This window comes from Schistosoma haematobium, chromosome 4, assembly GCF_000699445.3.
Source record: "Schistosoma haematobium chromosome 4, whole genome shotgun sequence".
Taxonomy (NCBI): Eukaryota; Metazoa; Platyhelminthes; class Trematoda; order Strigeidida; family Schistosomatidae; genus Schistosoma; species Schistosoma haematobium.
The window spans coordinates 3,415,743-3,476,810 of record NC_067199.1 but is presented as its reverse complement, the minus strand read 5'-3'; the positions used below and the strand labels follow the sequence as shown (position 1 = coordinate 3,476,810).

Sequence of the window (61,068 nt, the reverse complement as noted above, 5' to 3'; positions counted from 1 at the left end):
GTGAATGTCTAACTTGTTTTCTACTTCAATGTTACATGTTAAACTATCTTTCATTTAATGCACTCAGAACAACGTTGATACTTGTTATATTTTACTTCTCTACATACTCAAACAACAGTGTGCATACAAACGTTTTCTGTATATGGAAAATCAAACATGTTCTACATGAACAGTATTCAGAGGACAGATTATTCTGCTGAATGAATAACTAACTTCAAAAATCTATGGTATAAGCAAACTCACTCCCATTACTCTGTGACTCAAATGGTTTTCATCCAGCTCGATTCCTTGTAGTTGGCTGCAGTCGAAATGTTCTCTTGCTTCCTTCTTCATTCAGATAAACGATGTGAAGTGTCATTAGGCGTTATCAATAAAAAGTAAATTAATAATGAACGAAAATCCTCATAATGTAAACTGAAGTTAGTAATTGATGCATTAAAACAAGAGGCATAAGAAAGAAGCGAGTTGCAGATGAATCTGGTTCAGATGCGTGATTTAGAAATATTTGTGTTGTTTTCGGATTGAATATTCACCACAAACCAACTACTTAACTCTAACTGTATTGACATTAGTGTGAATTATAATGCTATTGTAGTGAACAAGAACACGGGTGGGGACAATCGATTGTATTTAGTACAAAGATTACAGACTATCTCAATAAAATGTGAATACCATAAAGTCAATCGTCAATTTGCAAAATATCATTCCATCATATTAAACTGTACTGTTCCCGTTGCAAACACTAATCCATTGTCTCCCATTCCATTGTACATGCGTTTTCTTACAATTCCATTGTGCACTTGCTCTTCCTTTCTTGATCTTAACCATCTTCTGCTGCCGGACCTTACGTTTATTTAACGCACGTTATATACTACTTAAATGAATATAAGTAGCGCACACCACACTATGGTCATTTTCACTGCGTTTGGATCAGTCTGGATTGGCTATATTCCATCCACCCTCAACAAACTACTGCTACACTTTCCAATCAATTTCGTTATCACCGAATTCCAGTTGAATCAATGACTTATATAAAACCTGTTCGCAAATCTTGAAAGTATGAATGATACTAGTGACGAATTGCAAATGTATGCCGGATAGGGCTAATTCACTTTCTGATTTCTTACAATCATACGCTATCCTACTTACTGAAGTTAGAAAGCATCACAATTCATGATGCCGTACATGCTTTGACATTTCTCAAATAATTTCATCACATTTGTGGCTGTGAATAACGTGTTATGACCCATTGTAATTCCTCGTCTAATAATTACCGAACGACGGGTTGTTTATTGCATTGCATTCCATCCTATATAACACGATCACAATGCCAACAAACAAACAAGACACAGATTTATTAGAAATGAAGGAGAAGTGAACTGACAGGTGTTGTGCTCTCTCGATCATCGAATCTCAGTTTGACTCCACAAGAATAGCTCATAAATTTCACTGAGCCAATTAATGACGTTTCTACGACAGATTAACCCCAATATGTTAAAGACATGGGCTTCCAAATCACATACAAATGGACTGAATTAACACCAACTGTAAAGAAAAATCAAACCAAATGCAAAGCAACGCTTGTATATGTATTAGGAAAAGACCCTAGGACATGGCTTTTTGTATCTAAAATGTAGTTCATATGAATTGTCGAACAAATCCGACAAGCGCTATGTATATATATATATATATATATATTACTCGTGGAATCTATGTTTATGCATGTCACCTAGAATTCTTTGAATTTAGTTCGGCTAAGTAGAATTTCAAGTCACAGAGAATGTGAAGAAAAGTAAAGTAAAGGAATCCATCAAATGGAGCAAAACATTTTCCCAAATTGTCATATTCAAGGACTCAGTGAGAATGACGATCTTTGGTAGTATTTACGTTTCAGATGTTGACATGATGCAGTTTAGTAGAAATGCTTCTCTGTTTATACGAAATAAATATGCAACTTACCAGCATCTTTGGTAGACTGAGAATTTTCTTTTGTATTCTGTAGGTTCCTTTAGTTGATAGCCAAGATAGCGTTATGTTTTGAACAGATCTAGGGATTGGAACAAAAACATACAGTGATGTAGATTGAACTTTGTGAACCGTCACTTACTCCACTCAAAATAAATCTTTAATGTCTAGAGGTAAATTTCATGCATTGGCTAATTAGAAAACTATATTTTATATGATCCGTTACCCTGTCACTTCCACATGGATTATTCTGGCTTTTGGGCAAACCAGGTAGTTTATTCTTGATCATAAATTGGACACATATTTTGACCTTGTCAGCTATCTACTCAAAACTTTGTATAGTAGGTTATCCATCACATGTCATTAGGTTTTTTTCTATCACGTCTTTATCATAGGGAGTTAGAATGCTTTCCCTCTTTGCTTCGTCGCGAACCTGTCATACTGACTTCTGTCTGAGTAAATCAGTGCCTGAAATATATTCGTCTAGCTCAATTGGTATTTGGATTTTTATCATAGCCACCTCTCAGACAAAGCTGTAAGAAGTAGGATATGAGAAATCAAACGGTGAATTTACATTAATCGTTCAATTTTTGTTTATTCATAAAGGAATTAGAAAATGGTCTATAGTTTCAACAGACACTATGTAATGGAGATTTAATTAGGTTTAGCATTCCAACTGAGAAATGAGTAGAATAAGATGTCATAAACTCTTTTTCTGATGCTCGAATATTCCCACGTGACACATCAGCCTGATTGTTGCTCTTATCAACGATCAACTACTGATCTCTTAGATAGAGAACAAAAGGATTAACATGTGAATGGACGCTTGTTCCCAAAGTTAATCTGCATACAGAAACATGTGTTGTTATACTTTCTGAAATTTCTATGCTTGCACCCTTTTTATGTTTCGAACTGCGACTTTCAATTTCCACCTACCGACATAAATAGTTACGTATATCCCTGTAAAGCTAAAATGTGGACGAATTTAAACACATGCTGACACATAATAAAAACAACAGTTTACAACCACTTTTATTATTACTCACGGAATTTTCGCTGACATAAACTTTTCCGACCCAAAAATTGAAGGATGAAATCCCTTATAAATAAAATAAGAAATTAATGTGGTTCAATTTCTTATTCGACTTGTGCTCAACGATTACAGTCTTCAGATGAACCATAATACTTGTTTTATAAACAAAAGTGTTATACTATTTGATTGATATCATGAGCCCATTGATGTTAAACCACCATCGAAAACCTGAAAGGACTGGACGGCCGGTACGTCCTATTGTGGGAATCGTCAATAGTGCGCATCCACCACCCTGCTTATGGGATTCAAGCACGCGACCTGCGTTCTCGCGCGCCAACGCTTAACCTCTAGACCACTGTGCAGGCATCCAACATCAACCACTTCATAATCTCAATCAATAATATAATAATCTTCACAACCCATACTGATAATTTTGTGGTATTTCGATTTTTCAGTGAATTCAAACATTGTTTTATACATTAAATCAACATATCGACATTTTATAATACACCATATAGAAATCGCTTATTATCTTCTCTCTTTACTGCTAGACTGTACACTATTCGAATGAATTCAGCTTTTTATCGGTTTAAATTGTTTCTTACGGTGAGCAGTTCATATAAATAATGTACAAACTATATGAGCATCATAATGATAGTACGTAGTTTTAATATTGTTTCCATATCTGGCTAATTTAGTTCAGAGAAACTTGTGTAATAATTAATAAATTGTGAGAAGTGCAAATGCAATTACACAAATTGTCACAGTTGATACAGAACACAACAGAAATGAATTTGTGATCAAACTAATTAAACAACTGCACTACTCATCGTACTAACTAAATGCTGGACGAAACAAGATTATCTGTATGTCAAAGTACGGATACCATATTTCATAAACTGAAAAGTACCCACAAGCAGATGAGCTAGCTCACGCTTTATTAAATTGATCAACTTGTCATCCGTAATTGTGATCAATTCTTCCTCAGGCAGACAATAATTCAATACGCCCATAAAAGGCCTGTAGAATTAAATACAAGTATTGGATTACATTAGTTATAAAGCTTTAGTTCATTACTAATTATTTTTCCATGAGATATTGTACAGAGAAGTGACGTTATGTGTATGATAAAGGTGAAGATAGACAGTCATACTGAATATAATAAAACTACATTATACAGAAAAAGTGCTTACATCCAAATAAAATAGTCATTCCAAGTGAACGCAACACTACAAAAACGTCATACTCAATCCATCAACATATAACATGAGACAAATGGTTTGTCCTAATGCAAGAAAACATCTTGGTGCTACACATATACAGTAACAAGGTGTGTAGATGTGAAATATTTTGAGCATTGAATCTGCTGATCCACATTTTATGTTTGATCGGGCATAAGTGGATCCAGTTGATAACACCATGAACGTGATCATATAAGGGATTTCGAGATATTGTTTAACTAATTCGAGATAATTGAGGTGTACTTGTTTGTTCATCGTATGACACTGTAATATTATAATATTCTGTTCTGGGGCTGTTTGGTTTCTCTCATCACCGATGGAAATCACCATGACACAAGACGAACCTGTATCAAATAACATACACCAATTTTTTGTTCAAAATGATATCTACATAGATATGAGGCGAAATGTAGTCAGTCGTTGTTCAGCAAGAAATGTTTCATAGTAAACAGCAGTTAGTCTCTTAAATATAGTTCTACAGTCATAACATTTATTTCGTTGAAAATTTTTGTTAACGAGACCATAGGTGACATTCACTTAAAACCCTGGAAAATATTTTTTGACTGCTTGGAAGCAGAGCACTACTCCGCACCGCAGCATGATTTCATTGATACAACATTCAGTTCATAAGGGAGATATTAAAGTCATCTCCAACTCAGCATGTACCTTCATTTCGCTGAATAGTATAATTTAAGTCCTAAGAAGGTTGGCTAATTCAAGAGAAGTTGACTTGAACTCAAATATTGTCAACAAGTGAGTGATATCATACATATATTTAAATGAGAGGGCAGCACGGCAGTACGCCAAATAAACGCATTCTTTTTACTTGACATTCGTTGCAAGTAAACAGTTACAACATGAGAAATTAAAAATATTATAGATTTTCATACCAGTTGGTTGTTGATCGAAATCGGTTCGTTAGAACACTTGTTTTGGTGATCTTATCAAACTATCGGTTAATTTGAACAAATACTCTTTTGTCAACATACATAGTAGATACTAAAAATGTGTAGTTCTTTGGTCATTCGTACAAAAAGTGAAACAACATAGGTAATATAAAAAGTGTTACGGTCAAATGTCAACTAAATTTAAGTTCATCAATGTTTTTCTACCTAAAAGCTAATTAAAAATGGAGAAAATCTCATGTTGTATTTAACACTTAATGTTTAATAAATTGAATATTTTCACCAGCTAAATAGCTTACCTCCCAGTAGTTGGATGTGTGGCAACACGTGCAGCATGAATATTTGAGCATTTATCACGCGGTGTTCTACTTGAGCCCGTCAAAATTATCAATAACTGATTGGGAGCTATCCCACTGCCTTCTGAATAAACTTTTCTATATATTCGGTTTTCTTCATGATAGCACGACTGAAAAAAATTGGAATATTATGAACGAGATTGCATATTATGTTGTTTGATTCCAATTAGTTTAAGTTAAATGTCTAGACAATGTTTAAATATCGAACTATACATTACAAGTCTGTTGAGCAGTGTGTACTGGTTGTTGTCATACTGATCTTGAAGTCCTGTCATTTAAACTAAGTAAAACTGAACATAACTATCAGAGGTTCACTTCTGACTTGATTAACTGCACAGAACACAGTCAAGTCCACATTTTTTAAATTAGCTAACATTAAAAGCTTTCCACCTGAAATATCTAACTTGTAGGCCAAAATAGTATTTCACCAATTCAGAATAGTTGCCCAAATGTTTGCTTTCTTAACCTGTCGAGATGTTCAAAATCAAGCTTCCGTATTTGTAAATTATAGTCTAATGACAACAAGACTCATTCTCTATGTTTCACGCCTGCAACATTTTGTATCATAACTTTCCGATCAGATATTTGCCTGAGTTAAGACAAATCAGGAGTTTCATACATCACATAAAGTTTTAGTGATGGATAAAGGTTATTACTGTTGATGACGATAAACACTATTTTCGGGATGTTTTATGAAGATCAGTTGAAGTAGTTGCAGTGTAGCTTCCTCATAATTTCAGTCGTCCACAGAAAACTACTTTAAAAATGAGTAGTTCATGACAGCTCACAAAGCATTCATAAATAATATGTTTCAAATTTGTTGCACATTACGTGTTGCATTGCTTTATCTGGTGTGTACACATCTCTGATCAAGTTCACTGATAAGTTGATGTTCGTAATGTCATGTTATGTAGTTAATACGATCACATTTGTTAAGTTCATTAATATATACATGAAGATCTCTCCTTGTACAAACAATTAACAATCCAATTTGTTTTTATGTTTCATTCAAAAATGATACCTCATTACAAATGAAGACAATGTGATCATGACGATTTTCACAATATATATCATACATATAAAAACGCTGAAGCGTATGGTAGATACCACTAAGCCAGGGTACATGCAGTTCAGCACGAAGTCAGGTGCACGCTACATTATATATTCTCGGGCCATGATGTTGATCCCTAGGCAGCTTCACCTTCGGAACCTTTTTCACAACTTTGACGTCCTCTAAATAGTCAAATTAGGTCATCTTCTCAGTTGGGTGGTAAAGCCACTACAACGACACCAATCCAAAGACCTCATTAAACCATTCAATCGTTAGTAGCAAGGTGAGGTGTGTACAAAGGGCAGAGACGCAGTTAGTTCAAGCGCATGACTTGCACTTACCAGGAACTTCACGTTCACGGGGAATATTTGCAATCCTTGATCCCAGTTATGATAGTGAGGAAACAGTTTTCCCACCCTTTTGTACCGGGATTCACGACTTCTCGGCACCGTCATTGTAGCGCACGTGTGGCCCAGGATATCTGACGGCATCAGATATCTGGTATTGTTCAATTTCGTGTGCCACTTGTCCCTCTGAGTAGTGAAAGCCGGCACCTCACCTGTTGGATCATGACCACACTACTCCATACAAAAGCAATAGCCTCAAACGAGCACAGACGACCAGTCTACTATTTAGCAGATCGACGTCTCGTTCGTTATCAGAATTAACCAGACAAATCACCTCAAAACTAAGAACGGTCATGTATGTCTACATATGCTATGAAAACACATCTTATTTACTGTTACACTTACCGACAAATATTTGTTAGGAATCTTTACACCTTGAATGAGTGTATGTTTTTTACATTTCGAATTCCGGCAAGATGGAATATTCTTTTTCATTTCTACAAAGTGTCCTTCATTCGAACATTCTCTTGAAAACAATGAAATTTGTTAAAAATAAAGAAGGCATTAGCGATGGTGAAAAGTTGGAAATGATTCTAGCGTTATAGCTTTAACGTGAATATTGTGTAAGTTAACAGATTCAGTTTAATTCTTATGTTAATATTTGTTCACAAATTCTCAATATTCGTGAACTCTATTAGTGATGTTTTTTCTTTGAACCTCCTTTAAACCATTTTGAAACCGATCCGAAGTGTGTTTTCACAGACTGTATAAATATGTTTTCCCCATTCATCGCTTTATTGAATGATATGAATAGAAAGTTATCTCTAAAGTATATTGCATGAAATATTCAAGGATCATGACCACTAATGATGTTAGATATATGTATTCGTTCAGTCGACATTACTTCAAAGATTTATATATATGTATGTCAGGAAACTTTTGAAAGCGAAGTAGTTCGTTTTGAATTCATCAACTTATCAATTATTATTAACCTTGGCAAATGCACTGGTTTCTCACTGTCTATCTTCACCTTCAGTGTTTTCTCCCAATAACTTGAAGCACTCTGCATTGCTTCCTGTTGACAAGAAAAACACACAAATAATCATTGATAGAAAGTGAAGTGATATATTTTCACCAATACCACATTGAACGATACAGTTATATGATTATAAACCATCAAATACCTCCATAACACTTCTGTCAATACCGTATCGCGACCTGGCTACAATAGTGATTATATACATAAACGTTTTTCTATTTCCATTGACTTAAATAACGAGAGAGTTTTCTGCATTCACTGTCATCCAAATGTTGGACGTTCAATCAACTTACTAACATATCACAAAATCAAATACTGAACTATAATCAAAAACAAGACTTACCTTTATTTTCGGAAATGCTTGATTCCGTTGTAAATCTTTATGATAAACTAAGATGATTTGCAACTGTTTATTGGTCAACGATCTTTTCTGTAAAGTTGATAGATAAATATAATATTTTGGAATCAGATTTTTGTTCAGTATTCTCATTGATCACTTACCTGTTGTTCTTGTACCACTTGCTGGTCACGTTTACCAGTCACCGATTTCAACAGTACAATACACAGAAGGACAAATATGTATATTTTCATTGGTATACTTCACAGTGAACCACCGTGTATTACTCTTCTGAATGTATTTATAATAGATGATGCCTGTGAACTTCCTACAAATTTTTCACTCTGCATACAGGTTGTATTAAATATTTCTCATGTCCTTGTTTAGTCTCTTTTCTAAAACTGCGCTTACAAATAAACACGATGGATTTGAAGTGTGTGAATAATCAAAGGTCTCTTTTGAGGTAAATCTCTCAACTGATTTTCCAAAAAGGGCACAATAAATGCACTTCACATGGCTCAACTTGTGTGTACTCTAGCTTAACGAAACCGTATTTCCAAGTAAATTTTTATTGTTGTACAAATCTCATGCGGTTCTTTCAGCTTCACCAAGATAATCGTCAACATTGAGCCAGCATATATCGTAGTTATAGTAAACAGAAAACATACCTCCCTGAACTAGTATTTAGTGCATGTTGCACGACAATTGGAATAATCAGAATTTCCTAAATCCGTACTGCTTCAATCTAATCTGAACCTGTAAATATCTTGTTGAATGTTAATTCAGTAATTCTATTTTGAAAGTTGTGTATCGACTTGAGAATTCAATGGGCTAGAATAAATATTTAGGTTCAATTGTATTAAAATATCGTGAAATGGAAGCTGGCGTTAATAATAAACAACAGCGTTTTCCAGTGTAATATCTGTGACTATTCGTCAAGATTGAAATAATTATTCTGACAGTGGAAGTCATGAGTGAATCTAAGCTAAACCACCATTGAAAACATGGAAGCACTTGGCAGAACTTTTGTCCTCGTATAAGACTACTCAGCAGTGCATATTCATGCACGTGATTTAAACTGTGAAAATACAACAGTCTCCACAAATCCGCATACTGATTTAAACAGATCGTCTGACATATATTTGGCACCAAGTATGAGGAATACCTCTAGTCGAAAAATTTTGTTTGAAGTGATTCAATAATTATGATGAGATGGCTTGTATACATACTTTCAGTGTAGTAATCAAATAAAAATTTATGTATTTCAATTCGCTTGTCGATGATGAAGAGATCACCATCGGAAACCTGTACAAAACTGTCTGGTTTATCTATGATACATTTCGTTAATAACCAGCGTGAACCCGTTCTACATTAATCAAATTCGAAAAATCCAATTACAAAAACACGACGATGGAAATATTAAGAATGTGGGCTTTTCCTCAAGAGACCAACTGCTGATTAAAATGAAAGCTTTCTTGCTGGAAAACGACTGACTACGTCTCGCCTCATATCTATGTAGATATCATTTTGAACGGAAAATTGGTGTATGTTATTTGATACAAGTTCGTCTTGTGTCATGGTTATTTCCATCGGTGATGAGAGAAACCAAACAGCCCCAGAACACAATATTATAATATTACAGTGTGATACGATGAACAAACAAGTACACCTCAATTATCTCGAATTAGTTGAACGATATCTCGAAATCCCTTATATGATCACGTTCATGGTGTTATCAACTGGATCCACTTATGCCCGATCAAACATGAAATGTGGATCAGCAGATTCAATGCTCAAAATATGTCACATCTACGCACCTTGTTACTGTGTATGTGTAGCACCAAGATGTTTTCTTGCATCAGGACAAACCATATGTCTCATGTTATATGTTGATGGATTGAGTATGACGTTTCTGTAGTGTTGCGTTCACTTGGAATGACTATTTTATCTGGATATAAGCACTTTTTCTGTATAATGTAGTTTTATTATATTCAGTGTGACTGTCTATCTTCACCTTTATCATACACATAACGTCACTCCTCGGTACAATATCTCGTGGAAAAATAATTAGTAATGAACTAAAGCTTTATAAGTAATGTAATCCAATACTTGTATTTAATTCTACAGGCCTTTTATGGGCGTATTGAATTATTGTCTGCCTGAGAAAGATTCAATCACAATATCCGATGACAAGTTGATCAATGTAATAAAGCGTGAACTAGCTCGTCTAATTGTAAGTTCTTTTCAGTTTATGAAATATGGTCCCCGTACATTGACGTACAGATATTCTTGTTTCGTTCAGCATTTGGTTAGTACGATGAGTAGTGCAGTTGTTTAATTAGTTTGATCACAAATTCATTTCTGTTGTGTTCTGTATAAACTTTTACAATTTGTGTAATTGCGTTTGCACTTTTCACAATTTATTAATTATTACACAAGTTTCTCTGAACTAAATTAGCCAAATATGGAAACCATATTATAACTACGTACTATCATTATGATGCTCATACAGTTTGTACATTATTTATATGAACTGCTCACTGTAAGAAACAATTCAAACTGATGAAAAGCTGAATTCATTCGAATAGTGTACAGTCTAGCAGTAAAGAGAGAAGATACTAAGCGATTTCTATATGGTGTATTATAAAATGTCGATATGTTGATTTAATGTATAAAACAATGTTTGAATACACTGAAAAATCGAAATACCACAAAATTATCAGTATGGGTTGTGAAGATTATTACATTATTGATTGAGATTATGAAGTGGTTGATGTTGGATGCCTGCACAGTGGTCTAGAGTTTAGGCGTTCGTGCGCGAGGACGCAGGTCGCGTGCTTGAATCCCACAAGCAGGGTGTTGGATGCGCACTATTGACGATTCCCACAATAGGACGTACCGGCCGTCCAGTCCTTTCAGGTTTTCGATGGTGGTTTAACATCAATCGGCTCATGATATCAATCGAATTGTATAACATTTTTGTTTATGATGCAAGTTTTATGGTTCATTTGAAGACTCTAATCGTTGAGTACAAGTCGAATAAGGAATTGAATCACATTAATTTCTTATTTTATTCATAAGGGATTTCATCCTTCAATTTTTGGGTCGGAAAAGTTGATGTCAGCGAAAATTCCGTGAGTAATAATAAAAGTGAATGTACACTGTTGATTTTATTATCTGTCAGCATGTGTTTAAATTCGTCCACATTTTAACTTAGAGGGATATACGTAGCTATTTATGTCGGTAGGTGGGAAGTGAAAGTCGCAGTTCTAAACATAAAAAGGGTGCAAGCATAGGTGACATGCATAAACATAGATTCCACGAGTAATATATATATATATATATATATATATATATATATATATATATATATTCAACGTTTGTCGGATTTGTTCGACAATTCATATGAACTACATTTTAGATACAAAAGTTCATGTCCTAGGGTCTTTTCTTGATACATGTACAAGCGTTGCTTTGCATTCGGTTTGATTTTTCTTCACAGTTGATGTTAATTCAGTCCATTTGTGTGTGATTTGGAAGCCCATGTCTTTAACATATTGGTGTTAATCTGTCGTAGAAGCGTCATTAATTGGCTCAGTGAAATTTATGAGCTATCCTTGTGCAGTCAAACTGAGATTCGATGATCGACAGAGCACAACACCTGTCAGTTCACTTCTACTTCATTTCTAATAAATGTGTGTCTTGTTTGTTTGTTGGCATTGTGATCGTGTTATATAGGATGGAATGCAATGCAATAAACAACTCGTCGTTTGGTAATTATAAGACGAGGAATTACAATGGGTCATAACACGTTGTTCACGGCCACAAATGTGATGAAATTATTTGAGAAATGTCAAAGCATGTACGGCATCATGAATTGTGATGCTTTCTGACTTCAGTAAGTAGAATAACGTATGATTGTAAGAAATGAGAAAGTGAATTAGCCCTATCCGGCATACATTTGCAATTCGTCACTAGTATCATTCATACTTTCAAGATTTGTGAAGAGGTTTTATATAAGTCATTGTCATTGATTCAACTGGAATTCGGTGATAACGAAATTGATTGGAAAGTGTAGCAGTAGTTTGTTGAGAATGGATGGAATATAGCCGGAAGTGGAATCCAGTGCAGGCATTTGCCAATCCAGACTGATCCAAATGCAGTGAAAATGACCATGGCATTATAATTCACACCAATGTCAATACAGTTTGAGTTAAGTAGTTGATTTGAGGTGAATATTCAATCCAAAAACAACACGAATATTTCTAAATCACGCATCTGAACCAGATTCATCTGCAACTCGCTTCTTTCTTATGCCTCTTGTTTTAGTGCATCAATTACTAACTTGAGTTTACATTATGATGATTTTCGTTCATTATTAATTGACTTTTTATTGATAACGCCTAATGACACTTCACATCGTTTATCTGAATGAAGAAGGAAGCAAGAGAACATTTCGACTGCAGCCAACTACAAGGAATCGAGCTGGATAAAAACCATTTGAGTCACAGAGTAATGGGAGTGAGTTTGCTTATACCATAGATTTTTGAAGTTAGTTATTCATCCAGCAGAATAATCTGTCCTCTGAATACTGTTCATGTAGAACATGTTTGATTTTCCATATACAGAAAACGTTTGTATGCACACTGCTGTTTGAGTATGTAGAGAAGTAAAACATGACAAGCATCAACGTTGTTCTGAGTGCATTAAATGAAAGATAGTTTAACATGTAACATTGAAGTAGAAAACAAGTTAGAAATTCACAGATTTCGTATGATGCTTCATAGATTGTTTGCAACATTTTTAAGTTTTTCAACACACTCGACTTAGCATTACATAACTTAGATGTCACAAATCGGTAGCAAAGCATCATAAAATAAGAAATACTCCTAGCCCGGTAAGTAATAACTTAGCATGTATTCGAAGCAATTTTGTGTTGTCAAGTCAGAATAAAACCAACTGTAGTATCTATATCACCGGTTGAAATCATGAGTCGATTTAACCTCGACCACCATGGAAAACCTGGAAGCACTGGACGACCGTTTCGTCCTAGTATGGGACTCATCAGCAGTGCACATCCACTATGCCGCACCACGCGGGGCTCGAACCCAGGACCTACAGGCGTCACACGCGAGCACTTAACCACTAGACCACTGAGCCGGCATCCAACGGTGTTAATGTCTAAATGCACCAACACATGAATACCGTAAATCACTGAGGATTTTGCTAATGCAATTTATTTTCAAAATACAATTAAAAGCGTCAATATTTAAACAGCTTTTGGTACTGAATAGAAGCAGCACATAAAGATAAAACCATGCACGTTTTGTAAATAAATAAATGACCGATAGGACGGCAGTTTTGAACGATATAGCAGGAATCCCATGTAAAAGTTAACCTCGAGCGTTTAGTTTTCATAGTGAGACTTGAATCGTGATATGAAAGAACCACAATCATGTAAGTTCCATACTGATTTATTCCTAATGTTTCAATGTCACCTCACTTTCATCAGAATGATTTGATGACATCTTATCCATTTGAATCAAAACGTGTTTCAAGAATAACTCTGGCTTATTTCGAGGATATAAAGTAAGTGTTACATGTTGAAATATGAGATTATTTAAATCGTGATAGACTTCTCAATTGTTTACATGGAATGTATCTGACATGACGTAATATAGTTAAGACGTACTAAAACGCCTTATTTACTCCTGCACCTGTCTTCCCTAGACATGAATCAATATAAACTGAAGGAGTACTGAAGTAGTTTTATGAATAAAGCTTCATTGGTGTTGCTGTCCTTATTTAGAATCAAAGAGACAAGTTGTGTGGCTGTCTGTGAGTCTACATAAGACCTTGCACTTCAAGCTACGTTTGTAGCAGACGTATCTGAGGCATTTGAAGCAATATAACATTATCTGTAAAACTGTTTCTTTCGAAAACGGTTACAGTAACAACGGTATAAATCGATTAATCAAACGTTGAAATGATCTAAATTTCAAACGTTGATATAATTTCAAATGTATTTTTCACATATGATGGCTTCACTTTACTCGGCATGCACCTTTTGTATAACTACTTTTTCTAATAATGACAATTATTCGTATAACTAGCTAATCACTTTCATACTCCAGAATGGCAATACGCCGAAGTAGAATTAATGATCGTTCACAGTTCAAAATTCTTACATTTATTTAAAGTTACGTAATATTGGAATACGCTGACACTGGAGTATCCTTCATCACGTGTGACAATAACGAAGCAATCATCTGTTTTAGTTGAGACTTTTATTCTCAGAAGCTAATCGCAATTACAGCTGCATAGTTTCACAAGGTCGGATCATCAAAAAGCGAATTTTCTGAGCTGTTATTTATTCCAACTCTTTGATGACTCAATAGGTTTCTATCGTGGATTGGTCAATAAATGTCTGAAAAATATAGTACTAACGGTAATAAGGGAACCGATGAATACTTCAACTTGCACAGTGTAGAGTACTATTATATTACGGTCAAGCCATAAAGCGATACTTCCATATTTGAATAATTTTCTCTAAACGCCTTTCAAGTTTGAAATTCGTTTGTGCTTGTTAGTCATGCTTAGTTAGACAACAATCGGTCAAACTCATTGGAAGTATCTCACGACTTCTCCTTATATATGATGTTAGTAGTCTAGATCTACAACACTTGCAGTCTTCACGTCCTCTGACCTCACAACCTGTATTGAAAAATAAAAGAGAAGGCTAAATTAATTTCAAATAACAAATCAATATTCAAAATATCATCACACCACAATCCCTCGTAATCACAGTCTTATTCAATCTATTTCGCTCACTAAAGCATGTACGAGGTCGACTATTCTATGGCGGATGATTTCAAATGGGGAAAAGGCTTGGGTTGTGATTTCGTATTGAAGAGCTGTTATGAATACATCAAGGACAGAAAAAGCAGGTAAAATAGACACGTTTTGTATTTATGCTCGAACTTTTTAAAATTTATATTGAGCATGTAGTGGCTGTGCTTCGATAACTAATCACCCTCGAACAGTTACCTTATAATCTTCAACGATGTTTGAAATCAGAAGGCAAAAAGAAGCAGCTACTACAGTTTATTTAGCAGATAGTTCGGACCGGACAACAAAGAGGCAAACTGGATGAGCAAGTGAACTACGATTGTAGCAGTAGCAGTAGCGAGTAGTTGTAGTGAATGGATGCAAAAGTACACATATATATATGTATAGGAAAATGGATGAGTCAGCGAATAGATTAAGCAGTTAATAATGAAGGTAGCAGAATGAATACATGCGTGGGCGCTAAACAATGTTCAAGCACATGTATTTCATACAAGCACATTAATAATAACAGTACAACAGGTTGTTATAGTATGGATGACTTTGCCCATTAAATAGGTCAACAAAAGACCTTGACTGAACTAAACTTAATTGCACGTGGGTCGCTATAAGCAACTAAAAAATTGCCTCTCCTAACGCTTCACAAGTATGAGTAACAGTCGGACCATATGAACGGCATATGATTTCGATCTCGTTATCAGTCATGTTTACATTTTTCAACACACAAAGTCCAGCAATTACAATCTTCAACTCAGCTGTAAACGTTGCTGATTTGTTACACTTTGTAACTAAATTTTATCACGTGTTTCATGATGGAGTGATTCAATGCTGAAAAGCTTCAAGTTGAGGAACAGTTATCTAGATAATACGTTTACTTAAAATGTCAGATCCAGATCACAAAATCTCAATGTTCTTGACGGCAACATACCCGAATTTCAAAATGTCACGAGAAGAGTGAGAATCTTCAACTATGTAACATGTTGAAGCGTTTATATTCATTAGTCATAACTATTTTCAATAGGATTTGTATTCTCCCTTGGTTGATTTTGAACCTGGTTTTTGACATATGTCCGTCAGTGTGTATCATAATGGTCACCATACTTGTTCGACATACTAATGTCTACCTGCATTGAGAATCCCCTGAAATACACCTCCGAATTTGTGTCTGAAGTCACGAAGATCAGTCTGAGAGTGAGCTACTAAGCAAAGATGTAGGTATAGTATCATCTACACAAAATAATTTGTCATCATTCTTGATTTATCCACGTGATGACGTAAGTAGATATAATTGCTGTTAAGCTAATGTAGTAAATTTTCATCTCAATAAAATTAAAATTCTTTTTTTCTCAGAGGACAAGATATTGAGCCCTACTGTGATATTCCGAACGAACCAAAATGCGCCGGTTATGAAAACGGGATCAGTGGCTGCCTTCTATATGAACACGACAAACAATTAAACGGAAGGTTTCAGTATATGGATAATTTGTTCCCTTTTACTGTCAAACAAAAAGAGAAATATGGAGGCCATATGGCTTTTGACTACTGTCCAGTCCTCATAGTAAGTTACATTATTTTACAGTCGTATGATAATTTTGTCCGAAACAAGTGTGTTGATCAGACAACCAATGTGTTATTGTGATAGGTTATAAACCACTCACGTCGTTCATTTGACATTCTTTAGCTAGTTTTGCAAGTAAATATTCTGAAATGGAGTTAGTCATCGAAATGATTATCTGGTACAAGGCGCCTGGAATTCTTACATCAGATGAACCGCGTAATCAGATATGGTTCGTGAATATATCATTTCACTGGTACTTAGTAATTATTTTAACTAAGAGATGCACGTATTCGTATGTTCTTTATTACAGTGATACGCAAAGGTGTCTGTTGTAAATAATTTTATTTCTGATTCCTTGAGATTTTTCAGCCATTTACAGTTACGTTATCTCTAAAACAATATTTAAATAAATTATTATTTCCATCACCGTATCTGTTCTGCTTTAGAAGTATTGTGAAGTAATAAGATGATCTTATCGCTTTTCAGGAAATCACGCGAAAGCTTGTTCGTCTACTTTCAGAGATAATCATCATTATTATCATCATGATCATCATAAAACACTGAATGTCTTATCAATGGTTTCTGACGGAAACAGATTTCGATAATGTCTCTGTATTCCTATTCTAAATCATTCAGTCATATGGATTAAAATTTTCTTGAGACGATAGTGAACTTTGGATACTTCATACAGACTATAGTTGCTGGATAACGCGAGTCAGGAATATAATGTCTAGCAGAAGAAGATTGAGAAGATCAGGAAGGTAAGAACGAGGACAGAAAGCAGTAGGTATGGGAATACAGGAACAGTGAAGTTTGAGACGAATGACTGATATTTGCAAAAGGTGAAGTCAAGTTTGACACGATTGATATTCCGCAAAAGAAATATTGACTGTATGGTTTTCAGATTTTACTAAGTAATTCTGTAAATCTTGACCAAAGTACTTTCGATTGCCCCAACTGATGTTCTCGTTGACTGTGACACTTTTACAGGATCTGTCACACTTTATCCCAAATAAACTCTCGTAAAATTGAGAAGATTGTCGAAATAAATGATACTTGTACTCCCTTAGTTGATAACAATCAAAACATCATGTTAATCTCCACATATTACTTTGGCATTGTAGTAAACGGCTTACTAAAAAGTCTTATGGCCAGTGCGAATCAATAATAGACTTATATCTTTATGTAGCTTTTTGATATTTCTAGTTGGACACACAATTCTTATGTTGGAAAAGTGATGATTAAGAGAAAAAATGGAATGTATGATTGTATTGTGAAAACATGTTGATTTCATGAACTGGAGTAAACTTTCATCTTGTCAGAATATATACGTCGGTTGAATGTTAATCTATTATGGTAAAACAAATTAGAACTCTACAAATTTACTGTTATATTAAATATACATATATATGTGATTATTAATTTTCTACAGATTCAATGCTAAACATGTTTATGGAATATAGGGGTCCTAATTCAGGTTGTTTTAATGATGTAACACAAACATATGTTAACAAATCTGGAACTTACACTATAAAGAAGAAACCATCGTGTCATAAAGTAAGTCATATTAGAGTAAAATAGAATTCGTGTTGTTGTGACTTGAAGTTGAGGGTTCAAAATTTTTTTTCACCCCGTCGCCAATTGTTGTGACTTGAACTTGGATCGACTTTTACCCCGTGTCAATCGTTGCGTCCTTGACTGAAAAGACTGGAGAGCAGTGTGTTATCGATCGGACCAAAGACGCGTTTAACACGTAAGAACGAACTACAGTTCTGTTTGGTCCCGCTTTCCTGTCTAGCCCAGTCAGTTGAGTCCAAAACGCAGGTCTTAGCCTCTGAGATATGAATCACTATATTTCAGACATACTCTGTTTATATACCAAACAACCAGACCACATCGTACCATAAAATCGAAAACAACATTTGTACAATATTTGACAAGTGAAATAAATATTAACCAATAGGAAATGTCCATTCAAAGTCCAAGGCACCATTAGACTTAACATGATAATTATTGGTATGTTCCTCTGCACCCCTAACACATGTGCTCGATGATATTTATGTGTAACACAAGGAAATAAGATTGTGAAAAAGTAGAGAAGAGAAGGTAATCGTATTGAAAAATGAACAACAGATAGATGAAAATAAGTAGATGAGGGTTGACAGTTGTCAAAAAATGAATTAAATCAAATAGGATTCTTTTATTTGAATAAGATCCTCTCACTTATATGAGTAGGAAAAGGAAACTACAATCAGGCCACTACTCCTAATTTTCTAAGTCATGTCTGATAACAATCACAGAGGCTGAACTTCACCATCTGTGGGACGTTAACCGGAGTGTCATGAGGGACCAACAGCAAACAATCCTAAACAAATTTTCATGCCACCACAAAATGTCATGGACTGACCTCATCTCAGCGTCTGTAAATAATGCACGATGTTAAGTTATGTAGAAAAACATTCATAGTACACGTTCAAGACATTAAAGTCAGTATATCAAGATGGTGATGCGAATTGGACTGCTTTGCCTAAACACACAATGCCATTCCCTAACGTTACTGACGTACTGTTCAAACTGTGTTCCGTCAGGAACAATAAGGATCAAACATAGAGAGTCGTCTTTAATCACTTTGAAGGTGCAAAGCATATCCCATACCAACTGACACTAATTGCCGACTAGTTACATTAGGATCAGATGAATTAAGTAGCACCACACAACAAGACATTATCATCCCATTTCTCAAGGTCGTGCAGCTTTTTCTCAGGTAACAGAGTCAGATCGTTATTATCTGCTTCCAACAGAGCTCATTACAGAACGTCATCAACGGTAAATTTGAAGAGAATTGATGAGATAACGGAATGAGGACAACCATAGGTTCATTTTTAACACATTGGAATGATATTTAATTTCTTAAGTTTTGATATAGTTCCTGTCTGTTTCACCAGCCATTGAGTACAGGATCGTCTAAAATGTATTCAGTGGTTAGGAGGTCGGGGAATCCGTTCATCAATGAAATCAAATCGTTGACCAAATTTTAATCAAACATTATTGATAAGCGTCCAATTATCCTGACAGATTGTCTCATTCAACATAATTTCTTTTATCGGTGGCTCACATAAGTTGATAGGGCCTTAAGCAGTTAAGAGATACAGCTCCTGCTTCCAACTCGTAAGCATCCTCTGACCAATAAGCGACTCAATTTGACGTGAACGTTGCACCATTTTTCAAGGTAAAAATCTACATTTATTGTCAAGCTTGTGATCAGCTGGGTTAAACCGATGCATCGCATTTAGTTCCAAGGAGACCGGCGAAACCTATTGCATATAGATGGGACTTTTCGCGAACCAATGCTGACATATGTTTTCCGATAGATCGATAGCCTCTAATGGATTATCCTAAACTGCTTAAATCCCGATAGTAATAGCAACAGACGGTAAGAATAATAAACACAATAATTCTATGTCCACCTGCTGAGTTCAAATATCGTCAACACTTTTCTAAAACGTAGAGACAAATTAACTGTTGAATAATACAAAATGCCTAAAATTAAAATGGTGTACATATTCCTAGGTGAAAATTCCGTCTGTTAACTGATGTGGTTTAGATTTTTTCTCAAATAGTTAGACAGACATTTTCTTAGAAACTGATTCCTAATGCTGTTATTTCACTAATTATCTACTGATTGTTCCTTAACTTGATTGCAAAAACTGTAAGAGTGAACATATTAACGCGTGCGTTGACAGACAAATTAACAGCCTAATAAAACAATATGCCTAAACGTAAAATAGTGTACATATTCCTATGTGAAAATTCCGTCTGTTAACTGGTGTGGTTTAGATTTTTTCTCAAATAGTTAGACAGACATTTTCTTAGAAACTGATTCCTAATGCTGTTATTTCACTAATTATCTACTGATTGTTCCTTAACTTGATTGCAAAAACTGTAAGAGTGAACATATTAACGCGTGCGTTGACAGACAAATTAACAGCCTAATAAAACAATATGCCTAAACGTAAAATAGTGTACATATTCCTAGGTGAAAATTCCGTCTGTTCTGATATGGTATGGTATAGATATTTTCCAAACTAGTTAGATGGACACTTTCCTGGAAACTGATTCTTAAAGTTGACTACTATTCAATTTAAAACTAATTGTCTACTGATTGTTCCTTAACTTGATTGTAAACATTGTCAGTTCCAATGTTCAAAAAATATTGGTGTTCAAGTGATATTTAACGAAAAGGCATTTCAGTGTCCTGTTGGTGGTGGTCCACTACATATGGAGCAACAATTGGGAAGTGGAAATGCTTTGATCGATATACAATGTCCAAAGTGCACGTCATTGTGTAAGGTTAGTCGAAGTGATTTATAACTGTTCGTCACATCAAGTATACTAATAAAAACCAATAAACCATGCTACTCTGATCACACAGTTTTAGATTTAAAATTTGTTTCGTGATCAGGTGAGAAATTAAATGAAGTAAGTTTGTACAGCGTAGCGTGATTAGTGGTGAAAATCTGTAGAGAGTGAATATCCATTTGAAGTGTAAGGGAATTTAACATAAACATTACCAGTTGTTCAAATGTATCTAATGAAATGATGAAACAGACTTTTAAGTGGAATTGGATGATAATCAAGAACATATAGAAAAGTGATTCTGTTTCATCTCTGACGTCAGTATGTATGTTTATTCTGTTCTACTTATATCATGTGTAATCATAGTAAAGTATATAGTGTGTTGTCAGTGTTTATTCGATTCAAATCGATGAATGACGTTCGACTGCATTTGATGATGATTGTGTTGGTGTAATATTTGTTCAGTTGAACAGTCACAAATCTCATACTGTAAATTGTGTTGAGTGCTATAATTCTCACCCATACCTTAAGCATCATATATGCATTTTCAGCAATAGAACTTCAGAATATTATTCAAAAGCATCAACAAAACATTATCAATAAACTGGGTTTTCGTGGATACTGTAGTGATGTTAATAGTTAAAACTGTGGATGAATTTAATCCAGAACATCAGTGAAAACCTAGTGACACAGAATGGCTTTTTCTCTCTTGTATGGGACTTATTGTCCGTTATGCCTGTAGTGACATCTGGTAACCAATGTACATCTCATGACGACACTTATCCGATATTACCCATATTACCATTAGAAGCTCATATGCTGGTACTTAGTTTTAATGCCACAACTCTTAAAAACACTGTCAAGATTAAAAAAACTATGCTACGTAATAAGAATGTAAGTACAGAACCTTCTGGTTCTAGACCTAATAACAAAAATAATACGATGACCCTACCAAATAAAAATAAGACTATACTTCCCAATGCCATGCTTTACCTTACGCATCGTACGGGAGGTAATAAGGGCAGACTTGATTCAAATGTCTCACAAGACCGCCATTGCAATCATTATTTAAGCAGGCCTAATATTGGACAGACCACAATGAACCACCGCGCTCTACGGTTATCCTCAAACGTTTTAAATAATAAACCTGTAAGACGTAACTATTCTCAACTTTTTTCCATTGAGCAAGATGGATTACTAGGTTACTCACCATCGACCCAACCCCAACTGGCAGATGCTTATCTTAACTGTCCGCCTAGTCAAGTTCAACAAATTAATCCACCTTATCAAAATCATGATTTTTCCGGCCTTCAGAAATCTCTGGTCCAGCTAGCAATACAGTTTGTTCAAGTGATAGCCCATACGATCAGTCAAACATAATAAACCACAGTCTATGGAATTTCAAAATACACAACATCAATAGCAAAGCTCTCTGTTTTTTTACACTCCATACTCCCTTTTTAAACTTATTACTTATCAATGCACGTTCACTTATGAACAAAATTTCAGCATCGAGAACATTAGCTTTTCTAGCCAAGCCTCCTTTCATACTTATGACTGAAACATGGTGCTCTCAAGCAGTATCTGATTCAAAATTAATCGACTCTATCGCTGTGACAGAGAAACTAAGCGAGTAGATGGTTGTATTATATATGCTTTGGATACCCTAACAACTAATAAACTTGGAGATAGTGTCCTGAATAGTTTACCGGAATCAGTCTGAATATCAGTCAACACCCTGAATCATAGTCTACTCCTTGGATGTATATACAGAGATCCTGATAGTTCGAATAATGGGAATGATCTCATTATCAATGCATTCATACATGCATCTTCTCTAAACTTTAGTGCTAATGTTATCACTGGGGATTTCAAATATCCTGTGATTAACTTGAGTACCGGTAATTGTCAGTCATGTAATGGTGAGTTCTCGGCAAACATTAACATGCACTGCTGGTCACAGTGGGTTCGTACTCCAACTAGAGGCGATAGTATACTCCATCTATTATTTAGTGGAGATGTTATCCCTCTATCTGTAAAAGTATATGATGAATTTGAAAGCAGTGACCATAAGATAGTAGTTTGCTCTCTCCATATCTATCCCTCTTATAACCGAACCATTAAAAAACCTGTCAATATAGAGACTATAAGCATGCTGAATGGGACCTCCTGCATTCATTGATTAAACTTTCAGACTGGAATAACGTTTTTTCATGTAATAGTCTCATGGATGCTATCGATGAACTCTATCTGATCGTTAACTGTTGTTTAGGTTTCTGTGTACCTCTTAAAACATACAGGTTAAGTAAACCTTAAGAACTATATATACCAGCTACATATCGTAATAAACCAAGACACTTACAGAACCATTATTTTAAGTCAAACGACTTCACAGAAATTGCACAAATAAAAATAATTTTTAATCAAATTGAAGAGAAACATAGGTTAAAAGCCATTAATGAGGAGCTGTTAGCCCTTAATACTAACTCGAAAGTACAAAACTTAACTCTCCTTTTCAATAAACGCAATAAAGCAACTCGAAATGTTGATATACCATGTATCAGCATAATAGCACTTTTATATACGACTCTACAACTATCGCAGACCTTTTCAGTAGTACTTTTGTGAATGGTGTAGAAATCATAATTGGCTCTGCTTCAAGCATTATGTGCGTGACTAGCAACTCAATTAAATCTATCTCCTTCACAAGAATGAAAATTAATAAGGTTATAAATACCCTTAAGCTTTCGATAGGTCATGGAGTAGATGGGATTTCATCATTTCTCTACAAATATGGTGGTCCAGATATTCCACTTCTTCTTCTAAAGCTGTTTACTCTCTCTATCGAAATTGGTTCTTACCTTTAATGTTGGAAATCCGCAAACATCATAACATGTTACAAATCTGGAGATAAGACTGACATGAACAATTACCGATAAATATTACTCCAGTTATTTCTACGATTATGGAAAAAATTAAAAGTGATGAACTTTCCAACTATTTACTCGCTTGAAAATTTATCAATGATACTCAACATGGATTTCTTAAAAATAGTTCTTGCATGAAATGTCATTTGGACTTCTTTAATTAAGTCTATTCTCTACGCTGTAATATATGTACTACTTAAACAACTACTGAACTAGTATACTTAAAAATTTCTTTTATCACATGTTTGTTCACTACATCTAATGTTACTACTCATATCAAATTGATCATGCCTGTGAACTGGCATGATTTCTGTAATTATTATTTTCAGAACATAAATAACTTATTAAATTATTATCAACAGTGCGAACCCATGGCCCTTCACGTAGGACTTGTATGCAGGAGCTTCAGCTTCACGTGCGAACGCTCGACCTCTTGACCACAGGGCCGGTATTCAACGATATCAATGTCCAACTTCAACCATTCCATTGCATCGCGTGGTTATCCATCGTTGTCTTCAGTGAATGACAGCCTCAAAAAAGAGAGGCTGAAATTCAAAGACCACGGCTTCCTTCAAGAACTTCAGGAAGTCGATCTTGACGTCAGTTACTAGTAAGAACATGATAACTATCAGTATAGGGCTGTGCAGATTGTTGAATTACAATCGCTGTCATGAACGGAAGAGTCCCATACTGAAACGAAACGGCCGTCCAGCACCACCAGGATTTCAGTGATGGCCTAGCTTACATTGACTTATAAATTCAAATAATGCAAATAAGACTGATCAATTAATTTGAGGTCATTTTCTCTCTTATACTTGATTTTATATTCAAAAACAGATGACATTGTTATTTCTCAACATTCCTCTCAGCTTCGTCTATCTGTGCAAGTGTACTTACATTGTAGCAAACCTGTAAACAGATTAGACTGTAGACATGTTCGTTTAAACATCACTACTGAGTAACGTGTCTTAAATGAGAATAATGTTTTAAGCCTGTGAAATAGGATTTATAATCCCTTACTCCTTCAACATTCACGCGCACTCTTTACACACGTTATTTTAGACAGTCAATGAAATGTATATTGAGGAGAGCGGAAACAAATATTTCGGCAGAATAATAGAAGACCACTTTACTTTGTTTGGTTCTCGTCAGCTGCTTACAACTTGTGATAATTAGGAACCTTAAATGCAAAACGGATCTAAGTTACTTACGTCAGAGTAATAAGTTTGACGTATTTCTGAAGACAAACTAGCATGTTATAGCGAGCGTGGTAGCCCATCTCACAGGGCTTGTAGAAGCTTTCGGATGAGAAAGACCAAATACTTCACTAGACACATTTTCCACTGTGAAATTAGGCGGGACTATAATTTATAGACGAACCAATCTGGTATAGGATAACGGGTGTCGGACCTTGGCGCGAAATTCATTCATCCATTTGGCTAAATAAAATCTTGGCATTATAGTTGATGTCACTTCGTGATAAAATCCATAAATCTAATTGCTAGCACTAACCGTCAACCGTAAATCACAATTCTAATTCTTCACGCTGGTTTACCACCATAATTTAATTCTAGTTATTGGGTGGACATCCTCAAGGTCACTTGAGAGTCACTCAGAAGTAGTCCATAAATCATAGTCTCACCTGAAAGTGTCAACTATTTTCTTAGATAGGGATACTAAAGTAGGGATTCATGAACCACACAGTGTATTACATACATATTTCTATTTTGCACGGTTCTTGTCAAAATATTTCAGTCAGTAGTTATTTAGCGACAGTTCAATAACCGAGTTTATTCATGTTTGAAGTGTTTTACGTTTGTATTGCTGAGAAATAATTACCTACGCAACCATCTATGCTCGGATGTTTTATTTTTCAGGAATATTGTCCAAAGTGAAAGAAAACCGCGTGAAACAACATTCTTCCAGTTGTTTTTGACAGAGAAACCCATTAATAGATTTGATTAATGAACACTGTTTGGAGGTATCTGTATTTTGAACGCTAATTGGTAGCTTACCTTAACTTGACATAAACTCAGTATGTATAACTAAACTACGTTAAAACATGTATCGCTTGATCAATCTATCATATTTTGGTGTTTATTTTGATGGTTCTTTTTATGGTAAATTCAATGAGTGTTAAATGTTAAAACAATAATTACAGTAGATATGTTCAACATTTTAACTTTTATCATTGTGGGTTATTTTCGGAATAAGTTTTTTAATGTAGACGATCAGTTCTTGCATAACACATATATTCAACAAACATTTCTGAAGTGTATTTAATTGTCACTTTTTATAATCTGTCTTGAATCACAGGTTTCTTCCATTAGTTCAACTTCATCTCCTAATGTTTTCACTATATTGCACACCAGACGGATTTTCATGTATTCACACCAAAATGTTTCAGAGATTTGACAAAGAACAAAGTCTTCGGTGTATATATTGTTACTATCCTGTATTACACACTTAGTCCAATTCAGTGGTGCGAAGGTGAATTCAGTAAGCACACGAAATTAAAACTTCTCATAGACGTTTAAACTGGGTTTACTACAGATGTACTTCCTACTTTTAACGTACGTTTTTCTTGGTCAGGATCAGTTCGATGTAAAGTAAAATAAAAATATTTTCTCTTTCTAGTATAAGAATTAGATATTAATGGAGTTTACTAGATTTGTAAATGAATTCATGAACGAATATTAGCTATCTCAAAGCTTTCATTAATTCTAGCTGTAATTTTACACTGGTCTTTTATTCTTTTAGCAATCGACGCTTCTATATTACCCTGAATGTTTTTCTCTAACCTGTGAGTCAACATCTATTTCAATTTCCTTTCTGAAGGATAAATGTTTCGAACAACGTTATAGATTAGACGAATCTTACTTATTGGATATCAATTCCGAAGGTCCGGCTAAAATTATACTGCATTATTTATCTACTTGAGGTCCTGATGAAAATGTAGATAACTCCCGAAACTCTTCAAGTGTACCACATAGAGGTTATGAAGATCCTAATTTCCAACCTTTTCAAAAAGCATCACCAGAGTATGTTTCGCATCTGGTACATTCACTAGGTGTTCACCCACCATTTGATAGAAATTTTAATAAATGTAATACAAGATATTTTTCTCGTACACACACTTTAGTTTCAAATGAACTTGCATTGGCCACTTGTCCGCCAAATTCACCATTAAGTTGTTCCCAATTATCTAATTCAACAACTCCCCAATCGAATAATTCTCCATTGAATGTTCAGTGTGGTTAAGAATCCAACAGTGTACGATTTGAGTGAAGTAGATTTTAAGTAATCCGCCAGATTGTTAAATCTTTATGATAGCTAACCAAACTGTTGGGTTTGTTTCATGCGCAAACGCCTCCAAATGCTTTGGTACGGGTTATACTGGGGAGAGTCCGCCCTCTATCTCAAAATCCTCTTACACAACCACGCATATAAATCCACTGCCAAGGAAGTCCTACTGACTGCATTCTCATGGCAGGGATAGTGCTTGCGAACGTCAAAGGACTAAAAGCGAATTTCCGGAGATTTAAATGGGTTCGTAGGTAAAAAAGGATCAATCTAGAGGGTTGAGAAGCATAGATTCTAAACCTACGGTCGTATCAACCTACCGTCAGTCACCGGTTACCATTGGACTGCATTACCTGGAGTTACTCTACTGCCTTGTTAATCACAACTTTAGGTTGACGGCTCCTTATGTGGCAACTTCAGAAAACTATTTGAGTCGGACAGGGAAACCAGACGGTATCAAAGCTCACACATCAAATAAGTGAATGTGTAGCGCATATATATTCGGTGCGTACTTGCACCAATATTAATGCGCTCAAATAAAATAAACAAAAAATAAATTCACATATTCATATATGCAGAATATTTTATACATCTATACAGATGTTTATTTATGGAAGATTGAGATACAACAAAAATAAATGAATTTGTCGTGGCATTGGATCCAAATCACACGACTTTTGAAGTGTAGGTTAACAGTGGAGAACGCGGAAACATCGATTCAACTTTTTACGGCTAGATAAACCTAATAAATGGGAATAAGAAGAATTTTTATGATGGTATTAGAGCTTGTAAGTGTTCGCACACATTGCTTGTCATTATTCAAATCTGTGATGACCGATAAACGAGAAGTTAATTTTGAACAAAAGAATAGTTCTAAATGTAGTATGTAAAGTTGAATTAGGACACCATGTTTATTTTATTTGACGAAGTTATGTTTCAGATAAGTGTTCGAGATGTGTTCAAACACATCCAATTACTTACACTTTGTAGCATCCAGTCATGTAATATGAAGCATCAATTAGACAAACTGGAAAACGGCCTATTTCTAGACGAAGTCGGAATTAATAGTCCAATTTCCGAATGTCGGCATTATTAATATGTTCATAATTAAAATGACGAAAAATTTTGTGGATACACGAGATGGTTGACATTGATTAATTTCATTGAGATTAAAGATAGATTTAGTTTAGAGAACTACTGAAAAAATGGAACGACTGTTTATCTTCTCCACCATCAAATTGAATCTCCTTGTTTCCGTTGCTATTTGACTGGTACTCCTGGTTTCTCAAGTTGCATGAATCTGTAGAAATTGTCGTTAGAGATGGCATCAACCACTTGACTTACGAAGATTATTGGCTTTCATCATAAGGCGTGGTAATTCATTTGAATGAATGCAATTCAACTCCCAGAACAGATTTTGTATGGTTTATTCTGGTTAGCATCTTTTTAGCAAGATTTGATTCTACGTGATGAGGTTAGCGACCTCATGGCCAACCCTCGTTTTTGTAGACTTGTGACCGTTAATAACTTCGCAAGGGCTACAGGGACAGTTTCTCAGTTTCTGCATTTATTTATATTACTTAAAGTCTTTTGCAAGCACTGTCACTTCTCATTAATTTATTTTTACAAAAATTTCTGTTATCATTCGTTTTCTGTCAAGAATTCTATGCTTGTTTTTATTCCCACCAACAGAACGCAATTGAGAGTGCTTCTAGTTATTGGAAGAGAGCACTGGTTGTCAATGTAGATAAACAAGAATCGTTATTCGTTCGTAGGTAAATTATGAATTATAATGTTTTATTAAATGATGTCTAGATCAGTTTTTGCCCACAGTTTACATATGAACATAATACTAGTGGCTTTACATTAAAGCTAGTCACACTATTTATTCTGATTTCTATAAACATTGTTTAAAAGTCAAGTTTTGCATAAACTATTCCGAAACTGGCGATCGCTATGTCGACCCCATGACATTATCTACGAATATAATGTTCAAAGTGTGCTCAATCCTGTTCTCAATATAGTAGTCTTTTATCTAGTATATACAATGAGTATTCACTCTGCATCTTTCGACAGAATCAGATCAATGCTCAGCTCAAAGCTTCTTTTGACACAGTGTGATCCCAGTTTGGGAGTTGTTGCATCTGATGCCTCTAGTCATGGAGTTGCAGCAGTGACATCTCACGTGTTTCCGGACAAATTAGAGAAGACAATTGCCCATGCTACTAGATTACCCTCTCTAGCCGTGAGAAACTACAGTCAAATTGAAAAAAAAGCTTTTGTAACCATTTTTGCTGTCAGAATATTTCATAAAATGTTCCATAGTCGTACGGTTACTCTACTGACAGATCACAAAACTTTGATCGCACTTTTTGGTTCTTAGAAAGGAATCCCTGTCTAAACAGCTAATAGATTACAGCGCTGGGCAAGAATCCTCAATATCAAGTGTCACTCGATAAATACTATCGGTCAAGCCGACGCCCTTACTCGATTGATTGGAGTTCAACATACTGGACCAGAGAACATAATCATTGCCTCCAATTAGTGGATCAAGAAATACAGAGTACAATAGCTGATGTCACTCAAAACACTCCGGTGTCATCCGATGAAGTCAGAGAAGAAACCTTTTGAGACTCAATCCTACAGGAAGATGGGAACTTTCATTTAGAAAGGTGGCCCTCGAAGATCAATTCCAAACAGCTTCAATAGTTTTATCAGCGTAGACTCTCTCTTAATCATCGACGACTACCTACTATCTACCGAGCCTGACATAATCCCAGAAAAGCTATAACCATCAGCACTTGGACAGTTGCACGCAGGACATCATGGAACGAACCGCATGAAAGCACTAGCACAAAGTCACAACAAACTGACCACTGTACCAAAATCAAAGCTCACCTACCAGAAAAACCAGATGTCAAACTTATTTTCCGCCAAAGACGGCCTGCACAACATGATGCTCTTGAGATAGTCGATCAGGAACGTTATCGCTTACGACTTGCTGTTGTAACCCAGTCCTAATATATCATGTTTTATGTCAGGGAATCGGGTTATTTCTTCTAAAAATGAGTGTGTGAATTGAGACTATGAATTAACTGCAAGATATTTCTCAAATATGATGTAACAAAACAAGATGAAAGTAAGTATTTTCAATATATTTAACATTATGTATGGTGAATTCCCTAATTGGGCCTAAAGTAAATCATGTCATTTCATCTTCCCATTGTGATGTGTTTTATTTGAATTCCAGTTAACCCTATTAGACTCATATCTGTATACATAACCACTTAGTACATGTAATGCCATAAAATTGCTTCAACCCAATAACTTTATTGTCATTCTCGATACTGGATTAAGAATTTTCATTAAACTGATTGAATAGGTAAACATCCAACTCAAAGTCCCTATTGAAAATTAAATAATTTTCAAATTATTTCAACGGCGAGACTATATTTATGAACGAACGAATCAGGTATAAGATAACAGCTCTCGGACTTTAGCGCACGATTCACTCATCTTTTTGGTTAAATAGAATTTTAGCATTACAGTTGTCAGTTCGTGAAGGAAATCATAAATCCATTTCCTAACTCTAACTGTCAAGTGTGAATCACAGTTCTAATTCTTCATACTGGTTTATAACCGCTAATTTACTTCTCGTTATTAAGTGGACACACTCAAAGTCACTTGAGAGTCACTTAAAGGTTATGTATAAATTATAGTCTCAAAACTTCAACTCCTTCCTTCTAATATCCACTAATGGTAAACACCACACAATATAATTTAATATTGTATTGACTTGTATTTAATGTTAAACAACCATGTTTGTGTTTACAACTGCAAAATTTGTTATTATTCTTTAAAGCATTTTGTATTCATCTAATTTTAATTATTATTAATCCGATGATTTTATTATTCAGAGAATGTGTAAAAAATAGATTGGTATTTCCTGGAAAAAAGAAACAAACATACTGTGATGTTGTTGGATGTGAACAAAGTCAAGAATGTTATGAATTTAAAATTCCCAATGATTATTTATCTGTAAGTGTTTGTATAATTTGACTTGTGCTATGTAGAAAAATTGTTTGTATTCACATTGGTGTCATGTAACTTTATCCAAGTTTTTTTGTTGTTGTTGAAGTCATTTGATGATGGAATATGCATTTAGAGCAATTCTTAGATCTGATCTGTAGTTTACATCACTGTTTGTTAGTTGTAACAGAGTTTATTTAAACTGTATTCTCTAAGATTTCTGATGGAGTACAGTGTTCAGACAAAAGTTGAATGTAGTATAGGGGTTGTGGAGATTATTACGTTTTTGATTGAAATCATGGATCGATTGATGTTGGAACACCGTTGGAAACCTAGAAGCACTGGACGGCGGTTTCATCCAATGGAAAACGGTCACATAATTTCATGGATTGGTTGGTGTTAGACACTATCACGATTGGATGCCGGCTCAGTGGTTCAGTAGGTAAGGCGTTCATGCGTGAGAACGAAGTCCCTGAGTTTGAATCCCGTGAGCGAAATCGTGGATGCGCACTGCTGAGGAGTACCGCAATAGGACGTAACAGCCGTCCAGTGCTTCAGGGTTTCCAAAAGTGGTCTAACATCAATTGAGTCATGATCTCAATAAGAAAGTTGACTCTGTCAAAATTACAAATAACTCACAGACAAAAGACTTCTATGATGTAATCTTCAAAAGCAAATACTTATACTGACAGCATGTCAAATTAAGTTAACAAGATATTATATAAGTAAAGATGGGTAGTGGTCAGCAGAGGAATACAGAACTCGCGTTTCATCCAGTTTGGGACTTATCAGTTAGATGTACCTGTATCGCAGAGTTGATGTTCATTCAAATATAATCATGAGTTTATTTGAATAACTATCTTTATTTTACGAAACACTATCAATTTTATATCTTATTCATCTATTCATCTAGTTCTGGATTTTACTAGAAAGTATGGGTCAGATTTAGTTGACACAGATGGAATATTCAAGGTTAATAAAAAGTTGAATGAGTTAATCAACAAGTAGAAAAATCTGACTGCTGCCATGTTATGTGTTACGTCAATTGAGATAGGAAAATAAGAAGGACTTAATTTAAACTGTAAACCGTTCTCTTCGTGAAATTAAACCATACTAGAATTTGATCGTGATAAAAAGCAAAAAATTGAGAAGAGTTGTAAGTTTGGAAAAAACCAATTATACCAGTTTTAAGTCAGTGATGAAAGCTAACTTCTCACTGGATTCATCTTTCCAAATAGTTTGCTTAAATAGATAGCTCCGCTTTAATGTTATTCATATAAACGGAACATAAATGAATGGATGAATTATTGCACAAATAATAACTGTGTATGAAATGCTTGAATATGTCCACATAACTTTACACAACATGTGGACTATTTTTTGGCATGCTACCAACAAAAATGTAATAAAAATGTTCTGGTTTTTAATGAGGGGAAAGGAGTAGCTCCAAATGAATTGGTACTATTTGTGAAAAATGTATATTTTGGTGTCTGTGATGAATATGTAGTTGCATGGGCTTCATTTTGTGACAGAGATCCAACCAATGGAAGGCAAGTTATTCTCATTTACCACTTGTTAATTTAATGTGTAATTGTTTTTATCTACTATCTTTATGTGAAAATTGTGCAATCACAGAATGGCGAAAATTGGCCACGTCCTCATAATCAGTTAATCCATTTCATCTCATATTATTGATATGTGGTCGAAACAATTGAGATTCTAAGATAAGATGGTTATGTAGAATATTAAAATAAGTAATCCTGTTTGTCGAACTCTTGCGTTGGCAGACTGACAGTTCGATATACGGATGAGTAGATATAAACCCAATGGTGTGAGCAATAAGTATAAATCGCAGTGTTGAGTGCTCAGATAAATAATCCTATGCTAATTTGAAGTACCTTTTGAATGTTTCTTGGATTTAAATGGGTAAGTCAAATAGCTTCAAAAATGAGCGTTAAGTACAAATTTATCAAGTGTCTTCCATAGAAAAAAATTTTTAAAGTTAATATGAAGAATATTCTAGCTTGAAATTTGTTTGTTAATTACTTACTACATGAATGGAAAATAAGTAGTTTGTTTTGATATATACACATATAGGCCATTTGTGGATATTGTGAACTTTTGCCCATCGGTGGACGATATTCTCAGAACGGAGGATTATGATCTAATTTTAACAGCCAAACATAAATCAGGTCATATGTTGGTAAGTCTCTAAATAATACTTGTTCAATGGAACTCATGAATACTTACACTAGGTGATAACGTTTTATTCAGTGTGTTGTTAATGCAAAAATAGACTAAATTATTCAGTTGCTTTAATCTACATTTTAGGAGTCGTATGAAAATATAGAACATCCCTTATCTTATCAATTTAGCTACTCAATATCTTAAACCTTCATGGTGCCAAACACTTCCAGGGATTCGTTGTGACGATTTTGTTTAAGTGAACTGAGAAGTTCGAAGCATTCCAAAATACACTACGAAATTAGAATACGAAAATACATTACTTACAGAAATGATTATGTATCAGTGAATTATAGATTATGTTTATATGCTATATAACAATTGCTATGACAAAACATTCTCTAATTAGTATCCATGTTGTTTTCCAAAGAGATAAGCGTTTTTTTTTCAGGTTTTGCCATATAATATTTAGTATCAAGATGAAATACATCTACCAAGTTGGATTGAAATTTGTTTATAAAAGTGAATTAACTTCTGTTTTGTTGCTTTTCAGGGATTCCATTCTGATGTCTTTTATTCCTTACTACGTTTAAAACCTGAATTTCGATTGTCCAATAATTAGTAAGCATTTACTTAATGTAATTACTAAGAGTTTTTTTATCTCCGACAGTTTTCTATTTTCATTGTTATTATAATATCCTCATGTAATAATGAGTATGCATTTAGTACAACATTTTCCTCAGATCACTATTGGTGTAGTTTAGAACACGTACATAATGGACAATATAACATCATCGAATGAAAAACTGATAGTAAACAAGTTTCAAGAGTTATGTATGAAGACAAATTCAGTTGGATCTCATACATTTGAAGAGGTATTTATTGTGATGACTAAAGTTTGTGAGATGAAGACTGATGCCTAGGATTTACCAGACATTTATAAAAGAACTACAAAATTGCACATATTATAACACCTGACAACACTAATGATTTCTACATACGTATTATAAAGAACACTATTTGTAATAGTGAAATGCATAAGTAAACTAATGACTTATTATTTAAATATTTATTTCAAAACAAAGATATTGGTACAAGGAAACACCAAATATATGTGCGCCACAAAGATCTCATTTCGTATGTGTGAGGGCTGTGATACTGCCCGGGTGCGAAAACCGAAACAGGTGGTTTTGTTATGAAGCCACACTCGACCTAGAAGTCTGATCCAGAAGGCAGTGGAGCACCGTAAGGAGATACAGTCCCATGGTAGCCGGTGATCAACAATTGGTTCATACACCATTTGTTTCTTAAGGGTACTGGAGCCCATGTGCACCATTGGTTTGGAATCAGGGTTTTTCAACTCTCCCACCTGGACTCTCCGTTTCCACCAACCCGGTTAAAGCCCTAGACATTCTCTTTCCGTCCTCTAAATTTCGTAAACAACCCTCCCGCCACGAGAAGGCAGTGAGTATGACCTCCCTATCCGAGGCTATGTACGAGTGGCCATGTGAGAGCATTTCAAGATGGAGAGCTGTCTCTCCCCACTCTCAGCCGCACCAGAGCATTTGATGATAACAAATTGAACTTTATAGGTAGAGTAAAACTATAGCTGTTTAAGAAATAGCAATGCCCCATCAAACAATAAATTGTTATCATATAAATACAAGATAGGTGAAAAAGTATGAATTATCTACGGTAGTTATTTTTCATTGTATGTATGGCTAGAACATTTACCGTTTTAAATAAGTGTTTCGTAAAATCACGAGACTTGAAAACTTTCAAGGCAAATTTACAATGAAGATGTTTAAATGTTGAGTGAATAATCCGAATTTGTATAGTGAAATAGATATTTTCTTTCCCATTATTAGTGTAATAGTTTAATATATTTTGAAAGTAGATATTGCCTATGATCAATGTGCTGCTGGATGTTCCATGTAGACGGAGTCAAAAAATACAATTTATATTTCAGGGACGACTAACAAGTTTAGCATCATTTTCCGTTCCCTTAGTGTAACAATTAACACATCAATCTCGTCCGCACCTAGCCATCCTCAGTATTTTAGGCAGTATGTTGAAGTAATTAGAATGAAGTAGAATATCAGATTTCATTTCTAGGAATTTATAATGGCACAACATTTTCAAGAATTAAACTCTCATATTCTGTACTGGAAATGTGTCCGGAAACTACTATTCCATATTTGGATTAGGTGCGTTATGACTTGTGATTTTGTGCACTATTCATTTATAGAGTAATGAGAGAACAGTAATTTATTGACTGAACCAATGACACATAAAACAAGTACGAGCAGTCTAGAGTCTTTATCTGTCCTGCTTTCAAACACAAATTGACATTTCTGTTCATTCTTTCGTTTTAAGTCTAAGTCCTATTCAAAATGTTACCATAAAATGGAAATAAGCTAGAGGGGTCTTCAATATACAAAAAAAGATAATGAGATCACCAAATGTGATTGTAGGTTGCATAATTAGTTCACTTTCATAAATTAATCATTTCTTTTTCAATGTGTATTGCATTAATCATAATGCCGCGATCTGTTTATTGCGTCAAATGTCAGTACAGTTTATGCATACGTTATGGTCAAGCCCTTCAATTAACATGTTTAACAGAGTGTCATTTAGACAATAGCGAATCGTCACTCTATTGTTATTATTATCGTGTCTTCATGATTGATATCCAGCTAAAATATTGTTCGCCTAATTCTCTCGATGTATCATTTGCTTTCATGTATGTATGTGTTTTAATCTTATCACTTTACTTGACTAATGCACTACCCCTGTATTTGCTCGTTTGATGGCTTGTGGCTTAGTGATTTATACTGTTATTTCATAATGAACGGTAGTCAACTCTTTGTGTTTAGATCTGAAGTCTATACATCGTTTGGGTTAAGTTCGTAAATGTTATCAGGATGATTGATATGCGAAGTAAAGCCTTGAAAAATATCTCGAAGATAATCCACCACAAATATGTCAACTTCAGTTAGAGGTTCACTCTACCAACATTGGTGCACTAACTATTTAAAATGTAACAGATCATACCCCTGAAACTTGATTACTGAATAAATCTCCCAGCTGTTTATAATAACTCAGATTATTCTAACTAATTTATTTCAACGAAGTCATAATTGTCGTCTACCACTGGACATCAATAAAATTATTCCTTATTATTTTGTTTTTGTTTTCCATTGAAAGTCTGAAGCACAAAAGCATTTTGGTTGCAACAAAATTCCAGGAATCCAGTTAGATTCTAACCACTTAAGTCACAGAGTTATGGGTGTAAGTTTTCATTTCCATCATACATTGACTTTATTATTACATTATTCACTAATAGTTGCACAAAGAAATAAGTAAAACACTTAAGAAGTGAAACTTTGTAATTTGTGAATTCATTTGTGATATCCCAAAGTTATGTCATTCAGTCTTCCAGAACAATAGAGTATTTCGAAAACATGGACAAAAGTTCATAGACACAAATAAGAACAACTGGTTATTAGTTTAATAGGATGCATTGTAACTCTTGAGATTGATATATTCCTCTCAAGACATGATCATAAAGTTAATCGATACGACAATATGATTGACAGTTTATCAGATAACCTTTATCGTCTGTTATATCTGTTAAGTTTAAATTGAAGGGATCCATCTGGAGGCTAAATTTGACCAAATATTCTGCTGGAATCGAAACTTTTAAAGTCGACTGACAATCAGAAAAAAAGCTCTATTAGTTTTATCGCTAATTTTTACGCGTCAAAAACTCACTCTATTTGACTCAAATTTCATAGAAATTTTAGATAACGTGATATGTCATCAATTACTATTTGTGTATTTCTGAAATCCATTGACTACTACTACCAAATAAACTTCAGTTTCTGTACAGACACAGTAAAAAACATAGCGAACTTCTCATATACAATGAAGTCTCAACTATATCAGTTATAGAATATGGAACTATTTAATGTTGAACACAATAAGCGTTGGATCTGTGGGATTAGTTTGGGAATTCACATTTAGAACATCCATACATAAAACAATGTTATCATAAAATGACATCGTGTCAAACATCTCAATTGTAAATCTTCGGTTGAATGGAGCTACTTCACGACTGTACCTGTTGAATAAAACAGATGAACATAAACACACATTTTTCGTTTGATAAGTTTTATTTTCAGTGTTTACATTTATGTTTCATTTTATGTTCAGAATGATATCTTGACGCTTAGTAAACTAGAGTCAAACCTGGTTTCCAGAATACTTCTGGCTTACTTTAAGGATACAAAGTAAGTTGTACATACTGAAATAATAGACAAGGGTGATTATGTAATATCTATTAACTCATTGATTTCACGTTAAATCTTTACGCTTTCAAAACTCATTAGACGAATTTATTATGTTGAGTATTAAATGTAGTAGTCTGGTGAGTAGTGAACAACTCGAGTAGTGAACATACAGTATGATTGTAATTACTTCCGTATTTCCAAATTTCTAATGAAATAATGTCTATCAGACCTATAATTTAGACGTTGCATGGGTATGGGAAGTCACGGTATGTTAAATCATTTTCGTTGGAAACATTCAACTATGGTAATTTAATCCATGACAATAGTAGTCCAAGTCGTTTTCAATAATAATAACCGTGATCCCTTGTTGAAATATATTTCAGTGATAAAAAGAAATGAAAGATGAATTACTATAAAAATGAGATAGTGGAGAGGATTTGTAGCTTGAGTGGATGATTTCGATGGAGTTTTGTTCTCTGAGCTTGATGGTTTGGTCGTGGAGCTTTCATTAGTTCATCACTTCATCAGTTCAGAAGAACGATCAAAGCTCCACAACCAAACCATCCAGCTCAGAGAACAAAAATCCATCAAAACTACTATGAAATAAAATAAAAAAATTAAAATCGAATCACACTGTATTTTTGTAACACTAATTCTTTATACGTAAACTGTCATACAATCAGCTCTGATGATTTCCATGAAGGAGCTCCAACCAGGTTGCAGGGTGACGAGATGACTGTTCCGTAATTAAAATGTCTGATATTATTTCGAAAATAATTTATATCAGCTCACGAGCAATTGAATTTGTTCACATTTAATGTGGTTAAGATGTGGTGTGTGCTACTTATATTGACATAAGTAGTATATGATGTTAGTCGTGAACAGAAGGTCTGGCAGCAGAGAGACAAGAGGATACAACAGTAAAGAATGGAAACAGGATGCAACTTGTATGAAAATGCAAGAACAATGAAGTCTGAGTCCTTTGGAGACAATTGGTGGACATTTTGGAAATCATTTTTGCACTCGTATAAATATGTATGGTTGAGCATTGCTCACTGCCTACTCATATATTCATTATGCTAGCCTGGCTATTAGTCAATAATTGATTCGATGATTCACTCCGCTGTGTATAAATGTGTTTAATACATCGTTGGAACGTTATCTAGTGACCGTTATCAAAACAAACTTTATACGAAGTTTATTCGTTATGTTGAATACTGATAACAACAAATAGTTTTAACTATAAAGTCTTCAAAAATTACTTGGCATAGAATTTCTGTTAGAATTTTCAAAGATTATTTTATATGAACTTAATTTTTATTGAATATATTTTACTCCACTAAAGCATATATGATGTCGAATATTCTATGGAGGATGATTTCAAATGGGTAAAAGGATTAGGTTGTGATCTCGTAATGAAGAGCTGTTATGAATTTATTCAAAAAAGGAAGATGTCGTAAGATGAATCTTAATTTTGTATATGTATTCGAAACATTTTTATATGTTATAATGGATAATGTGAAAAATTGTTTTCCTGAATTCGTTGACAGTATGACTATGAACAACAATTTACGAAAGTCACTTGGTTTTTAATTTCTATTACATTTCTATTTTTCGTTTCCAAGAAAGTATTCCTTAGAAAACGACATCTAAAGATGTGTGACAAATGTATGGCTTCCGAGTAGATGCATATCAATTATATACTTCTATTTGGAGACTACCCGAATACTGACCTTGCGTGATGAGATAAGGCCAGCATTAGTGACTCAAATCAGTCTTACGAAACTGCAACTATTGTCTGGTTAATAGAATTGGTCTACTAAGTTCAATCTAGTCAGGCGATTTTCGACCAAATATGTATGTTTCCGACTGAATTGCTTGTCATTTACCTCCAGTAGTGTAGCTTCTGTATGCTTCAGAATATTAATTAGACTTCAATCAATTCAAAATGTAATTTCTCGCCTGAAATTTGTCGTCAACAATTCGAAATTCTGAAAATATTCCGCTATTATTGATAGTTCGTTGTTTAGAAATTATTGTTTTCCAGATATATACAGTCCCTATCTTTAGTCTGAACATCTCAGAATGCCACACGTCGTTTGAGTGTGGTGAAGTGCTAACATTAGAATGACTATTTACCATAATTCAGATAACAAGTCTAAATTCATCATCTAATTATTCGGTCGAAATTGTAACATTCGTAACGTGCTTGTCACGTAAGACACATATCATTTAGTGAAATGCTCAGATCGGCATGACCAATGAACACATTGTGTGCCTATGAGAAGACTTCTAATGAGATATAACTAGAGTGCGGTTGCATTACGACAATTATGATTTCAAGTGTCCGATATCAGATCGTATATCTGTCTTTTGAGTAATCTGAAGTGCTCCACAATTTCTTGTAGCCTCGAATATAGCTTCCATTTTTTCTCTGCTCATATCATTTTCCTAATTTCAAATATTGGTGCTCTCAATATATGTGAATTATGCATTGTATTTGTTATGACAACTATTATGTAGATTGGTTCAGTAGTAAACGCCAACAAATATTATTTGGCTTATCACAAATGTGGCTGTTTCATTTGCTTCAACGATACGCGATCATCGCTCATATGACTTTGGGTTATCATTGTGCACAAATACACGTTCTGCGGACAGTGTTTCACAGTTGTGCGAAAATTCATTGTATAATGATTTATTGTGCAAATATGCTCTGTTTGGAACGGTCAACAAAACGAAACGAAAAGAAAGTGATACAAGGGATGGCTTACACATTTTTCTCTCTCTCTCACACACTTAGTTATACTACGATGATACGTCTAGTCATGTTAGATCAGATCCAGGATTCACGACTCAGATTAGAGAAGCAGGTGAACACTAGACACTACCTTGTTCCAAATAGTAACAAGGAGTCACTTTCAGTGAGTTCAGAGTGGAGTTCAATGAGAAGAAAATAAATCACATGAAAATCAGTCAGTAGGCCTAATGCCATTTTGTTCACACTAACTGATTAGTAACATTTAACTCTTACTACCACATGTAAGATGTAGAACACTGTTTTACTTAAATTGCCTAGTTTTCTCAAATGAAAAGACTAGGTTGTATTAATCATATTCAACTATTGTAATATTTGTTTGCTCACTATAAATTAGACACTCAATTCACTATGTAAAATTATGTGTGAGTCTGATCAAGTTGAACGCACTTCTGTACATCAATGTTTAATGTATTCTCTCATTCTCTAACGAACAGACAATCAAACATTTATCCACAATTGACTGGCACTCATAAATATATATGGACATTTAACACTCACTCACACACTAACACACTGTCACTAGTTTCACAGTGTTCTAGTAAATGCACTAATATACACACACCTCTTGTTCTCCATTACCTGTGCTGATAATAAGTGACCTCTAAGTCATCTACTACCTACATATATAGACTGCAGCCACATTTACATTATATTATTTTTATTATTATTATTATTCACAAACATCTTATGGGTACATAAGTGTTGTGAAGAAACCAATTCGGGTTTCTTCAGAAAATGCAATAATATAAAAGAAATACTGCATACGTATTGCATAAGGACATAGTACAGGAAGAAAGATTTAGCACGTAGGAAGAAAGATATGGTACGATTTTATTCCCTTAGTTTAAGGAAAGACAGAGAGTGTATACACGGACGCCAATGTGATCGATTCTGAGCCATGTCACCCACAGTCTCCAACCATTGGTTACGATAGGGATGCGGACTCCAACTAAATAGTTGGATCTACCGACATAGGTCAGACCAAACTTTGTTGACTGATGCCACGTTTCGATTTGGCCGCCCCTGGCTTTCTTCCAACCATCCCCAACACCTGTTAGCATTGCACGTCGTGGTAATCGGTGTTCAGGCATACGCAACAAGTGGCCCAACCATCTCAGTCGATGAAGATCTACAACCTCGTCAACTGATTTACCATCATTACCCAATACCCTGCGTCTAACCTCACTATTACTTATTCGGTGATTCCATAAGATACGGGAAATGATCCGAAGGTATCTGCGGTCAAAGACTTGTAGCTTACGAGTATCTCCAACTCTTAATAGTCATGCTCCGCAGCCGTAAAGTAGAACGGAATGAACTTCCATGCAATATACTCGTCCTTTTATTGATAGAAGGATATCTCGCCTTCGCCATAGGTGACGTGAAGTTGTCAATGCGTTCGACTACTTCACTCAGATCAGTACCTAAGAATTCAGCCGACGAGAATTTTATTTCCATCACTAGGTCTATGATGAAGTTAAACAAACATTGAGAAAGTGGACAGCCTTGACGAACACCAATTGAGGTTGCAAAAGCAGACGACAATTCGTCATAACCTCTTATTCGACTGGTAGTGTTCGAGTGAAGAGCTTTTACAAGATTTATGTACTTCTGATGTACGCATTTCAATGACAGATAATGCCACAGAATCTTGCGGTTTACGGAGTCAAATGCTACTTTTAAGTCAAGAAGGACCACCATTGTCGGATGCCGATAAGTATACCTGTGTTCTAGAGCCTGACGAATGGTGAATGTGTGGTCGATGCAGCAACGACCAGGTCTGAAGCCAGCTTGATTCTCTCGTGTTTGCAGCCCACGAGTTTTAGTTAGCCGTCGGAAAATTATCGGGGCTAGTATTTTAGATTTCCATATCCTTCCGAGTTCTTACGGAGCCATTTACCGGAACAGCACATGAGCGACTAATAGTGGAGATCCACTCTAATAGTGCTTATTCAGCGCTCATGCCTACACCTGCCAGTCAACGAGATCTGGTCACCGGGTAGCCAGATATACGAAGGGTGTATCTCATCGGCTCTCCGTTTTGGCGAGGAGAGGTCAAGTGAATCACCACACTAGGATCCTGAATGCGTGTTTCGGAGACACATCGTACATCAATGGTACGAGATTCTAGGGTTTTAGCTAAGGAGGTCTGCTGACCGATTTGACATAGTGTGCGTACTTTGAAGGCTCCAATGTGCAGTTTTGTGCGAGGTTTCAGTAGACCTGGGACGGTGTTTTGCACACTAGAATCTTTGGCTTTGTTGACACTTGAGGAGGGAACCAAACGAGGAAGTATAGTATCGAACGTCGATGTTAGAGGAATAATATGAACTGGAAAGGGAGGTTGATTATGAAAACAGTGGTCTTGAGTGCTGCTAGAAGTATGGGAGCGATTATCACTTCCCGGATGCCCACACCGTGGGAGGGTTGTTTTGGAGGTATCTGAAGAGGAAATTGGATTATAGGTGGTCTTAGTGACCTGGGAGCGTGACTGCAGTGGCCAAGGTACAACTGTTTGAGGTAGGTCAAAACAGACCTTCTATTTAGTAGTTTTCGTGTTAGCTTCGTACATGTTGAGACCTTTCCGCCAGGGACGGATATTCGTGGGAGGTGTGTGTTACTGGGGTCGACATTTTCTAACGCCATTCCTCCTTGTCGGAAGGCAGCATCGCTGTTAGATTGGTTGTCTGAAAGAAACACCCTACTGTTGTCACACCTCTGTACAGTCAGCAGTACGGCTTCGCCCTCGTACCTTCTATTTGTTGCTTTTAGTCCTACAGCTCTTCAACCGACCTGTCTGTCATGGTAGGACGTTGAGGAACGGTTGTTCTGGCAAGTGTTGCTCGGTGGCTTCATCAAGATAGGCAAGCCCAACCACCACGTCGAGGTGGCAACAACGGTCAAGAAGGTTGTTTATTGACAGAATATTGCTAGTAAAATTGAATACTCAAAACGGAACTGCAACATACTGTGTCTACTTCACATCTGACGATAGTACAATTTACCATTAACATTCGGAAAAGAAAATACTGTGTAATGGGCGATGATCATGTACTGGGAGCAGAAACTCATGAAATATAATGTTTAATGCTATATGGTCTTCATAAATAGTTCTTCATTGAAAAAATACATTCAATAAGAGATATTATGTTTTATAGAATGTGTTGTAACTAAGGTGATTCACATGGCTATATTACTAGTGTATTTGCCGCAACTAAGAAATGGTTAGAAAACTAAACCAACTCTTCTATATCATATTATCGTGAATATTATTTTTCATCAGTGTGTGTTTTACTTTGAAATCAGCGAACAGTGAATTACTTTTAGTGATACACTGTGGTAAATTCAATTCGACAGACTGTAAAAATCAAATAATACACACTCAATAAAAGTAATTAGTAATGAAACATGGAACTAAAATGTACTTATGAAGAAATTATTTAAGAATAAAAGCCACGGGTTATCTTCATAATGTAAATACTACTTACAAGCAAGGCAGAAAATGTACTTATATAACGTATTCAAACGCAGAATCATCTGTATTACAGCTAACGAGACATGACATCAGCTGCAGAAAATTATTATCATCAGTAGTCACAAACTTGTGGTGGTCGGTATTTAATATAATCCTTGAACTTCGTATAAAGTTCGTCTAACATGGATATATATACATAGTGAAATGAATGAATTATCCAGTCAATTAAGTGGTTGGTATTAAGGCTAGCAGCGTGAGTAAATGCGGTAGGTAATGATCAAGCATACATGTTCATACATTCTCAACAATAATCAAGGTACAATAATATAGATACGTTTTTGTTGTATGGATGACTCAGTTCGTTAATAAGTTAACAGGATCACTTAACGGAATGAAATGTGAACAAACTCAACTGCGCATTAGTTGCTACAAACTCAACAAATTCAATTGCTCATTATTTAGAAACGGAACATCGTTTTAACAGAAATGTGGTAAGGATTTAAGTTAAAATACGTAGTACGCCACTGTCAACTAAATATTCGAATTAAAAATTCATAGATGTCTACCATTATCTCACCTAAATCACTCTGCTAAGCTATGGTATACGTATGTTTAAAGTAAAGTATGGTTTCCGCCTTTTGACATTGTCAACTTTTATGGCTACCTCAGCAATAGGCTTTTCAGTGAGACTAGATTTTCTTCATGTACCTCGTTGAAAGAAACATTGAACAAAAATTGAAGTCTAGATATATTTTTTGAAATGCTTTTCCGGTCATTTCTGTCTATCATAGGTAAGTTGCATGATGGAGACTTCCCACTGAACGTTTTATAGAAATGAGCTAAACTTGTTAATTTCGTAATATCTTATTATAATATATATCATACTTTCCAAAACTAATAAGTCAGTACAAACAAACTCATTATGTGTGAAATTAATACTTATTCAGTCAAGTAGAAACCGTACATTTCATTCCCCGTAGCTAGATGAGTCAACGCCAAATGGTTGCATAACAGAGAGATTCTAGATATTTTTTCTACAAATGAAATATTGTAAACACTCAGTAATTTATCAAACGGTACAATCGTTAAATGATATCCAGGTCAATGTTGATCAGGTTACATGGATTTTCAAACGGAATCAGATGAACTCTTTAATGAACTATTTAGGTAACTATTCAGAATGAATGAACTCTGGAGAGTTGATTTTCATACCATCCTCATCCAATGTCTGTTAGTTATTTGAACTACAAATCAAGTGAACTCCACAAATATCTTATTCTTACATTTGATAAACAAATAATTTGCATGTTACTTTGCCTCAAATTGGTCCTGACCAAGAAAAACGTACGTTGAAAGAAGGAGTACAACTTTAGCAAACCACAGTTTAAACGTCTGTGAGATGTTTTAATTTTGTGTGCTGACTGAGTTCGCCTTCGCATTACTGCATTAGAGTATGTGTGTAATACTGGATAGTGAAAATATATTACCTGAAGACTTCTCTCTTTGTTTATTCTCTGAAAGAATTTGGTGTGAATACATGAAAATCCATTTGGTGTGCAATAGAGCGAAAACATTAGGAGATGAAGTTGGACTAATGGAAGAAACCTGTGATTCAAGACAGATTATAGACAGTGACAACCAAATACACTTCAGAAATGTTTGTTGAATATATGTGTTATGCAAGAATTGATCGTCTGCATTAAAAACCTAATTCTGAAAATAACCCACAATGACAAAAATTAAAATGGTGAACATATCTGCTCAAATTATTGTATTAACATTTAACACTCATTGAATTTACCATAAAATGAACCATCAAAATAAACATCTAAATATGATAGGTTGATCAAGCGATACATGTTTTAACGTGGTTAAGTTATACATACTAAGTTTATGTCAAGTTAAGGTAAGCTACCAATTAGCGTTCAAAATACAGATACCTCCAAACAATATTCATTAATCAAATTTAATAAATGAGTTTCTCTCTCGACAACAACTAGAAGAATGTAGTTCCACGCGGTTTTCTTTTACTTTGGACAATATTCCTGAAAAATAAAACATCCGAGCATAGATAGTTGCGTAGGTGATTATTTCTCATCAATACAAACGTAAAACACTTTAAACATGAATAAACTCGGTTATTGAACTGTCGCTAAATAACTACTGACTGAAACATTTTGACATAACCCATGCAAAATAGAAATATGTATGTATTACACTGTGTGGTTCATGAATCCCTACTTAAGTAACCGTCTCTAAGAAAAAAATGGACAATTTTTGAACGACCTTCAAGTGAAGCCGGACTCACCTCGGGAGTTACTACCTAATAACTAAGACCAAATGAGGGTTATGAACTAGCGTGGGGAATTACGACTGTGATTTACAGTTGATTGTTAGGGTTAAGAATTATATAAATGGTTTTCATCACCAAATGAAATCAGCTGTAATGCCAAATGGATGGGTGAATTTTGCGCCCGTTATCTTATACCAGATTGGTTCGTCCATAAACTATAGTCTCGCCGATTTTCGCAGTCCGAAAACGTGTTTCAGTGAATAATGTAATTTCTCTTATGTGAAAGCTCAACAGGTTACACTATTGCTATAATACACTGATATATCTTTAGAAAACCGTCCAACTAATCTCGCTCACGTAGGTAATTTATTTCCACTTTGTAATTTAGATTTTTAAATGTCAAAAATTATAAGCAGCTGACGAGAACCGAACAAAATAAAGTGGTTTCATACTATTCTGCCAAAACCTAAGTCAGTGGATCGCTGGTTCAATATGTATATTAAGACAAAGTCAAAACCTATCAAAGCACTAGTTTTATTACATTTTGTGTCAATAAAACATGATGCTCTGATTTATAAATAGTTGATGTCAGGCCCGCATGTAGATATTGTTAGTCAGAAAAATTCGGAACTTTATGTTTTCCCTTTCAAAATAAGGCAACTAATACAAGTGAATTTGAAATAACTCTGCTAATCATTTCTGGATAAATTTCTACTGATAAATTGGTCATTATTGATCGTTTCTTGCATCAACGTTTGATAGATAAAGACTCATCCATAGATGTGGTCGTTGATGTCACTTAAGTGAATTAAAGTTTTGTCCTATTTTCGGGCGTTAAAAAACGTGAACATGTTGTTTATCTGAAATCAGTTGATTATTATTGTCTTTAATAGTTGAATTCGTGATTCGATGCAAGAAAGACCACCATTGTAGACCTAGAGGCACTGGACGGCCGTTTCGTCCCAGTATAAGACTCCTCCATTAGTCACATCAATTTGAACTCAACAGTCTTCACAACTCCACAGTGATCGTTGCCATGTTCTCAATTATGAGTGGCTTCAAGATGGATTTCCTGGATTTCATCACCAAATGCAGTCGATTTGAATCCAATAAATACTGACAACACACTATATAGTTTTCTATGGATACATATTATATGAGCAGAACAGAATAGGCATACAAAATGACGTCAGAAATGAAATCGAGTCATAGACAAAGTCAAAAAAGTGTTTAGTGATAGATGAAAACATGAAGTGAACTTGTGAGATACGCAATTTCAAAAGATATCAATCTGTTATGGAGTAAATTTTATAGACATATGTAACATAAATTACGTTAAATGTTGTCTTTATCTAACACAGTCGCAACCTTTTATTATTCCGCAATAATCAGCTGTTTGACCCTTCACCATTTTACATCCTACTGTAGAATTAATTTCTTGATTATCATCCAATCCTAATTTAAATTATATATCATATGATCAGATACATTTAAACAATTAGTAATTTTCATGCCAAATCGCTTTACACTTCAAATGGATATTCACTCTCTGCAGAGTTTCAACTCTAATCGCGCTACAACCTTCATATTGGCTTCAATTGTTTTCTTACTTTATCGTGATACAAATTTTAAAACTACATCTGTGTTATAACAGTTACTCGATTTATTAGTTTTTAATAATACAGTTAGAAATCACTGCAACTCACCTTACACAGTGACGTGCACTTTGGACATTGTATATCGATTAAAACATTTCCATTTCCCACTTGTTGCTCTATATGTAATGGTCCACCTTCAACAGGACACTGAAAGGCCTTATCGTTAAATATCACCAGAACACCAGTATTTTTTGAACATTGGAACTGACAGATTTTGCAATCAAGTTAAGGAACAATCAGTAGACAATTAATTTTAAATTGAATAGTAGTCAACTTTAAGAATCAATTTCCACGAAAGTGTCCATCTAACTAGTTAGGAAAATATCTATACCATACCATACCAGAACAGACGGAATTTTCACCTAGGAATATGTACACTATTTTAAGTTTAGGCATATTGTTTTATTAGGCTGTTAATTTGTCTGTCAACGCACGCGTTATTATCTTCACTCTTACATTTTGCTTGTTGAATTTCTTTAGTTTCTGTTACTTGCCATGAACCAAAATTAACACCATCTTAAAGTCCACTGATTCAGCAGGCACACTGAACACAATGTAATAGAAAATTGTTCAGACAAAGCGGTTCAATTCGTATCACCATCTAAATGCACCGACTTCAATTTCTTGGACGTGTACTACGAATATTGTTCCAAAGAATTCAATATCGTGCATCATTTGCCAACGCTAAGGCTAGTATTGAAAAGCGGAGAGCTGGTCAGATCATGACATTTTGTAGTGGCATAAAGGAACTTTGTTCAGGACTGGTTTCTGTTTGCTCTTCAAGGCATTCCGGTTGACTTCCAAGAGATGGTGAAACTCAGCCGCTCTGCATGTTAACATTCATGACCTAGAATACTGGAAGTGGTGGTCCGATGGTAGGCTACCTTCCTTTCCCCATATAACTGAGAGGATCCTATGGAAATAAAAGAATCGTATTCGCTGTTTTTGACTACTTTTAACCCTCACCTACTTAACTGTATCTATCTCTTGTTCCTTTTTCAATACGCTTACATTCCTTTCTCTACCTCTTCACAATCTTATTTCCTTTTGTTACACATAAATATCATCGAGCACACGAATTCTGTACTACTGTAATATGACTTACTTTATGACAAGATGGTTTCTTCTTATCAATGTTAGTTCCTGATATGTTAACATATGTTTGTTTTTGGTCATTGAAACAAGCTGAATTAGGACCCCTATATTCCATAAACATGTTTGATATTGAATCTGTAGAAATTTAATAAATACATATATATGTGTATATATTTAATATAACAGTCAATTTGTAGAGATCTAATTTCTCTTATCATAGTACATTAACATTCTACCCACCTATATATTCTGACAAGATGAAATTTCACTGCAGTTCATGAAATCAACATGTTTTCACAATCATACAATACATATCTTCCTCTTTATCATCACTTTTCCAGCATACGAATTATGTGTCCAACTAGAAATATCAATAATCTACACGTACAAAAGACTTAAATCTATTATTGACTAGCACTGGCCATAATACGTTTTAGTATTCAGTTGACAATAACGCAGAAAAATATTTATTTTATGTTGATAAATCTAGTTTCAATGTAATAATTGGTGATTACCAAGACCTTTTGGTTGTTATCAGTTAAGGAGATATCAGTAACATTTGTTTCGACAATCTTCATTTTACCAGAGTATATTTGGGATAAAGTTTGATGTATTCTGTACAAGTGTTAAACTCTACTTATTGATTTGATATGAAATATGAATATACATATTGAAATACATATATTCAAAGAGGGATTTTGTGGATATTATAGTAATCTAATAATTGAATTCATGAGTCAATTGAAGCTACACCACCATGGTAAACCTGGAAGCACTGAACGTACAACCTGCCTTACTCTGGGACTCATCAGCAGTGCGCACCCACGACCCTCCTCGTAATACTTGAACTCAGAACATTCAGTCTTGCGTGCGAGAACTTAACCACTGGTTCACTGAACCAGCCGGTATCCAATGGTGTCAATGTCTTACTTCATCCAACACCGTTAGATGCCGCTCAATAGTCTAATGGTTAAGTGTTGACGCGCGAGACTGAAAGGTTCTGTGGTTCGAATCTCACGGGGATGGATCGTGGATGCGCACTGCTGAGGAGTCTTTTTGGAAGACGGACCGACCGTCCAGTACGTCCCGTTTTTCCTTCGTGATCTAGCTTCAGTTGACCGTCAAAATACATTTATGGTTAATGAGTAAACAAAATAGGTGTACGAACAAAATATGTTTGTGAACAAACCTGGTTTTATTTCACTTTTCTGCTCGCATAGGTATGATTTATTATGTTCATCCGATTGAACCTAAATCGAATTGTTTTTAAACACAGTAAATATAGTATGTATGAAGTATCAAAAATAAATTTTTCTCCGTATGACTGGATGATTTTGAATAGGAATGCAGATACAATATCGAAATATGTTTCCGTAAGAAACCAATGATAAGATAATCAGTGTTTTATGATGATATTGATGATTATGTGTAAGGTTTTATCTCTGTAAGTAGACGAATAAGCTTTCACGTGAATTCCTGAAAAGCGCCAAGATCACCTATTACTTCACAATACTTCTAAGAAAGAACAGATTCGGTGATTGAAATGATTATTTGTTTCAAAATGATTTTACAGATTATATGACTCTGAATAGCTGTAATATCTCAAGGAATCAGAAATAAAATTATTTACAACACGTTTGCATACCATTGTATGAAAGACCATACGAATGCATGCACCTCTTAGTTAAATTACTTACTAAGTAACTAGTGAAATGGTATACTCACGAAATATATCTGATAACTCGGTTCGTCAACTAGCTAAAGACTGTCAAATGCACGACGTGAGTGGTTTGATACATTCACTTTGATTGTCTGATCAACACACTTGTTTCTCACATAATCATCATACGACTGTAAAATAGTGTGACTTACTATGAGGACTGGACAGTAGTCAAAAGCGATATGGCCTCCATACTTCCCCTTTTGTGTGTCATTAAAAGGGAACAAATTATCCATATACTGATATTTTTCATCTAACTGATTGTCGTGTTGATACAGTGCACAAATACCGACCCCGTTTTCATAACCGGCGCATTTTGGTTCGTTCGGAATACCACAGTAGGGCTCAATGTCTTGTCCTCTGAGAAAAAAGAATTTTATTTTTATTGGGATGAAAAATTACCACAATAGCTCAACAGCAATTATATCTACTTACGTCATCACGTGGATAAATCAAGAATGATGACAAATTATTTTTTGTAGATGATGCTATACCTACATCCTTGCTTAGCTGCTCACTCTCAGACTGATCTTCGTGACTTCAGATTCAAACGTGGACGTGTATTTCAGGGGGATCCTGTAAATAGTTACGACTAATGAATACAAACGCTTCAACATGTTACATAGTTGAAGATTGTCACTTTTCTCCTGACATTTTGAAATTCGGGTATGTTCTCGTCAAGAATATTGAGATTTTGTGGTCTCGATCTGACATTTTAAGTAAATGTATTATCTAGATAACTGTTCCTCAACTTGAAGCTTTTCCACATTGAATCACTCCATCATGAAACAAATGATAAATTTTTATTACAAAGTGTAACAAATCAGTAACGTTTACAGCTGAGTTGAAGATTGTAATTGCTGGACTGTATGTGTTTAAAAATGTAAACATGACTGATAACGAGATCGAAATCATATGCCGTTCATATGGTTCAACTGTTACTCATACTTGTGAAGCGTTAAGAGAGACAATTTTTTAGTTGCTGAATATAAATTTAAAAAAGTTCAAGCATAAACACAGAATGTGTCTATTTTACCTGTTTTTTCTGTCCTTGATGTATTCATAACAGCTCTTCAACACGAAATCACAACCCAATCCTTTTCCCCATTTGAAATCATCGGCCATAGAATAGTCGACATCGTACATGCTTTAGTGAGCGAAATAGATTGAATAAGACTGTGATTACGAGAGATTGTGGTGTGATGATATTTTGAATATTGATTTGTTATTTGAAATTAATTTAGCTTTCTCTTTTATTTTTCAATACAGGTTGTGAGGTCAGAGGACGTGAAGACTGCAAGTGTTGTAGATCTAGACTACTAACATCATATTTAAGGAGAAGTCGTGAGATACTTCCAATGAGTTTGACCGATTGTTGTGTAACTAAGCATGACTAACAAGCACAAATGAATATCAAACTTGAAAGGTATTCAGAGAAAATTATTCAAATACGGAAGTATCGCTTTATGGCTTGACCGTAATATAATTGTACTCTACACTGTACAAGTTGAATTATTCGTCGGTTCCCTTATTACCGTTGATACTATATTTTTCAGACATTTATTGACCAATCCACGATAGAAACCTATTGAGTCATCAAAGAGTGGGAATAAATAACAGCTCAGAAACTTCGCTTTTTGATGATCCGACCTTCTGAAACTATACAAATGTAATTGCGATTAGCTTCTGAGAATAGAAGTTCCAACCAAAACAGATGATTGCTTCGTTATTATCACACGTGATGAAGTATACCCAAATATCAAAGACTTTGAATAGTACATACCTTTACATAAATGTAGGAGTTTTTCGCTGTTAACAATCATCAATTTTTTTCGGAATATTATCACATTACAGCATGAGAGCAATTAGCTAATCATACGAATATTCACTAACATTAGAACGAATAGTTTGACGAAAAATGGGTGCCGAATACAGAGAATGCGTCATATGTAAAAATTATATTTGAAATGATATTAGCGTTTGAAATTCAGATAATTTCAACATTTAGTTAAATGTTCTATACCGTTGCTACTGTAACCATTGTCCAAAAAAACAATATTACAGATATTGTTACGTCGTTGTAAATATCTTAAATACGTCTACTACAAACAGTGCTTGAGGTGCCCTGTCTTGTGTAGACCCATGGACCACCACAAATTGTGGCTTTTCGATTCTAAATTAAGACAGTAACATCAAGGGAGCTTTTTTACAAAACTATGTTAGTTCAATGGAAATAATTTTTGAAAGTCGATTATAGTCGCGACCGCAGAACGAACAACAAGTGCAGGTTGGAAAGCGTTTGGTTATTGTTAGTTCCATATTATTGTCAGCCTTTATCTATGCTTTAATGGAAACAAGAAGAATATCGAAATCTTGGTCGACAAAAGAATAGTGTCGATATTTTCAAACCTCCAATGTCCACATGTCACTTCTAATTGCTTTATACTGTGCCTCTGAGATGATATGCGTACAATTTAAGTTCAAATATGAGAATTATCAAGCGAAAGCGAGTTGTCCTACTTAGATTCGTCGCATTTATCGTGAACATAAACAACGTATCTCTTTTTGTCACAGTACAGTATTACAGTGTGTGAAATTTGTTTCACACTGCAAAACCAGTTATGAAATCCAGTCAATAGCTAAGAGTCACGCATTGTTGCACATTCGTAAATTCAAAATTGGCTGTAGTTGTCTTTGGTAGACAGAGTTATGTTCTACGGTTTATTTTGCATTCACACACAGTTTATATTGATTAAGTTTCCAAGGATGACCGGTACAGGAGTGAATAAGTCGTTTTAGTACGTCTTATCTGCTACATTGAATCAGGTATCTTTCATGTAAACATTTGTGAAGATTACCACGATTTAATTATTCTCATATTTCAACATGTAACACTTACTTTATATCCTCGAAATACGCCAGAGTTATTCTTGACACACGGTTTGACTCCAATAGATAAGGTGTCATCAAATCATTCTGATGAATGTGGGGTTACATGAAAACATTGGGAATAAATCAGTATGGAACTAATATGATTGTGTTTCTTTCGCATCACCATTCAAATTTCACTATGAATACTAAAAGCTCAAGTTCAAATTTTATATTAAATTTCTGCTATTCTTCTCAAATATGCCGTATTATTGATCCTTTATTCACTTAAAAAACGTGTGTGGTTATACCTATTTGTGGTGCTTTTATCGTACAGTAATCTTCGATTCTAAATAAGGACAGCAACACCAATGAAGCTTTATTCATAAAACTACTTCAGTACTACTTCAGTTTATATTGATTCATGTCTAGGGAAGACAGGTGCAGGAGTAAATAAGGCGTTTTAGTACGTCCCAACTATATTACGTCATATTAGGTATCTTCCATGTAAACATTTGTGAAGTCTATTACGATTTATTTATTCTCACATTTCAACGTGTAACACTTACTTTATACCCTCGAAATAAGCCAGAGTTATCATTCTGATGAAAGTGAGGTGACATTGAAACATTAGGAATAAATCAGTATGGAACTTATATGATTGTGGTTCTTTCATATCACGATTCAAATCTCACTATGAAAACTAAACGCTCGCGGTTAAATTTTACATGGGATTTCTGCTATATCGTTCAAAACTGTCGTCCTATCGGTCATTTATTTATTTACAAAACGTGTATGGTTTTATCTTTATGTGCTGCTTCTATTCAGTACCAAACGCTGTGTAAATATTGACGCTTTTAATTGTATTTTGAAAATAAATTGCATTAAGAAAAATCCTCAGTGATTTACGGTATTCATGTGTTGATGCATTTATAGATACTACAGTTGGTTTTATTCTGACTTGACAACACAAACATGTTCTACATGAACAGTATTCAGAGGACAGATTATTCTGCTGAATGAATAACTAACTTCAAAAATCTATGGTATAAGCAAACTCACTCCCATTACTCTGTGACTCAAATGGTTTTCATCCAGCTCGATTCCTTGTAGTTGGCTGCAGTCGAAATGTTCTCTTGCTTCCTTCTTCATTCAGATAAACGATGTGAAGTGTCATTAGGCGTTATCAATAAAAGGTCAATTAATAATAAACAAAAATCCTCATAATGTAAACTCAAGTTAGTAATTGATGCATTAAAACAAGAGGCATAAGAAAGAAGCGAGTTGCAGATGAATCTGGTTCAGATGCGTGATTTAGAAATATTTGTGTTGTTTTTGGATTGAATTTTCACCTCAAACCAACTACTTAAATCTAACTGTATTGACATTGGTGTGAATTATAATGCTATGGTCATTTTCACTGCATTTGGATCAGTCTGGATTGGCAAATGCTTGCACTGGATTCCACTTCCGGCTATATTCCATCCACCCTCTACAAACTACTGCTACACTTCCCAATCAATTTCGTTATCACGGAATTTTAGTTGAATCAATGACAATGACTTATATAAAACCTCTTCACAAATCTAGAAAACAGTTGTTCGCTTACATATATATATATATATATATATATATATATATATTACTCGTGAGATCTATGTTTATGCATGTCACCTAGAATTCTTTGGATTTAGTTCGACTAAGTGGAATTTCAAGTCACAGAGAATGTGAAGAAAAGTAAAGTAAAGGAATCCATCAAATAGAGTTAAACATTATCCCAAATTGTCATATTCAAGGATTCATTGAGAATGACGATCATTGGTAGTATTTACGTTTCAGATGTTGACATGATGCAGTTTGGTAGAAATGCTTCTCTGTTTAAACGAAGTAAATATGCAACGTACCAGCATCTTTGGTAGACTGAGAATTTTCTTTTGTATTCTGTAGGTTCCTTTAGTTGATAGCCAAGATAGCGTTATGTTTTGAACAGATCTAGGTATTGGAACACAAACATACAGTGATGTAGATTGAACTTCTTTTAAACGTTAGTTACTCCACTCGAAACAAACTTTTAAAGTCTGGAAATAAATTGCACGTATCGGCTAATTAGAAAAGTATATTTTATATGATCTGTTACCCTGTCACTTCTATATGGATTATTCTGGCTTTTCGGCAAACCAGGTAGTTTATTCTTGCTTATACATTGGACCCACACGTTTTGACTTTGTGAGCTATCCGCTTATAACTGTTGCTGTTTAGTACTTTATAAATCACACGTCATTAGCTTTTGTTTTATCATACCTTTATCAAAGGAATTTAGAATGCTATCACACTGATTTCTGTCTGAGTAAACCAGTGCCTGATTTATGTTCGTCTAGCTTCATTCGTATTTGGTTTTTATCACAGCCATCTCTCAGACGGAGTTGTGAGAAGCAGAATCTGCAAAGTCAAACCGTGTATATACGTTCATCGTTCAATTATTGTTTGTTTATAATGGTCAGAAAATAGTTTTTAGTTTTAACAGACACTGTGTAATAATTACGTAATTAATTTGAACATTCCAATTGAGAAATGGATGGAATAACATGCCGTATGCCCTAGTTTTGATGCTTAAATATTCCCACGCGACAATCCAGCCTGATTATTGCTCTTAGCAATAATCAACTACTGATATCTTTGATAGGGAACAATAGGATTAACATGTGAATGAACGCTTGTTCCCAAAGCTCATCTGTATACAGAAACACGGGTTCCTATAGTACGCTCGCATTTCCTTTACGTTTCGAACTGCGAATTTCAATTTTCAACCAACAAAATATGTATGCTCCTTTAAAATTATAAACACATACATACAGATAATAAAAACAACAGTTTACAACTTGTTAATTAATACTCACGGAATCTTCACTGATTTCATCTTTTGCGACTCAAAAATTGAAGGATGAAATCCCTTATGAAGAAAAGAAGAAATTAATGTGATCTAATTTCCTACTCATTTTGTACTCAACGATTAAAATGTTTATTTAAAACACAACACTTGTTTTAAGAACATCAATTTTATACTGTTTGATTCAGATTGTTGACCGATTGATGTTGGACCACAACTGAAAACCTGGAACTACTGGACGACCGTTTCTTCCAATTGTTGATTTCCCCAGCATTGCGCATCCACCATCTCGTTCTCGGGATTCCGACCCGAGGTCTTCGAACCCGCGAGCGAATGCTTAACCTCTAAACCACTGAGCTGGTATCCAACATCGACCAGTTCATAATCTCAACCAATAATGTAATAATCTTCACAATCCATACTGATAATTTTATGGTATTTCGATTTTGCAGTGAATTCAAACATTGTTTTATACATCAAATCATCATATCTACATTTTATAGTACACCATATAGAAATCGCTTAGTATCTTCTGTCTTTACTGCTAGACTGTACACTATTCAACTGAATTTAATTTTCCATCAATTTAAAGTGTTTCTCACAGTGCGAAGTTCATATACATAATGTACAATCTACATGAGCATCACAATAATACATATTTTTGATATCATTCCCATATTTGGCTAATTTGGTTCAGAGAAACTTGTGTAATGATTAATTAATTGTGAGAAGCTCAAACGCGAATGCACAGATTGTAACAGCTGTTACATCACAAGGAAAATGAATTTGTGATCAAAGTAATTAAATAACTGCACTACTCATCGTACTAACCAAATGCTGAACGAAAAAAGATTATCCGTATGTCAACATACTGAGACCATATTTCATAAACTGAAAAGAACTTACCAGTATATGAGCCATTTCATGCTTCATCACATTGACCAGTATGTCATCGGATATTGTGATTGATTCTTTCTCAGGCAGACAATAATTCAATACGCCCAAAATAGGCCTGTAGAATTAAATACAAGAATTGGATAACATTACTTATAAAGCTTCAGCTCATTACTAATTATTTTTCCACGAGATATTGTACCGAAAAGGGACGTTTTGTGTATGATAAAGGTGAAGATAGACAGTCACACTGAATATAATAAAACTACATTATACAGAAAAAGTGCTTACATCCAAATAAAATAGTCATTCCAAGTGAACGCAACACTACAGAAACGTCATACTCAATCCATCAACATATAACATGAGACAAGTGGTTTGTCCTAATGCAAGAAAACATCTTGGTGCTACAGATATACAGTAACAAGTTATGTGGACGTGGAAGATTTCGATCATTGAATCTGTTTGCCCACATTTTATATTTGATAGGACATAAGTGGGTCCGAATGATAACACCGTTAACGTGATCTTAGAAGGGATTTCGAGATATTTTTCAACTAATTCGAGATATTTGAGGTGTAATTGTTTGTTCATCGTATGACACTGTGATATTATCATATTCTGTTCTGGTGCTGTTTGGTTGCTCTCATCACCGGTGGAAATCATCAACACACAAGGCGAACCTGTATCAAATAACATAAACTAATCTCCCCTTCAAAATGATATCTACATAGATATGAGTTCGAACGTAGTCAGCCGCTGGTCAGCAATAAAGGTTTCATAATAAACAGCAGTTAGTCTCTTAAGGAAAAGTCTACATTCATAATATTTCCACCATCATAAAACTTTATTGACAGTGCCGTAGGTGACTTGCTCACAAAAACCCTTGAAAATATTTTAGGCTGTCTATATTCAGAACGCTTTATCGCACCGCAGCATTATTTGATTTATTACACGATATTGGTTGCAAATAAACAGTTACAACATGAGGAATTCAAAATCCTATAGATCTTTAGACAAGTATGTTAGGCTTTGAAGTCGATCCGTTAGAACAGTTGTTCTGGTGATCTTATCGAACCATCGGTTAATTTGAACAAACACTCTTTTGTCAATATACGTATTAAATACTAGAAAAAATGTGTAGTTCTTTGGTCATTCGTACAAAAAGTGAAACAACATAGATAATATAAAAAGTGCTACGGTCAATCATCAACTAAATGTAAGTTCGTTGTTACATTTTACTTATATAAATAACTAGAAATGGAGAAAATCTCACGTTGTATTTAACACGAAATATCTGATAAACTGAATATTTTCACCAGTAAAAATGTAGCCTACCTTCCAGTACTTTGATGGGTGTCAACTATTTCACCACGAACATGTGTACATTCATCAATCCGTGTTCTACTTGAGTCCGCCACAATTATCAATAACTGATTGGGAGCTAATCCAGTGCCTTGTGAATAAACTATTCCATATTTTTCTTTTCCTTGATGATAACATGACTGAAAAAATATAATAGAATATTATGACCGATATAGCATAATATGTGGTTTGGTTCCAGTCAGCTTAATGTAAATTTGTAGACAATGTTTTTATTGCGAACTATGATTTACGGATCTATTGAGCAGAGTGTACTGGTTTCCGTAGAATGGATTTCGGTATCCTGTCACCTAAGCTTAACCAAAAGGCACTATCTGTGGTTCACGTGCGTTCCTTTATCTGGTGTGTAAACATTACAAATAAATACAAAGTGATCATGAGGATTTTTACAATATATCATACATATCATAATAGCCGCTGAAGCTTAAGGTAGATGTAACTAAACCAGAGTACATGCATTCCAGCATGAAGCCAGATGCACGCTATATTATACATTCTTGGATCATGATAATGATCCTTATGCAGCTTCACCTTCGGAAACTTCGTTACAATTTTTTTGTCCTCTAAATAGTCAAATTAGGTCATCTTCTCAGTTACATGGCAAAGCCACTGCAACGACATAAATCCAACAACCTCACTAAGCCATTCAATCAGAAGTAGAAACGGGGAGCGTGTACAAAAAAGCAGGGACATAGTCAACGCAAGCTCATGACTTGCACTTATTAGGAATGCCTCGCTCACGAGGAACAGTTGCCAGACTGAATCTCAGTCACGACGATGATGAAGTAGTTTGCTCAACCCTTTCGAGCCAGGTTTCAAGACTCTCTGGCACTGCCTGTGCAACCTACCACTGGCCCTGAATATCCGGGGGCACTAGAGACCTGTTTTTGTTCAATGTCGTGTGACTGACATGTGCCGCTTATCCCTCTGAGGAGTGAAAGCTGGCACCGCACCTGTCGGATCACAGCCACACTACTCCTTAAAACAGAAATAGAGGCCGCGCCCTAGACAAACACAGAGGAACAGTTCATTATTTAGCAGTTTAAAGTCTCGTTCGTTACCGGAACTAACCAGACGAATCACCTCACCAACTAAGAACGAAAATGTATGTCTACATAAGTTATGCAAACACATCTTATTTACTGCTACACTTACCGACAAATATTTGTTAGGAATTCTAACACCTTGAATTTCTCTATCTTGTTTACAGTAAGAGTTCACACATGATGGATTGTTGTTTTTCATTTCTACCAAGTGTCCATCATTCGTACATTCTCTTGAAAACCATGAAATTTGTTAAGAATAAAGAAAGCAATAGAGATGGTGAAAAATCGGCAAATTGTTTTAGCGTTAAAGCTTTAAAGTGAATATATATGTCAATATATGTTCATGAATTCTCAATAGAGTTGAACTCTAATGGTGGTGTTTTTTCTTTGAACCAGCTTTAAACCATATTGAAATCAGTCACAAGTGAGTTTTCACAGACTATATAAATCTGTTTTCCCCATTTAACGCTTTGTTGAATGATATGAACAGGAAGTTATCTACAAAGTATATTACATGAAATGTTCAAGGATCGTGACCACCAATGATGTTAGATATAGGTATTCGTTCAGTTGAAATTACTTCAAAGATTATATATATATATATGTCAGAGAACATTTTAAAGCGAAGTAGTTCGTTTTGAATAAATCAGCTTAACAATTATTGTTTACCTTCGAAAGTGCACTGGTTTCTCACTGTCTATCTTAACCTTCAGTGTTTTCTCCCAATAACTTGAAGCACTCTGTACAGCTTTCTGTTGACAAGAACAATGCACAAATAATCACTGATAGAAAAAGAAGCGAATAGTTTATACATTTTATTACCAAAATACATGATCGCAATGGTCATGAACTAGGTAGGTTCACAATATGTGACTTTCCAAAGTTCATTTCCCTAACATTTGCGGTTAATTCTTACTTACTTACTTATTTACGTAGGCCTGTGACATATCGTGAAGGAGCATAGGCCGCTGACCGTCATTCTACGTCCATTTGCACTTAAGCAATTATTTGAGTGTGAAGTGCATGTTAATTATGGTGTTAGGCATTTACTATAAGTCTTCTCGTCGGATGTTGGAATCAGTTTTCTAGCAACCTGAAGCAATTAATTTGCGCAACACAGTAAAGCAGTGAATCTTCGTCGAACAAACTTTCGAAAATT

General features: G+C 34.8%; 1 protein-coding gene across 1 annotated transcript, besides 14 other annotated features; it reads left to right on the top strand.

The window, feature by feature from the left end:
- Positions 1–8,696: 8,696 nt before the first annotated feature.
- On the top strand, positions 8,697–27,222 carry CREB1_1 (Cyclic AMP-responsive element-binding protein 1; the record flags this gene model as incomplete). Its single annotated transcript, XM_012945913.2, has 7 exons — positions 8,697–8,737; positions 10,402–10,507; positions 13,787–13,863; positions 18,142–18,235; positions 20,873–21,028; positions 26,722–26,863; positions 26,903–27,222. 7 exons carry the CDS (start codon positions 8,697–8,699, stop codon positions 27,220–27,222), a joined length of 936 nt encoding a protein of 311 aa, XP_012801367.2.
- An 18,870-nt stretch (positions 27,223–46,092) lies between these two features.
- Positions 46,093–46,110: a sequence feature (Protein overlapping with rRNA (MS3_00010876, KAH9582470.1) was converted to a misc_feature.).
- A 1,954-nt stretch (positions 46,111–48,064) lies between these two features.
- Positions 48,065–48,220: a sequence feature (Protein overlapping with rRNA (MS3_00010876, KAH9582470.1) was converted to a misc_feature.).
- A 901-nt stretch (positions 48,221–49,121) lies between these two features.
- Positions 49,122–49,246: a sequence feature (Protein overlapping with rRNA (MS3_00010876, KAH9582470.1) was converted to a misc_feature.).
- A 1,054-nt stretch (positions 49,247–50,300) lies between these two features.
- Positions 50,301–50,361: a sequence feature (Protein overlapping with rRNA (MS3_00010876, KAH9582470.1) was converted to a misc_feature.).
- Positions 50,362–50,983: 622 nt separating this feature from the next.
- Positions 50,984–51,191: a sequence feature (Protein overlapping with rRNA (MS3_00010876, KAH9582470.1) was converted to a misc_feature.).
- Positions 51,192–51,867: 676 nt separating this feature from the next.
- Positions 51,868–51,978: a sequence feature (Protein overlapping with rRNA (MS3_00010876, KAH9582470.1) was converted to a misc_feature.).
- Positions 51,979–53,730: 1,752 nt separating this feature from the next.
- Positions 53,731–53,807: a sequence feature (Protein overlapping with rRNA (MS3_00010876, KAH9582470.1) was converted to a misc_feature.).
- Positions 53,808–54,761: 954 nt separating this feature from the next.
- Positions 54,762–54,845: a sequence feature (Protein overlapping with rRNA (MS3_00010876, KAH9582470.1) was converted to a misc_feature.).
- Positions 54,846–55,603: 758 nt separating this feature from the next.
- Positions 55,604–55,691: a sequence feature (Protein overlapping with rRNA (MS3_00010876, KAH9582470.1) was converted to a misc_feature.).
- A 905-nt stretch (positions 55,692–56,596) lies between these two features.
- Positions 56,597–56,649: a sequence feature (Protein overlapping with rRNA (MS3_00010876, KAH9582470.1) was converted to a misc_feature.).
- Positions 56,650–57,492: 843 nt separating this feature from the next.
- Positions 57,493–57,598: a sequence feature (Protein overlapping with rRNA (MS3_00010876, KAH9582470.1) was converted to a misc_feature.).
- A 1,220-nt stretch (positions 57,599–58,818) lies between these two features.
- Positions 58,819–58,985: a sequence feature (Protein overlapping with rRNA (MS3_00010876, KAH9582470.1) was converted to a misc_feature.).
- Positions 58,986–60,018: 1,033 nt separating this feature from the next.
- Positions 60,019–60,139: a sequence feature (Protein overlapping with rRNA (MS3_00010876, KAH9582470.1) was converted to a misc_feature.).
- A 439-nt stretch (positions 60,140–60,578) lies between these two features.
- Positions 60,579–60,661: a sequence feature (Protein overlapping with rRNA (MS3_00010876, KAH9582470.1) was converted to a misc_feature.).
- Between the last annotated feature and the right edge of the window lie 407 nt (positions 60,662–61,068).